Raw genomic sequence first — 50,898 nt, 5'->3', positions numbered from 1 at the left:
GAACAGGGGAGGGATTTCTTTTGAACGTGACCTTGACCATTTTTCTTCTCTGTTCCTGACAGAGGAGCCCTTGTGCCGGGACTTAGCGCACATGTCATCCTGTGAGACCCGGCAGCTGCGTCCTGCATGGAGTGGCACTTCACGCTGTGGCTCTCAGGGGTCTGACTTCCCCTCAAGCTCCTCAGCCTCAGAGCACCCAGCTCGCGCCCTGAGCTGTGTGCGCGTGGCCAGCTGGCTTTCTTTGCCCTCACAATGGAAGGTCCTTAGGGTGGTGAACCATGTTTGCCCAGATTTTCCAAAGGACAGAATCAAACACTGAGTTTCAAGATCCTGCCTTTGCAGGGCTGAGCCCCCTCCCTGCTCCGTGCTGAGGCATCTGTCCTTGGCCCCCGTGCCCAACGCTGAGGGCTCAGGCCGCACAGCCAGCGAGCGTCACAGAGAACAGGCTCCAGGAGTGCGGGGTCTGTGGCCTGCTTCCACCCACGCGTGCCAACCCTAGTCCTGGGCACCAGATGATGGGCAGAGGTTCTTCTCACAGTCCAGGGCAGAGGGGAGAGTGTCCAGCACCAAGGGTTGGCCTTCCTGTGCCGAGGCCTAGCAGTAGCCAGGTCAGCTGCCAGGCCTGTGGGAAGTGGCAGTTCCCCTGCCCAGGAAGGAAGAGGCTCCGCTTCCGCCGAGCTCCACACGCTGGTCACCACTGGAGACAAAGGCTGCGCGCCTTTTCAGAGTGAGGACCGACCCCTTTGTCAGAACTTCCTGTGTCCAAGGGGAACCTCTCTTCTGAAATGTCTCTCACCTGGGGGTTATCTTCATCAAGGGAAAATCAGCTGATCTTTTGACTGAACTCTGGGAACTTAGAGAGGTCCCCTGCGCTCCTGTTCGCAGACCAGAGGCCAGGACGCCAGGCATCCCAGGAGGGGGCGTCACCTGGGAGGAAGGCTCACCTCCTGTGTGCGCGAGGCAACTCCTTTACAGGTTGTTTCACAAGAGACACTCCACTCCCACACCCGCCACCGGTGCTGGGCAGAACGTGCCGCTCAGGGACCAGGCAGCCGAGACCCATTCAAGATCAGAGGCACGAGGTCCTGGCCCTGCCTGGTGGGAGCTGCCCACCAGGGGTGGCCAACGTGATAAGCACCTGTGGACTGCACTGGTGTGACCAGCGGGGGCAGGGGCAGGGGCAGGGGCAGGGACAGGGCCGCGCCCACACCGTTACTTTTCATAGGGGTTTTCACCTGAGCCAGGATGTGCAGGGGTGAGTGTGGGCAGAGGCCAGCATGACCCAGTGGATGGCGGGGGTGACAGCTCTGGGGCTTGGATGCTCACTGCAAGAGGAGAGGGGCTGCTTGGAGCAGGGGCAGCGCCGCTCTTGTGTTCTTGGAGGGAGGGGGGAGAAGAGGCAGCTGGGCAACCAGGCCCGCCGCCATGGGAGAAGGGCTCCCGTCTGCTTCCCCCGACTGGCCAGGCCTGCGGCCCAAGGCCGCCCGCTGACAGAGGAAGGTGAACTCTGCCCCAGGTTGGAGCTCCCTAGGTCCCATCGGTGGCTTTGTGTTGGTTCCTCTCAGTTTTGAGAGCGACACGTCTGTTCTCCACCTCGGAAGGCTCTGCGGAGCACTTTCCTCTCCTCTCCCGGCTCTGGGAGTGGCTGGTGTGCTCCGTGTCCTTGGTTCATAACCCTTAACTGAACCTCCACCTTCATGGCCACCCGGCTGCTCTCGGGGTGTCTACCGTCCCAGGCTGTCCTTATCAGGGCACTTGAGTCACGGGTGACCTCGTTCTCACCAGCCACATCTGCAATGGCCTCCTCCCATACAGCCACATCTGAGGCCCTGGAGGTTAGGACTTCAACATGTCATCGGGTCTCTAACAGCGGGATGGGCCGGAGCCACCTCCAGGGAGGCTGTTCGACTGGGCGAGAACCAAAGCACCACTGGGTGCTGCCCAGGTGAAGCAGGCACAGCGGGACCCAGGCTCCTGAACCCTCCTTCAGCTTGTCCATCTGGCCTTCCCACCTCCTGAGATGCAAGACCCCCAGTGGGATGGACCTGGTGGGCCCAGGTCTGGGGTTAGCCAAAGTTAGAGGCAGACAGGTGTCCCTTGGGCGACCCAGGCTGCAGGGCACAGGACGAGTGTGCTGGGCAGACACGACAAAGGCCTGGTGTCTGAGTGAGGGGCAGGAGGAGCAAGCAAGACCTGCGTGTTTCTAGGGCCAGACTCCCCGCCAGAATGCAGGCCTGTGTGGCTGCAGACCCAGGAAGCACAGGGTCAGCGCAGGTTTGCTGCTCCATCTCATCGCCTCTGCTCAGTTTCCCAGCCTTGTCCGGTTCGGGAAGAAAGTCAGATGGGCATTCAGGAGCTGTGCCAGCCAGTTCAGCCTCCGGAAGACGCAGCCCTGACAGTGTCGGCCAGGCTAATGGCAGCTCACTGGTGGGCTTCCATCACCTGTGCCCACCACTCAGGAGGTGGAGTCAAGCTCTCCCACCTTACAGAAGGGGAAGCTGAGGCTTGGAAACCCCCAGGGAGTCACACACCTGGTGCCATAGAAACTAGCAAGTGGTAGCGGTGGGATTTGAACCCAGAGCCCCTGACTTGGCCTGGACTCTTTTCTGTTTGAGGTAAAATTCAGATACCGTAAGATTAATGATTTGAAAGTGTTTAACTCCCCAGGCACAGTGCGCACAGCTGTAATCCCCGTGACTCGGGAGGCTACGGCAGGAGGATACAAGTTTGAGGCCAGCCTGGGCAAATTAGTAAGGCCCTAAGCAAATTAGCAAAACCCTGTCTCTACGTACCACAAACAGGGCTGGGGACGTGGCCCAGGGGCTGGGCTGATGACTTACGCAGCCCTGGGTTCGATCCCTGGCACCAAAAATGGAAAACGGAAAAAAAGCTGCTGCTCAGCGAGCTCAGTGGCATGTAGTGCGTCAAGGACACTGTGCAGCTGTCCTGCCGTCTAGTCCAAGACGCTTCCACACCTTGGGGAGAGCCGGCCTCCCCATCACCAGTCCCTGCCTTTTCCCTCCTGCCCTAAGCCGCCGCGATCTGCTGGTCTCTAGGGAGTTTCCTGCTCTGGACAGGTCACATCTCGGATCACAGGCCATGAGGCCCTTCTGTGTCTGGCTCTGTCAGCTCTGTCCCCGGGTCACCTGTGCTGCAGCCTGAGTCCACAGCTTCAGTCCTTCCCGTGGCTGGACCACGGACATGCTTCGTGTACTCACCAGCCACTGGGCCTTGAGAGGTCGTCCTGGACGCCTAAGCCCGGGTTTCCTACTGTGTTCCCCGGGAATCCGGGATGAGCAGAGCACCTTCCCAAGAGCGCCAACAAGACCAAGAACCCTTGACGACCTCCGCGGTGGCAGTCATCAGCCCAGCCCCTGGGACAAGGCAAGTGCTCTCTTACCAACCTGAACTCAAGCAGGGGAGCGTGGCCCCAGAATGCTCCCTCGGCAGGTCCAGGCTGCGAGATCCCCTGCAACTGTGCACACTGCTCCACCCTCGGGCACCTCAGAGGACGGGGGAACTCGCCAGCATCTGAAGGGGAGTGGGCGGCCTGAAGGATAGTCACAGTAGTTCCCAGGGGCAGCTGCACAGGAGAATCCGCCGCTGGTTTCTGGCCTATGGGAAGGGCACAGGGCACGGCTGCAGTATCGCAGGTCAGGGAGGGCCGCCTGGGTCTGAGGCCAGGCTTGGTCGCCTACTTCTGCAGCTGTGAGCAGGGCCCATTACTGGAGACTAATCGTGATTGTCCCAGAAATTAAATGGAAAAAGGCTCCTTCAAGGCCTGGCCCCAGCTGGACGGTCAGTGTTCAGGATTCAGAAGTGGCAGGGGGCAACCTGGAGCACACAGGGAGACCTATCTGCGGTGTGTAATGAGAGCATGGCTTTCAAAAACGAACCTTCGTCCCCGTGCTGAAAGTCTCACACCACAAGGGCAGGGAGAGCCCTCGCCCCACTGCAGAAACAGGCTCGCGTCACAGGACCCACACCTGGCGGAGACCCCTCGGCAGTCTGAAAAAGATGTCGAGCTCGCTTCAGGAAATCCAAGGTGTTCGAGGCCATGGAGTGCTCCCTGAAAAACTATCCAAGTTTGTCCCTGCAGAGCTAGGGGCGCAGCAGCAAAGCACCACAGTTCAGAGCCCTGCCCTCCCTAGGGCGGGAGTGTGGAGGAGACTGCAGATTGGAAAGGGGGCAGACTGCCCCGCCCTCACTGGCTCCGTCCATGGCGTGGACCTGTAAAATGGGACTTTGCAACAGCTCAGCAAGGTAAGGGGAAAATATGCTCATTGAAGAGAGTTTGGAAACAACCGAGAAACGCAGAGAAGAGTTGTGTGCAACAAGCTCCAGCCTGGGTGTCTGCATCCCCTCCTGGTGCACAGTTCCCCAAGTTGTTTCCTAGATAGCTGTGGCTACCATGGACACCACGGTTAGCAGGTTCCTCAAAGCACTCTGTGTGCTTTAGCTCCTACGCAGTAAGTACGGACTCCTGTGCTATAGAAGGTGAGACCACAGAAACAGAAAAGCCTTGCTTGAAGTGAGGAGCTAGGATGTACCTGGGTTCCTTCAGCAGCTCTGCCCAGAGGCCCCAGAGGCTCAAGATGGACAACCACCTGTCAAACCTGTGGCTTGTACTGTGGCATGAAATCCTCCGTCCCCCCACCCTTTGCCACCTGGAGATCATTGACAATTACCATGTAGAGCTCAGGGGAGGGGGAGGAACGCTCACCTCTGTCTGTGGGTCCAGGTCCAGCCCACTTTCTGTGGCTACAGGGCCCCCAGCCTGAGCCCCGTCCTGGTGAGAGGGGCTTCCTAAAACTGGGCTGTCACCTCAAAACACCTCTGTCTGACCCAATGAAGCAGACACATACATTGTCCTCCAGGGCTGTTAAGCTCCTGAAAGGCCATTCCTCCCTGACCCCAGAGGCCCAGGGGGATGTTTCCCTGAAAAGAGGCGACTGCCCTGGGACAAGCCATACCTGCCATCTGAAGGACAGAAATCACTGTGAAAGAACAGCTTTCCCAGACCTCAAAAAACGCATGTGAGGGGCTGGGGTTGTGGCTCAGCGGTAGAGCACTCGCCTCTCTCGTGTGAGACCCTGGGTTCGATCCTCAGCACCACATAAAAATAAATAAACAAAATAAAGATATTGTGCCCATGACTAACTAAAAAATTTTTTTAAAAAAATGCATGTGAGGTCCTATCTCAGCCAAAGCATCCCCAGCAGAATGACAGGATCGTGGACACTTGTCACTTCAGTATACACTGTCACAGCAGTTTTCATGATCAGGCACTCTGTGTCGTGTGGCGTGACCAGAGCAGATCTCTGGACATTCTGTTTCAGCACTGGCTGTTATTTTTTAGAGCTATAATAAATAGCTGCAGACAGGACACAGCATCCATCTGTACTCCTCAGAGACTCTCCCAGAGTGGAGTTACTGGTCAAGGGGAAGGGCAATTTCAAGGATTTTGATAGAAACCCTCAAATTTCTATCTACAGAAATGTCCAGCCGTTCTCTTTCCAGCCTGCACTAGGACAAATGACACAACACTTAATAAGTCAGTTCGAGAGTTGCACTTGGACCAGGGGCTGAATTGAGTCTGTTTAAAAAATACGCTGCCGGGGTGGGCTGGGGTTGTGGCTCAGCAGTAGAGCGCTCGCCTGGCATGTGCAAGGCCCTGGGTTCAATCCTCAGCACTACTAAAAAAATAAATAAATAAAATAAAGGTATTGTGTCCAACTACAACTAAAAAATAAATCTTAAAAAAAAAAAAAAAACGCTGCCACTGCTCCCACCGTTAGATGGCACTCTTTACAAAGATTAAGTTCTCAGTGTCTGCTAAGGAGTCAGGATTAATTCAGCTAGCAGGGGCAAAGTGTGAGTTGTCCACATACCAAGCGAAACTCACAGGAAGGAGCCCAGGTGAAAACCCGTATGAAAAGTAACGGTGTGGGCGTGGGCAGTCCTTGTGGGCCCTTGAGGACACTCACACAGGGTAGCCCTCTTCCCAAACAAGGTCTGCCGCAGCTTCCCACAGCCCCACTCCCAGGCAACAACTGTTCCATCAACCGGGCCCTTCCACGCACCCGGGGGCTCCCTTTACCTCCCTTGATAATTCTCACGCTGGACTCATTTCTAGGACTCTCCCCAGAAAAGCCCATTTGGGCATGCGTGGCTCCTTGTGACTGCTCTCTGGGTCTCTTGTAGTGTCCTTGGCTTATTCGGGGTGTGATTTTACACTCCCCGTACCACTGCTGGCCACCTCTCTGTGGCCCAGAGCTCTGGAGGCACCTGCAGTTAGGCGCCTGTGCGAAGACTCTACCCTGAAGGTGACTGCAGCATGGATCTGGTGTGACAGTGCTCGGGACCTCTCCTGTGGCTTTGCCAAACAATTGCCTTACTTGTGAAATCAAAATGCACACTGAGATGGTGATGTCTTACAATCTATGAATCATAGAAACAGAAACCTGACCACCTAAAGATACAGAGACCACAGGTACAGGGTGGAGGCAAATTGCTTAAGAGAATCCCATGGTTTGGGGGCCAAAGGATGGGGTTCTAGCCCACTCGCTGGCCAGAGAGATTACATAGCGGCAAAGCTTCAGTCTCCTCATTGATAAAATACCACCTGCCTTATTAAATTAGAAGTTGTATACTGAAGTCTTAGCAAGGGCTCAGTAAGTTGGTCACATGGTTTTCTGCCTTCTGAAAGGACAGTGTGAGAAGCCAGAGTAGGGAGTGTTGTTTTTTTTTTTTTTAAATCTTTCCCTAGGCACCAACTCAGGCAACATACAGGGTCACAAGTTCATGTGTGTGACCTTTTGGCGGCTCTGCTCTGGCTTCTTGTGCTACAGAAAATTCAGGCAGTTTTATCACTCTGGAAGGATGACCAGCTCACTTGGGGGGTCCAGAAGGATATGGGTTGGCCTCCCCACGAATAACCCCTTGCTGGGGCTCTAAGGACAGCCAGCTTCCCAGCAGCAGTTAGCGGACCAAAGATGGCAGAGGTCTGACCTCCTTCCACCATGGCCACTCCTCAGGGTTCCGGGGGGCACACCGTGGCTCAGCAGACTGTCCTGCTATGACACCAGGCTTGTATGCTGGTGGCTGCATGCACTGTCCTCTGGAACAAAGGCCTCCCCACACGCCCACTTCTCCTGCTGGCCTTTCCCAGGACACCTTATGACAAGTAAAGGGGAATGACCGAGTGTGTCAAGAGCTTCTCTGCCTGGGCCTGACCCTTGACTGAGTTTAGGACCCTGGATCCCAGCAGTCCCTCCTCTGACTTCTGACCCCGTCACCTTGCAGCCTTCCCACCTCAGAGGCCTCTGGCCTATCCCAGGAATGACAGCAGCCTGCCTGGGAAGCCCATTTAGGTTTGGGGGTGGGGGTCCTCACTCTTGCTCTTTCAGAGGAGACCTCGTAATATTGATTGAGCATAAGCAGATCCCTGGTTTCCCAAAGCCTGTGCTCCTGTTTCCGAGAGCGTGTGCCCCACATCACAGGCTTCTGACAAGATTCGACTTGGGATAAGATGGAATTCTCTCAGTGCAGAAATGGGCTCCTGAACGGCCGGTTTTTCCCCTGCTCTCCGGCAAGCACACCCACAGCCTGGTGACTCAGTTCCCCAGGACTGAGCTGAGCCACGTGCTGCCCCAGCTCCCAGAAGCCTGGGACCACAGACTCGGCGGGGCTGGGGAGTGTTCCGTCACCTCGGGCCAGGCAGAACTGGGCCCGGGTTCCCGTCAGGGGGTGGGCGAGCACACCACACCCCAACCCCACCCTTCCCGCACTTGGCCCCAGGCCACCTGCTCCCGCCGGGGCTAGGTGGGGAGGGCTGCCAGGGGGAGGGGAACGCCAAACAAAGGGCCCCGAGGCGGCCCGCACGCCCGGGGAGTTGGGGTGGGGCGGCGCGTCAGCCCCGAACTTGGTCGCCCAGACTCCGCCAGCGCGGTCCGGTCGGCGACGCTCCACGTGCTCCCAGCAGCTGGCTGGGGGCGGTCCTCGGCCTGGCGGGACCAGCGGGCGGTGGCCGTGCCCGGGATCAGGGGCGGGCCTTCTGGGGCGGACCAACGGCGGAGGGCGGTGGGCGGGCCTGGAGGGAGGGTAGCGGCGGCGGTGGGCGGGGCCTTACGGCGCAGGGATAAAAAGCTGCGGCCGGTCGTGCGGACGCAGACGCCGCAGCTCGGGGGCGCGCGTTCTTCTCGTTCGCCCGCGGCGCGCACCTCGTGTCCAGGCCCAGCCGGCCGGCGCGGCGAGCATGGCGGGCGCGGGCGCGAAGCGGCGCGCGGTGGCGGGCCCGGCGGTCGAGGAGGAGGAGGAGCGGCAGGCGCGGGAGAGGATGCTGGCGGCGCGGCGCGCGGACGGCGGCGACCCGGCGGAGGAGGGCGTGACCCTACAGCGCAACATCACGCTGCTCAACGGCGTGGCCATAATCGTGGGCACCATCATCGGTTCGGGCATCTTCGTGACGCCCACGGGCGTGCTCAAGGAGGCGGGCTCGCCGGGGCTGGCGCTGGTGGTGTGGGCCGTGTGCGGCATCTTCTCCATCGTGGGCGCGCTCTGCTACGCCGAGCTGGGCACCACCATCTCCAAGTCCGGCGGCGACTACGCCTACATGCTGGAGGTGTACGGCTCCCTGCCCGCCTTCCTGAAGCTCTGGATCGAGCTGCTCATCATCCGGCCGTCCTCGCAGTACATCGTGGCGCTCGTCTTCGCCACCTACTTGCTCAAGCCGCTCTTCCCCACCTGCCCCGTGCCGGAGGAGGCCGCCAAGCTCGTGGCCTGCCTCTGCGTGCGTGAGTACGGGACCCCGGCGGGCGGGCACGAGCCGGGCCCCTGCGTCCCGGGGCCCCTGGATCGCTTCCTAGCACGCTGCATCTCTGCTCCCCAATCCGGGCTCCTGGTATCCCTAACCTGGACCACCCCATCCCCGAAGTCGCTGGTCCACGAACCCGCGTGCGTTGACACTCTGGGGCGGCCTGGGAAGACCTCTGACAGCGAGGCCTGCGCGCTGACCCCCAGCGGGCCTTCGGTCTCCCCACCTAACCCGTTAGGACTTGAGCAGTTCTTGCAGCGCCAGCCTTCCCGGGCCCCGCAGAGCAGTGCGCCCTGACTCTTTCAGGGCACCACGTGGAGTGAGTGAACCACTGGTTTCCTTTTCAGCGTCAGTTGCTGACTGGTTGTCAAGAGGGAAATTGCAGTTAAAAGAAATCATTCATTTTTGTTCTCCAAACCAGCCTGTCAGGAATCAGTGCACAGGCTGACTCATAGAAAAGCGTAGTAATGAACTTGTGTGTACTGAGAGTGCTCATTAGGCTGAGCAGCAGCGTTGAGTTCCTCTGAAGGTTGCCTGACACTAAATCTGTGTGTTGGGGTTGGGTGGGCTTAGAGGGTCCCAAGTTTGCCAAGAAACAGCCACTGGGATTTATTTATTTATTTTAAGAGAGAGATTTTTTTTTAAAGAGTGAAAGACAGAGAATTTTTTAATATTTATTTTTTAGTTCTCGGCGGACACAACATCTTTGTTGGTATGTGGTGCTGAGGATCGAACCCGGGCCGCACGCATGCCAGGCGAGTGCGCTACTGCTTGAGCCACATCCCCAGCCCTGGGCATTTTTATCATGTTGGTGGGCACTATACTAGTGGGCCAGAGAGGACTGCTGCTTTTCAAGACAGTATTCTTGTGGGATTTCAGGATGAAAAAATCTTGTGTTGTATATTTTGGCTTTGGGCCACTCACGCTCATCCCATGGCCAGCCTTGACCAGCCTACATTTGTAGTTGATGCACTGCCCTGAACACCCAAGCACTTGGGCTTTCCTGCACCTCCATGGTGCATACATGGCTGGCAGGGTGATGCTTAGAGTTTGGGGTTGTATCCGTGAAGTTCTGGGGTCTGTGTGCGTCCTGGAAGTGGCCCTTGACTGGCAGTGCTCTGGGAGCTCGGGGCTGAGACAGTTGGAGACCATTTCCTCTCTAGTCACAAACTCCATAAACTCAAGATGCAGACGGCAAAAACCCTGTGGGCTGTGCGGGCTTCTAGGATCCGAAGCCTTCCTGAGGTAAGAGAGGGCCAGGCCGCGGTGGAGGGTTGACTCCAGAATGTGGGGCTCAGCACCCAGAGCCTGATGGGAAGGCCCAGTAGGGTGCACTGGATGGGAGCTGAGGGAGCTTGTGACTTCTGGGTGGGCCAGGAGACACTGGGGCGACTCGCTGGACTGTGTGCTGTGTGCGCACAGAGCAAGTCTCTAGCAGAGAACACTTTGTTTGCCTGTTTTGTCTGTAGGAGGATTTTAATTGTCCAGTTACGTCGTTTCTAGGTAGTGTGTCTTGGTGAGGCCTGGTTGGTAATGTTGTTAAAAGGCTCCTCTCTTGTCTAGGAAGATGGACCCTGGGAGCCGAGTGGAAGTTTTGACAGTGCTGGCAAGTTGTGGGAAAGGCTGCTTTGGCCTAGTGGGCAGTTAGGGTGGAGGTTTTCTGAAGTCTTCTTTCTAATAAAAGATGAATAGGTGACCATGTAAAATTTTGACCGTACCAATGTGCAGCGAGTCAAACTGCTTGCTGGTCCAAATTCCTTCTCCAGCCGCCCACCACACCATGGCTAACAGTGCGTATTTCTGGAGCTTTTTCTGCCATAAATATAATCGCGTACTCTTTCAATCTCAGTTGGATCATTGTGCACAACTCAGTTTGAAGTGACAGTGCAGGGTTTCCAGGTCAGTACGCAGAGGTCAGCTCCTGCTTTTCAGCTGCAGAGCAACCGTAGGACTGCACCGAGCAGAAGGCATAGATAGCCACAGTGCCTTCCCAGGAAGCTGCCACGCCAGGTGTTCCTGGAGGTCTTTTGTGATACAGGGCTTTGACATAGATTCTAAATAGCTTTCACAGGTCCCTGTGGCCCCAGTAGGTGAAGCCTTAGGGTGAGCTGGTGGAAATGCCTTTGCCCTGCACCCTCTGGGGTGCAGCGGGGGCTGATGTCAGTTAGCAATGCCTCCACTAGTAGGCCCAGTCTCAAGTACCATCAGCCGTCGACACTTGACCTGCGTGCAGGGTATGTGTGAGTTGCTCTGGTGTTTGATGGAAGGAGGATTTTTAGTGACAAAGGTAGGAGTCTGCAGGACAGCCTTGTCTAGCACCTGCCTGACACCCCTGTGGAAGTGCGTCCTGGTGCTCCGTAAAGCAGGGTTGCAAGTTCCCCCTAGGAAGAGCAAGGGCACTCTGTGCCCCTCCTTCCTGGGGTCTCTCCACTGTGGTGCACGTACCTTGGCATCTGGGTCTTCACCTGTGCTTGCACCTCACTCTGCCTTGGCAAGGGTTCTGCTGACAACACAGAAGGCACAGATGCTGGGGAGAAGCTTTCATTTTTGCCGTTTGATCTCTAGCTCTCTATCCTGTCCCTCAAAAGTTTCTTTCCCCTTGTTAAAAAGGAACAGTGTGGCCCCCATGCACTGAGGGGTCCTGCAGATGGTGAAGTGTAGAAGCTCCTCTTGTGGCCTGGCCTGGGCCCCAGGCCCGAGCCCGTTCATGGAACATTGAATTTGTCAGTCCTGAAGGGGGAGAGACGTCCCCTCTGCTGCTGTCTTGGTGGCATGTGGAATTGGAACAAGGGTTGGTTCTGTGGGTTCCTTACTGTGCAGTGAGGACAGGTAGCACCACTTGGAACTCAGGTGATGCTGGATTTTATCTTATCAGCTGCAGTCACAGAGACAAGCTGAGATTCTCACTGGGCGGGGATTAGATCCCAGTTATCAGGCCTCCCAGTGGGGAATCAGCTGCAGTTCCAGGCAGGCTCTGGGCCAGGGCAGCTGCCGCCTTCCCCCCAGGGAGCTCTTAAGGAGGCATCCAAAGGGGCTCTCTGTTCCCTCTGCCACCACGGTCACCTACCAAGCCAGTGGGTGTGGGGGACCTGGTCTGGGACTGGCTCTCTAATGAAGACAGTCTCCCACTCTTTCCTGGTTGGTGGGGATGGGACACTACCTGCTATGACAGCCACCCCCACTTATGCATTGCCAACCAACAGCCCCATGAATCTCTGGTCTCAGGCAGCTGAAAGGGGCAGGCTCACCTAGGATCCCAGAGCCAGGAGCCCGTCTACCTAATTGCCACCCCTCACCTCATGAGCATGGGACAGGCTGGTGGCCTCTCTTAACCGGTGGGTGTCTAGGACCTGTGACCTGCAACATTCTCCACCAGGTGTCAGGTCAGGAGCAACACGGGTCAGTTTTGAGAACTTTCCCTCAAGCCTCCTCTCTGTGGTGTTTCGTGGCCCATCCTGCCATCAGTGAGGACGTGGGCCATGAGGTTCTTAGTGTCTCCTGTCCTCTCCTGACCTGACGTAGCCGCTGGGCTCACTCATGCCTTTTAGCAAAGAGAAAGGAGGAGAGGGGAAGACTGGCAGAGGTGAGTGGCAGGTGTCTCTTCTCCTGGAGCTCTGGGTTCCGTGCTCAGTACAAGTGCTAGATGATCTGGCATCGGGCGATCTGGCTGGAGAAACGCCAGACCTGGCTGCTCAGCCCCTCCTAGAAAGTCCGGGTACATAAGATGGGTATTTGGAGGCTGTGGAACTAGCCACGGCCAGCTGACTTGATGCCACCAAGGCACGGGGGTGAGGACCAGAAAGGATGGAAGGAGTCAATCTTAGAGTTGGCCTGCTGGCCTCCTCCACTCTGAGGGTGTCCACCCCTGTAGACCTTGCTTCTCAATACAGGCCTGTCCCATGAGGCCCGCGGAACCCTCGCCAGTGTTAGGGTTTGTCCCTACTTGCCAGCCATCGTAGCTGGGATGCTGCCTGAGCCAGGCAGAGGCTCTAGTGTTCCCGAGGCGCCAGTGGGTGCCAGCATCACAGCCAGCAGCTCTGTAATCAGCACTAAAACCCGGCTTTCCCAGCAGACATGAAAGTGTGGCTGCCGCCTGAGCGGGTCACGCCTCATCACGGGACCTGGGGCCAAAGCCTGCTGGGGTGGTTCACAGAGCGCGTGACCCCACAGCAGGCGAGATGTGGCGAGCGTTCCTGACCTTCTTTCTGGTTCACAGACCCCTTGGGTAATCCCGTAGAAGGTGCAGGCTCTCTGCCCAGTAAGGCCTTCCAGGCACCTTGCCGCCAGCCTGTGAGCATGGGGCTCCTCGGCCCCCAGTGTTGCCTGCACAGAGCTCTCCGCCCTCGCCACCCTGGTCTCTGCTCTCTGAAATCGCCCCACTTAAAACTGGAGAAACTGAGGCCAGGGTAGGCTGGGTGCCCAGAGCTGTGGCCCCTGCCTCCAACTGACCATCCTCTGTCCTCAGGCCTGGGGGATGCTCCCTTCCCCAGCCCCTTTCCATGAGGCCTGCCCCAGGCAGGGCGTTGCCCCGTGCGGGGACCCACCCCTCTCTGGGCTGGGACTTGGGCTATGTGAAGAATTAGCTCCTGGGGCAGGATGTGTGCAACCCTCTCCGCCCTGAGTCACCCTGACCTTGGGCTGGCTGACCTCTGTCACTGCTAAGATCATCTGGTGTGAGCTGCCCAAGTGTGGCCCTTGGGCTTTATCACCAGCTGCCCAAGGCCAGTGTGGATCCACCCTTGCTCATGCATCCTTGCTCATAGCTCCTGGACGCACCACCAGGCCAGGCTGCAGAGCTGGAAGGCTCCTGGACTTGTTCACTGGGTTCCCTCTTAGGAGCCTGTCAGCCTGAGTTGGCCACCAAGAAAGCCTGAGCAGGGCGAATCCTGCACAGCTCTGGGCTTCTCACACACAGCCAGGGTGACTCCTATCCAGTGGCCTGGGCATGGGATTTAGGAGACTTGAGTGTAATCATTCCTGAGGAGGAACTACTGTGTGACTTTTGGCAAATGGATAGCCTCTCTGAGTTCCATTACTTCAACCTTCAAGTGAGGGTGTTAAATGGGGTACTGCAGATGTCTTCCACGTAACCCTGCAGCTGGAGCAGGTCTGCCCTCCTTTTTTCCTTCGTGGTTAGCTTAACTGCTGGAGGAGCACGGTTAGGAGGGCAGGTGAGCTGTGGGCCAGGCGCTTGGCTGGTGGTGCCGAGCCCCTGTCTCAGCCAGTGGTGCTGAGCCCTCTGAAGGTGCACTGCGGTGACCAGTCAGATCTTAACAGGGCCTCACAAATGAGGCTCAAATGTTGCTTCACCATAAAGAGAGCAGGGAGTCTTCCTGTTATGGGTAGAGGCCAGGCTGAGACCTGTCAGGTAACAGGCCACAGCCACCCGGCCAGTCAGAACCAGGGACCCTCAGGAACCCTTGTCCCCCAGGACGCTTGCTTCTGAAGAACATGGTGAAAGAAGTCTCCTTTCAAGGGTCTCCTCCTTGTCTCGGGACACGTAGGATGCCTGCAGATGTTTAAGAGTTTATTTTTTAATAAATTGGTTTATTCTAATTAGGTTGTACAGCAGCAGAGTGCACTTGATTCATTGCACACCATTGCAGCACGACTCTTCATTTCTGCAGTTGCACCCTATGTGCAGTCACACATGTACCTAGGGTAATGATGTCCATCGCATTCCACCGTCTTTCCTGCCCCCGTGCCCCTTCTCTCCCCTCTTCCCAGTCACAGTTCTTCTGTCCCCACCCAGCTCCCCAGCATGGCTCAGCATCCACTTTTCAGAGAGAACTTTTGGCCTTTGGTTTTGGGGGATTGGCTTACTTCACGTAGCATGATATTTCCCAGCTCCACCCGTTTACTTGCAAATGCCATGATTTCATTCTTTTTTTTTGCTGAGAAATATTCCATTGTGCATATGTACCATAATTTCTTTATCCAAGGATGCCTTTCTTTATCGAAGGGCATCTAGGTTGGTTCCCCAGTTTAGCTCTTGTGAATTGAGCTGCTATAAACATTGACGTGGCTGTGTTACTGTAGTAAATCTGCTGCTTTCTGGCCTGTTTTAAAAAGAAAGTCCCTGCCCCGTTCTGGACAGCTGCTGACATCCCACTCCCATGCTGGTGGGATTGCGAGGTCGTGCAGGACACCGCTGGTCAGAAATGGGAAGGGCCAGGTGCGTGGGGTGGTGAGGAGCCTGCTTGGCACGCAGAAGGCCGGCTCCAAGGCAGGGAGCAGCACAAAGCCCTGTGATCACGAGCTAGTCACAGGGAGCTTGACAGTGTGCCCCAGTCCTTGTTCCACAGAAGGTTGGGTGGCCAGTGCAGGAGGTGGGCAGCCCAGGCGGGATCCCCGGAGCCTGTTGGCTGGCAGCAGGGGGAGGCTTCCTGGGGTCCCCTCTGAGTGGCTCCCTGCTGGAACTGCTTTCCACCACCCTGAGGGTCTGTCTTTCCCAGTGGCCAGCGGTGGGGAAACAGCAGGAACAGAGCTGGTTCGTCCCCGTGGGACAGGACGGTGTCATGGGGTCACAGGCAGGCCCTCCAAGTGTGCAGGTGGGCTCCTGCCAGGTAGAGCCCCTGCCCTGGCCAGGCCCAGCCAGGTCGAAGCTGCTCCCAGTTCTCCACCCCTCGGGACTCTGGTCCTGTGAGCCGTGTGGTAACTGGTCATGAGGTGCCTGCCCTCTGGTACCTGTAGGGATGCGAGTGCCAGGCAGGAAGTGAGTCCCTGCTGGGGCCCTGGGGAATGTGTCAGGGGTGAGGATGCTCAGCCTATGGGGTCCCTGTGTGTGCCAGACAGATCTGGGCCCATGCCCAGCATCCTGTTTGGCAGGGGCTGGGCTGGGCTGGGCTGGCAGGGAGCCCCTGCGCAGTCTGGGCCCAGGTCTTGGCCAGCTCTGGTTGCAGTGGTCAGCTGGTTCTGTTCTTGGCCTGGTGCCCTTGGGGACCAGGCTGGCCCTGCTTCCTGGAACCAGTGAATCCTGCTGGCTACTTCGCCTGTGCTGTCTCAGGGGCCTCTAGAGGCGTGATGCTGTGGGCAAGTCCTGGGCAGAACAGTCTTTGGCAAGTTCACAACACAGACCACCTGCCTGAGGCTGCACCGTCCCCACAGCCCTGAGTACTGACCCTTTTGATGGGTGGACCCTGACACCCGCAGAGTCCCCGTGCCTTTAACTTCTGGGCCCTGGAAGACGTCACAGCAGCTCCGCTGTCCTTCTTTGTGGTGTCTGGAAGGGACAGAAGTCTGTGTCCCAGATGTCCCAGCGGGGCCTGCCACACTGGCTGGTGCAGTCAGACACCCCAGGAGTGTTCCTGCCTGCGTGGGGCAGTGTGTCCTGCTCTTCAAGAACACCCTGACGCCCTGCCCAGGTGGACCTGGAGATAGGGGCTGTTTGGAGGGTGCAGCTGGGACCTGGAGCCTGGGAGAGAGGAGGTGGGCAGGAGCTCATTGGAGGGTGACTGCAGGGGCCTGGCCAGGCAGGGATCCCTCCAGCCTGCTGCTGCCTAGAGACCCTCTGTCACTTTTGAACCCGGGAGTCCCTGCAGCCGTCTCATCACCTGGGGGTCAGGAGAGGAAGGGCTTGGCCGTGGGGTGAGCCTGGCTGGGTTGCCCGTGGAGGAGGGTGCTGCCTTATCTCCCTGGCCCTGGCTGTTGCTGTGAGCCCATGCAGCTGCGCTTATCGGGGGCCACACAGGGTACCCCGAGGGCGCTAGCCTCCTGCCCGTGCCCCCTCTTTGATGTGGCACAGCTGCTTTCTGTGTCACCTGCTGTAAGGTGGTGGGCTCCTACGAACTGGCATCAGAGCAGCTGACCTTGGGGAAGCTGAGGGTGGGCAGCTGAGGTTCAAGGCAGCCTCGGGGCAGTGTCCTGTGACTGTAGGACTCGGGAAGGTCCAGAAGATGCCATTATTTACTTACGGTGGCCTTTCGTCTTGGATCTTGAGAAAGGACACGGAGCACAGCCTGCATCATGGAGTGGTCTGCCCGGGCACCCTGGCTGCCAGTGACCTGTGTTTTTAATGTCAGGAGAGGGCTCTGCCCAGAGTGGTCATGGTCTGGCACCTGCTGGTTCTCTGTCCACTTGGCCCTGGCTCAGAACAGCTGGAGCCAGGGAACAGCTGGCTTGGATCTCCAGGGCAGGACTTGGGGGTGGCCACAAAGGGCCTCTCGGGGATTGCAGTGTTGGTGTGGGGTCCAGCGTGGCCTCTGGTTGCCCTCTTTCCTGGGCTCCGAGGGTGGGGGAGGTTCCCGGCTGCGACTCAGCCCAATCAGCCACTGCTGGGCTCCTGGCCCCTGGAGGTGGCTGTGGAGACTGCAGCCTGCTCTCCTTGGGGGATGAGAGGTGGGCCTGCGGGGCCGCCTGGGGCTGGTTGCCACTCTCCTGCCCACCGGATGGGTAAGTGATGCAATCCGCTGGCTTCTTGCCTCATCCGGAAGGCGGGGAGCCGGTAGGAGGGGCTGAGTCACCACGTGGTGACACACTCACCTATCGGGAAATGTGAGACTCCTGCAGACGCAGGACCCGCCCCCCCGCCCAGCAGAGAGGTGCCAGGCTAGAATAGAAGCGTTGCTGTGTTGCCGGGAGCCCTGGGTAAAGGCCTGCCCCGCTCACCGCCTCCCCCAATGTGTGTCAGGGAGGGGGCTCAGGGACAAACGTGTCCTTGTAGTAATCAAAATGACACCTTCAGCACGCGTCAACCATGCCTTCTCAAGGCAGAGTGACCTGTCCGTCGTTACAACAGCTCCAGTACAGAGAAGTCAGGGAGCCAGCTAATGAGGTGCTTCCGAAGGAGTCGGGCCAGCAGGCCCCAGGGCCACCTGCCAGGGGGCTTGCGCTCTCCTCCCTCAGAGTTGTTGGTTTGAAGCCTGTTTCTCAAACTTTACAAATGTCTCTAGCAGAGAAGCCCCCAGTTGTCTGTCAGGCCCGTCTTAACCTGGCCTTCTGGCAGCTGCTGCGTAGGGGATCAGGAAAGGCCAGCTCAGCACCTCTCAGACCTTCCTGCAGCCTGTGGAGTCCAGCAGGCCTTCCAAGGCCTTGTATTGCCCACCTTACAGCAGCCCCCAGGAAGGGCCTGCCTGGGTTCCCTGGTAGACACTGGGCTGGCTCCTCGTGGCCGGGAGAGCTGGTGTCTTGGGCGTAGGGACCCTTGGGAGCATAGGAGGTCCACAACCAGGGAGGAGCCAGGAGCTGTGGCCCTTTAACTGACCTCGTTTCAGTAGGACGGCTGTGCCACTGGCTCCTGGGCACTCACCGGTGGCTCCTGGGCACTCACCGTTGGCTCCTGCACACTGAGATGCCCACCACCCACCCTGGCTCAGGGCTGGATGTCCAGTGGGGCTGGCAGGACCAGTTGCAGGCTTGAGCCCATGACTCCTGCAAATGCTGCATGCCCACCTGGCCCTCCAGGACACTGGGTTTCAGGCTTTCCCGGTGCAGTTGCGCATGTCTGCAGAAGGCTCCGTGTGGATTTCTGTCTTGGTGTCTGCTGGCCGGGGAGCAGTGGAACTGGAGTGTGCGTCTGTCCCCTGAGCCCACCTGAGTGCCCTGTGTGGGGAGGCCTCTTGCCTCAGGCTCCTGCTCCTCTCCTGCCACCCATGGTGGCTGCATCCACTTTGTCCTGCTTCTCTCTTGGCCTGTCAGGTGGCCCCCTGTTTCATGGGACCCCATGGAGCTCACTTGGGGGCAGAGGTGATGCATCCCTCTTCCAGGGGCAGAGTTTCTTTGATTTGAGTCTGAAGCTGGCGCTTCCCCGCAGGTGGAGGGCACTTCTGCCCCTCAGGGCAGGTCAGCTCAGTAAAAGGAAGTCCTTTGCCCCAGCCTAGGGCACCTGGGATCCAGCTCTTTTGAGAGTTTGGTGTTTCCAACCTTTGACCTTCAACCAGGAAGTTGATCAAAACAAGCCCCAGAGAACCTGAAACTGGGGGGAGGGGGCTGGTGGGGACACTACTGTTTCTGTTGGATCTGCCCCCAGCCTGAGGCACCCTGACCTTGCCTGCCCTGTCTCCGCAGTGCTGCTCACGGCCGTGAACTGCTACAGCGTGAAAGCTGCCACCCGCGTGCAGGACGCCTTCGCGGCAGCCAAGCTCCTGGCCCTGGCCCTGATCATCCTGCTTGGCTTCATCCAGATCGGGAAGGGTGAGTGGCAGCTGGCCTGATGCGGTGCTGGGCACCTGCTGCGTGGCCCCAGCCAGGTGGGCCCTGCCCTGGCACCATGCTCCCACATGGGGTGAGTCCTCTGGGAAGGTTGATGCCCTTCCAGGTGGGCAGGGAGCCCCTCCTGCAGACACCCCAGGAAGTGTGTGCGCAGACTGGCCCCCGGCGCCCCGGGAGCAGGCGGGAGTTCAGTTCTCTGCTGTGGGTGCTCACCATCAGGGCACCTTCAGGCCACCTCTAGGGAGGGCCAGGACACTGTGTCCTGTGAGTGGCCTGCTGCCCTGTGACTGAGCTGGGTTCCTTGTCACACCGCAGGCTGTCATTGGCAGCTGTGGAAAGGGCCTCCAGGGAGCTCTTGTTGGTGTTCCTTGGCAAATGCAGTGGCCTTGTCCCTGGGCCTGCAGCTGTGTGGCTTTGGATTAAGCGCACACCTTAATCCCAGCTGCTCAGGAGGATCTTGAGTTCCCAGCCAGCCTCAGCAACTCAGTGAGGTCCTGTCTCTAAATAGAATCCAAAACAGGGCTGGGATGTGGCTCAGTGGTCAGGGCCCCTGAGTTCAGTTCTCAGTACTCCCCGTTCCCTCCCCCCCCAAAAAAAACCCTGGAGGATTATTGAGAGCCCCTTGAGAGGGAGTGTCACCCAGGGGATAGCATAAACCCGAGTGCCTGTCCTCAGTGGGGAACCAGCTGGGGGCATATTCTGAGTGGTGTGGAGACCGGGCCTGCAGGTGAGGAACACAGTGCTCCTCTGTTTAATGGAAATAAAAGATGAGATGAACAGACAGGGGCCAAGTCAGAGCAGCGCTGGGAGCACCTGTGTTGAGGTACAGACCCAGGTTTGGTGGTGACCTTATGGCTCTAGGCGAGTCACTGGGTGTCCAGTCTTTCCCTGGCCACCTTCTCCGGGGGCTGGGGGGAGTGAAGGGGAGTCCTGTGCAGGTGTTCTCTGGAGGTGTTGATGGACGGGCCACCTTGCTGGGCCTCTTCCTGGGTGCTCTGACACACAGACGCGCCTGCCACCTCCTGCACCTTTGCTGCGGGCCCGCCCCCTTCCTTTCCAGGCTGTGGAATGTTCCGTAGCTAAGAACCTGCATGGTCTTATCAGACAGTCCTCCTTCAGTTGGTCACAGGCCCTGGACACACACCGAGTGCTGAGGTTGGCCTCTGTGGGCTCTTGGCGGCAGAAGGTCCTGACTGTTCCTGGCTCTGGGGGAAGGTCACGAACCCAGGAAGGCCTGGCCACCCGTCCTCCCCACTGGCCCTGCCCCCCTGGGCTGGGGTTCCCATGACCTGTGAGCAGGAGAGCTCTGGACGCAGGTGGGGCGCCCAGAAACACCCTTTGGAATGTCCCTTCTCCCCAGGCGACCGGCTGCATGGCTCTGTCGTCCTGACCAGTGCTGATCTGTGGCTGTTAGGACCAGGGTGCCCCTGGGCGGGAGCCGGGGCCAAGGTGCTGCCTCTGGGTCTAGTCCAGTGCTTTCGGGATGCACGCGGCTCAGATGGGCATTTCAGATGCAGGCAGTCAGCATGGGGTCCGCGCTTGGGGCAGGTTAGCCCAGGGCACCAGGTCAGGGAGGGGGTGGCCGAAGAGTGTGTGGGGCATGGGCGCCACCTGCCTTCGGCCATCTTGTCAGATGGCCCTCACTCGTGACACAGCCCGATGGCCTTGGCCCAGGGTCAGGCTGTTCCCAAACACGAGCGGGCGGCTGGAACGTGGCTTTCGAGGCCAGGGTGGGAGTGGGAAGGAGGGCCTGTCCCTGCACTGCTGCTGGGGAGGCACAAGGGGGCCATTGTGGCTGACACCCAGGGCGGGACCTGCTTATCTTTCTCCAGCAGTTGGGCTGGGTGGACGGTGGTGGGAGAGGCCTTCCTAGAGCCCTTCTCCTCCTCTACGCGCCTCCCGGGAGCAGTCTGGGTTAGACCCCCTCGCTGCCAGGTGTCCTGGAGGTTGAGTGCTGCCCACCCAGGGCCCGACTCCCACTGCGTCACCTGCCGGGGGCTGGGACGCGGGTCTGTGTGGCACTCCTGGTCTGTGGAGTGAGTGTTCTACAGCGCTCTTAGGTGGCAAGGTCCCCCAGGCTCCGAGAAGTGCAGTGTCCCAGTCCGGTGGCATGCAGGGTCACGAGCCCTGTCCTTGAGTACCGCTGGAGACAGTGCAGGGGCCTCGGCCTTACTGGGAGAGTCCAGCTCCAGGTCTGTTCCCAAAGGGCCTGAGAGGTTGCCAGAAGCCACCACCGCCCTTCTACCTGACGCTGAGGCTCCTGCTGGCTTCCCACTGGGGCCAGAGCACCTGGGAGTCCGGCTGGGGTGGCCAGGGTGGGGACCCTACGCCCTAGATGCTGAGAGCAGCTTCTTGCAGGGCGGGTTCCAGCCAGGGGCCACCTGAGCTTTGTAGAAGGCACCTGCCCACAGTCACTTCACCTGGTGGAGAGAGCGAGCCCCCTGGGGTCACCACAGATAAGGACACTTCCCTTTGTCCTCTCTGCCTTCAGTCACTTCTCCCAAGCCCACTTCCAACCGCAGCTGCAGGAGTCTCAGGGCTCTATCGTCTGAGCTGGGGACACCACTCAGTCCTCCTCAGACCTGCGCTCGGGGCCACCCCTGCCAGCAGGGGGTGGGATCCTCAAAGTGAATCCTAAATAGTCCAGGGGCTTCACCGAGAAGAAGCCAGCCACTGCTCAGCCTCAGGCTGCCAAAGCAAAACTCAGAGGGACCCCCTCCCAGGCCAGCCCCCCCTTACATGGGTCCAGGGAGCCGGTCTGACAGGGGGGCTCTGGCGGACCTGGGTTACTCTAGAATGGGGTTGGCCTGCCCAGGGCCTCCAGGCACCCTCTGGATTCATGCCAGACTCAGGGTCAGACCTCCACAGAGGGTGACCCAGGCCCTGGAGACAGGAGTGCCAGGCCATGTGGCATCCTCATGGGGCCTCTGTGGCCACTTTAAGCTCTGGGGTTAAGGAAGCTACTGCCAGGGAGGCCGCTCTCCCGCTGGTGCTCCTCGAGCTCTGAAGTGCGTCCTTGCACCACAGGAGTGACGGATGTGGAAGTCACATGTGCCACTTGTGCAGCAGGGTGGGATCAGAGGGCAGGAAGACGGGCTTCCAGTGCCCCGGGCCAGTCCGCACAGGATGGAGGCTGGGGAGCCCGAGCAGGACGAGGGGCGGTCACTGCCCTTGGCTGTGGATTGGGAAGGCCTTCCTACTCAGGGTTGCTGGGCAGAGCTGCTCTCCAGGCGAAGGGGCTGGTTCCACCTACATGTGGTGCTGGGAGTCAAAGCCAGGGCCGCGGATGCCAAGTCTAGGATGCCCGCTCCTAGACTTCCAGAAGCCAATGCCACTCACCGTGGTGGACAGATGCCATCTGGTCCCAGCCGTAATCCCCAGAACCAGGTTTCTGCCGTGTCCACATTCCCAGACTTAAGGCGAGGGCAGAGCGATATGGGCCTGCACTCAGGCCAGGGGACAGGCAGAGGGAGCCCTGGGGTGGCCGGCACTGCGCCTTCTCCTAAGCCCGCTGAGCCAGCAGCCACACAGAGCAATGGAGGCCCTGAGTCTGAGGCCCCACCAGTGTCCACCCAGCACCAGCCAAGGGTCAGCCCATCTTCCAGATAGGGAATTGCCCAGAACTAGGGTGGCATGTCCGAGACACAGTGGGGGCACCTTGGCCTGTTGGCGCATAGGATCCCCCAGCGCTGGGTGGCTGTGACAGCCAATGTTCATCTTAAGGCAAAAGGGCTGCTTCTATGGACTTCAGATGCCCATCTGCTATAGTCCTGGAGGTCTCAAGTCCAAAGTCAAGGTGTTGTCAGGACTGTCCTTCCCAAGTCTCCAGGGGAGGACATAGAAGAAAAGAAAAAAAAAAATTGAAACCAGAGTCCTTGGGGAGGGTTAGGGTTAGGGTTCCAGCTTGGGGGGCTCCAGGCGTCCCTGAGCCCGTGGCTGCTTTGCCCCAGATCTGCCTCCATCTCTCTGCCAGACATGGTGGGGACACCTAATTCCTGAGGGTCCCACTGCAGCCCTCACTGGCCCGCTCAGACCATCTCTTCAGATAGGGCTCCCCCTGTCCTCAGGCGGCAAGCCTCGCGCTTCAGCGCCTTCCTCTGTCTGACCGCTGTGCTGGAGCCCAGAGGCAGAGTGAGGGACAGGATGGCAGCTGTCCCCAGTGGAAGCGTGGCCTTCCTGCTGCCAGGGATGGAGGTCCCCTCCCTGCAGCAAGTGTGCCTGGGCTGGCCTGGGGTGGGGTTCTGAGGCTCCCCCCACCTCCGAGCACAGGAGTGAGCTCAGAGCTGGCCATCTCCAGATCTCGGGGGACACAGTGGCCATGGGGAACCTCTGTCCTGAGTCAGGGCCACAGGGCTGGCCACGTCCCCGGTGGGAAGAGTCTGACTCTCAGTCCCATTCCCTTATGCACTTGGCCATCAAGGGAACCCTCCCTCCCGGCATCTGTCGGGGGAATCTGAGGGCAGGGGCAGTTCCCTGTCCCCCGGGGTAGGTGGGTGGTTCCCATGGCTGCACTGGTGTGACAAGGACTTGGACTCTTTCCCTGAAACCTCTCTCCTGGGTCTCTGCACACGCCCACCCTCCCTCAGTTCTCAGGCCCCACCAGCTCCCAGGGCCACGCGGCCTCTGGTTTGCTGGGCTCTCAGCGCTGCTTGTGCCTCGGCTTCCTCCAGCCCCTCAGGAAGGTGCGCTTTATGGGTGGGGATGGGGACACCCAGGGGAGGGACTTCAGGGGCTGCTACAGGCTGCCAGCCAGGAACTGCCTGGGGCGGAGTCACTGCCCCTGGGTGGCCAGAGCAGGAGAGGAGGCAGTGAGGCCCTGCACCTCAGTGTGGTGGGAGCTGCTTTGTGCTGGACCAGGCCTGCACCCAGCTCTGCTGGGTCCACTTTGTCCTTTCTGTCCGTTCCCTGAGCTGGCAGCGCAGTCCCTTCCATCCATGGCAGGCTGTGGAAGTCACCTCTGCCTGGCCTGGGCAGTGGGGGACAGGCCAGTGTGACCCAGCCTGGGGCTGCGCCATGCGTTTCCAGACATTGAGCAGCCACTCTGACCTGAACCCTTCTGTGCCACCCAGTTGTGGCAACCTGGAAAGTGTCCAGGCATCGTGGGGTGGGACTGCCATTCTGGGGTCATCTTCTCAGGAGGGTGCATGTCTCCCATTTCTCCTTGGGGCCAGCACCAGCCTCCCACAGAACCGCTGCCACCCTGCGTGGGTGGCCTTGCCGCCTCTGGCTGCCCTGGAGAGGGCAGGGACCAGCCTCCCTGAGCAGAGCTGTGGCTGAGCAGCACAGTTAGGGCAGGTAGAGCCCTGGCTCTGTACGGTCACCCCCAAACCACATCAGGCCGTGCCAGCCCCAGCCCAGGGACAGCTCGGGGTCCAGACCAGCAGACCTAGCACCACCCCATGGCACCTGTGGAGAGAAGGTAGCCTGTGATTGGTCAAGTGGTCAGTGGAGCTGTGGCCTCCCTCCTGGGCCAGTATCCAGTGTAGACGGAGGCTGGCCACACTCCTGGGCTCTGCTGCTTGCCGAGGTCCTTGGACACCTGTTGCACCCCATGCTCCCTCCGTCCCTGGTCAGGCAGGGCAGCCAGCCTCTAGGGCCTCAGTGTCAGTTGGGGGCCCACACCAACAATCTTTGGCAGAGCTTCACCTCCCGGGGGACTTGACCCTGCCCTCCCACTATCTCCCACCCGATGGCGGGTGGGAAGCTGGAGCTGACCAGCTGTGCTCAAGGCTAGGTGGTCTGGGGTACTGTCCCATTGCACCTGGGCAGCCGTCTCCTCCAGGGGAGGTCGTGGTAGGGTGGCCCCAGCCACACTGTCCCAGGAACAGAGTCACATGGCTGGTTGGGAGGACCTGGTCCAGCGTGCGCTTGGCCGTCTCAGGCCACCAAGTCGAGCCGAGTCCCAGGAAATCCTGCCCTGTAGTAGGAACTCTGTCCCTGGGGACCATCTTGAGTGATGATTGCCCCCTGAGCTGGTGGCCAGAGTGGTGTGCCACATGGGCACTGGGGTCACCAAGGTCTTGGGCTGCAGGTATCTGGCTCTGACTAGGAGACCTCAGCATGTCCCCAGCCCCATGTCTTGTCCTTAGTGGGTAAGAGGCTGCTATTGTCCAGTCTGGAGGGCAGTGGTGGTGACCTGTTGGTAAAACAGGGATCTGAAGTGTCCTGTGTGCTGGCTTGGTCCAGTGCTGCTCACCAGCAGGCAGGTATGTGTCCCTAGTCCCTGGGGCTTACTCTGCCGTAGCACTGTGGGTGGGTGTTACTCAGGCTGGCAGATCCTCACACCCCTGGCACGTGGCCATGCCTTAGTTTCCCCACTTGTAGGACAGATGCCCTCCCTCCCAGCAGAGTGTCTGGGTCCAGGCACTGGGAATGTGGCTGGGTTCCTCAGAAGTAAGGTACTCCAGAATATTCCACTGGAGAGCAGGTGGGTTAGAACCTAGAGGGGCTGTGGGCAGCTCAGCTGAGGCGTTGTTGAAAGTGTCTGTCCTGAATGCCTGTCCCCAGCCCACAGGGTCCAGCCAGCTTGCTGACCACAGTATAACCAGGAGAGCAGGAGGCTGTCCCCCGGGGCTGGGTGAGGTTTTCTCAGGATGCCAGTCCCGGTGGCAGGTGGGTCCACAGCCTCCCAGCCCAGTTACGGGAGACTCCCAGGTCCAGAGCGCCGTAAGAACAAGGGGCCCCAGCAGTGTCTGCTGTAGGAGGTCCTGTGCTGCGTTTGAAGCACAGGCTTCAGGTGGGTGAATGACAAGTGGACCCTTCGTGGGTCCACCCAGTGTTCTCTCTTGTCATCCTACTGGGGTCCCTTGGCAAATGGGGTGGTCACCCTCATTGAGCCAAGTGGTGACCCTGACCCGAATGGGCAGCAGTGGCCAAGTCTGCAGAGCTGCCTGTCCTCTCTCGGAGTGGCCCAGGCTGTGGCCAGGCCATGCCCCTCCATGTCAGGGAGGGGCCCAGCTCTCTTCTACAGGGGCTCAGCAGGCTGTTCAGGTGGTGGCAGGGAGAGGCCCCGCCTCCGCGTCCGCTTATTCCCCTGCCCTGCTCCTTCCGGCAGGGCCCTGCCTGGCATCCTTTGACCGGCGTTCCCTCGTGGTCTTTGCCAGGTGGCGTGTCTAATCTGAACCCAGAGTCCTCCTTCCAAGGCACCAACCTGGACGTGGGCAACATCGTGCTGGCCTTGTACAGTGGCCTCTTTGCCTACGGAGGATGGTAGGTTCCAGGACGTCTGGCCGCTTCACGGTCTCATAGCACTCAAGTGTGCAGCTGGGGACAGGCAGGACAGACACTGGAAGCCCTCTCAAGGGCATCCCAACCCCAGGCCGCCCTGAAGGGCCGTGAGAGGACCCCTGAGGCCTCCGTAGCATGTGTCCCTCTCTGTGTCCTCGGAACAGGCACAAGGTAGAGGCTTGAAGCCTCCCCAGCTGGGACCTGCTTGCAGCTCTGTGGCCAGCAGGTGGGAAGGTGCTAGAGGGAGGTGAGTGGGCAGGGATGCGGGAGAGCAGGAGCAGGTGGGAGTGACCGCCCTGGTGCGCCCAGGCCCCACTGGGCAGACGCAGTGCAATCCCACCTGGAACCCAGGCCCTGGCCTTCCCTGCTCACCGGGGTTGGCTCTGATGGGTGGAGTGAGGGGGCGCGCAGGGGTTATGGGGGCTCCCTGCTGAGTTTGTATCTTTTTCCTAATGGTTGTGGGGTGACATAATGAAATCTGATTTCTAGGAATTACCTGAACTTTGTCACAGAGGAGATGATCAACCCCTACAGGTACGTGGAGGGGTGAAGGAGACATCACAGGGACAAGTCACAGGGACAAGCTGGTTACATCCAAAACCCTTTGGTGGGCTCGGCTCGGCCTCTGGGGAACTGTGCCAGGTGCTCACAATTAGGGTGATGGACGGGGCTGGCTTCTGGGCCCCTGTTCACCTGTGTGAACTGGAATAAGCCGTGCCCTGGGAGTGGACCACATGTGCCCCTGGGACACCTGTCCTGCATTAGATGCCCTCGGCAGCCCCAGGTACACAAAGGGTGGCCCTCTGTCCTCTGGACCACTCTAGCGTGTGTATGAAGGTCCCCCCGCCCCCGGAGGTGGCTCTCAGCCCTGGCCCCCAGGGTGTCCTGGGTGGGGACTGGTCAGGGCTGTGGGCCTTCAGACAGGACCCCATCAGGGGCAACGAGGCAGGCAGATGGAGCCACCAGCCAGGCGGCCCAGCTCCCCAGGCCCAGGCAGCTGGCCCCTGCCCGAGAAGCCAGCTGAGACGTGGGGACACGCAGGGCTGTGCTCCAACAACCAGCCCCTCCCTGTTGTAGGAACCTGCCCCTGGCCATCATCATCTCCCTCCCCATCGTCACCCTGGTGTACGTGCTGACGAACCTGGCCTACTTCACCACGCTGACCACTGAGCAGATGCTGACGTCCGAGGCTGTGGCCGTGGTAAGACAGCTGCCCGCCTCCCCGGGGTCCAAGAGCCCGAGACCAGGCTGTTCCTGCATGTCAGCCTCTCGCCTACCTGGAAGGGCCGTGCGGCTGTCCTCAGTCTCCTTGGAAGGTGTCACAGGAGGGCTCCCCCGCTGGCCGGGGTGTGGCGTCCTCCTCAACCTTGGCTGCGTTGAAACCACAGACGCCAGGCGGCCTCCACCATGATCAGCGTGTCTGCGGTTGGTCAGGTGGACAGACTACCCCTGGGCTGTGTCCTTGGCCTCTGGCTCCTGCCCCTTGCCCTCCCATGCGGGAGGAGCAGGGTGTCCTTGCTGTGGCTGAGTCTCTCACTTGGTTCAGATCCCGCGCTTGCAGAGACCCACTTACCAGGCCCTGTGAGAGTCCCCAAGTGAGGCAGGCGGATCCTCGTCCCCAGACCCGCACCTGCTCTTGGTCAGGCGAGAGGCCAGCTGGGCATGGCCAGGCAACCCAGGGAGGCCCACCAGAGGGCCTGCCATCAGGAGCAGCCAGAGTGCCACCTTGTGAGCAGGACTGGGACAGCCAGGGAAGGGCCACTGTCCTGAGCTGTCCCCGCAGTCCAGAACTGATCCCAGGGATGGCTGTGTGTGCACAAGCCAGGATTAGGCCAAGTGGGTCCTGGGTCGGCCCTGGTGAGGTCCCAGGGCTCACGTCCTTGTGTCCCTGCAGGACTTTGGGAACTACCACCTGGGAGTCATGTCCTGGATCATCCCTGTCTTTGTGGGCCTGTCCTGCTTCGGCTCTGTCAACGGGTCCCTGTTCACGTCCTCCAGGTGAGTGCCCGCCTGGGGTCGAAGGGGTCGCCCGGCTGCCAGCCCCTCATCTGCTTTACAGCCTGTGCTTTGAAGTCCTGTTTGTGGTGTGTGGAGGTTGGGATGACAGGGAGGCGGGAAGTGTGACCTTTGCCCTCGCCCTCCCTGGAGCTGGTATGACTGCTGGGTCCTGCAGGCCCCTTCCTGGACTGCAGGAGTAACACCAGGAGGGCTGGAGGGAGGCCACCAGGGCTCCTGCCCTGCTCCTGGGACCCAACTTGCTGGGTGCGGTCCACCCTTCAGCTGTCTGTAGGCACCTCCATCCACGGGTGGGGTCGCGGGCCTGACTGCTCACTGCTTTGTCCACAGACTGTTCTTCGTGGGGTCCAGAGAAGGCCACCTGCCCTCGATCCTGTCCATGATCCACCCACAGCTCCTGACACCCATGCCGTCCCTTGTGTTCACGGTAAGCCTGCCACACAGCCCTGCACCCTCCGCCCCGCCACCTGTGTTGTCCAGGTGTACACAGTGGCGCTCTGGGCTCTGGAGCATCCAGAGCGCCACCTTGTGAGCAGGACTGGGACAGCCAGGGAAGGGCCACTGTCCCTGAGCCGCGGATCGTGACTGGGATGCTGCAGGGGCTGGGAGCTCTAGTCAGCCAGGCCCCGGGCACCGAGAAGGCACTTTAACTCTGCAGCACGTGCTGGTGTAGACAGTCCCACTGCCGAGGCTGTCCGGGCACCTCTGGGGCTTGGGCATGCGTCCACCGTGCACTTTTCTCTCTCCTTCTCTGAGCCTGTTTGTTAGTTCTCTGCTTCTGTGTGACAGCCACCCAACCCGGGGCCCAGAGCACAAAGCCTTTACCTTCCCACATCCTGCAGTGCCAGCGCGGGCTGCCCACCTTGGTCTCAGAGCTTGATGACTGCAATTGGCATGCTGCCCTCCAAGGGCATGGCAGGGGCTGTGGACAGGAGGCCAAAGGTTGTGGGCACACGGGCTTCTCCACAGGGAGCTTAGGCACCCTCGCGATGGGACGCTGGCTCCCGCTGCACATGTGATCCAGAGAGCAAGATGGCCGTGTGCTTTGTGGCCTAGCCCCGGCCGGGTCTGCTGTCCTTGCTGCCTGGGCCTGGTTGTTAAAGTGAGTCCATAAGTGCCATTCCTCGGGGAGCAGGGTTAGGCTCCACCTCTTAAAGAGAGAAGTATCACAGAAGTTCTGGACATGCTTAAAGGGCCAGCTTGACCTTGGTTTTGAAACGGCCATCTGTGTAGTGTGGGGACTCTGTACTTACTATGATCCCCAGTTGGTGGGTGCATAGTTTAGTTCCAGGTTGCTGCTTTGATGCAGGGTGTGCAAGAAGCGTTGGGTCCAGGCATCTGTGCTTGCTCTGTGGGCAGCATCTCCACTGTCCTGGAAGCCCATCGCTCTCCTGGCCTCTCTGCACCTCACACGACCCCAATGTGCTGGAGGCTGAGGCTGGTCACGATCCTCCCTGGATCGGGCATGGCCCTGCCCAGGGCTCAGCCAGCCCCTTTCTCCTGGCAGTGCGTCATGACCCTGCTGTACGCCTTCTCCAAAGACATCTTCTCCGTCATCAACTTCTTCAGCTTCTTCAACTGGCTCTGCGTAGCCCTGGCCATCATCGGTATGGTCTGGCTCCGCTTCAAGAAGCCTGAGCTGGAGCGGCCCATCAAGGTGAGTACTGGTGGTGGGTCCAGCCAGCGCCGCAGGCAGAGAGCGGGCTGGAGTGTCCCGAGGAGCCTGAGGCAGGAGTGGGGCCCGCAGGGCCTCCCAGTGTCCACCTCCCCCCAGCAAAAGGGCATTGCTGCCCTCTGGAGGGCTCTGGGAACTGCAGTCAGCTTCGTGAGCATGAGCGGTGGAGGGGGCACGGCAACTGGGAGTCCTGGGAGCAACAGGTGGCCACTGGCAGCAGCTCCTGTCACTCGGCCAGCTCCCTTTGGTACTAGGTCATTATAACTGGCCCCTACCACAGGCCTTGCCCTGTCCCCACCCCACCCCAGCTGTCTTTAGAGAGGGGAAGAGCCTGGCTCTCTGGAGGGAGCCCCGTGACTTAGTGCCCAGGACGCCCTGGTCTCCCCTTGCTCTGAGCCGGGGAGCTCAGGTAGCCAGTGTAGCACCTTTTAACATGGTTAATGTTCCACCTGACGAGGGCCCATAGGAAGGCTGGCCCACAGGAAGGCTGTCGGAGGAGTGGCCAGCTAGACACCCCACCCTTCACAGGGACTAGCCCAACAGCTGGGGCAGGTGTCCACAGGAGGGCTTTGTGCAGGCACCAGGTCCTGCGGGCACGCTTTCCCAGGGGACTGGGCACTGTCGTGGAGTCGGTTCCCTTGAGCCTGGCCGCCTGTGGGTGCAGGACAGCAGAACTCTCAGAATAGGCCTGTCGGCACCGCCCACAGACAGACCGGGAGAAGCTGGCTCTGCTGCCCAGGCCTCTGCGGCCCCCGCCTTCCCTGTGCCCCGGCTTCTGCCCCAGCCTGTCTGCAGGCCGCGGGTTTGGGGCAGGAGTGCCTGGTCCACCCACAAAGGGCCCTCTGAGCAGGCAGGACTCTGCTTGCTGGTGGGTGGCCAGGCCTTCCCAGAGGCTCCGTGTCTGTGATGTGGGAACCAGCAGCCCCCCTCCACCCCCGGAGCCCGGCTGCTTGTTTTCATTCCTCTGCTGACTTGGGGCCACTCCATGCCTGGTGCCTGTGCCAGGGCCGGGGTGAAGTGCTACGGACGTGGGCTCAGTTCGTGCCCCGGGGCCGACCCTGCGGAAGGTGCAAGTCAGCGCCTGCCCTGTCAGCACAGGCACTGGCCGGGGCTGTGGGTGGGGCGGGCGCAGATCCCAGGGAGGCTCCAGGGTGGCACGCCGCTGGCCACAGGACATGGGCTGGAGCTCTCCGTGGGCTGGTGGAGGTCACTCGGCGGGGTGTGGTGGTCGGGAGGAGCCCAGGCCCGGATGCTGACGCCCTGCTTCGTGCTGCCCCCAGGTGAACCTGGCCATGCCGGTCTTCTTCATCCTGGCCTGCCTGTTCCTCATCGCCGTGTCCTTCTGGAAGACACCTGTGGAATGTGGCATTGGCTTCGCCATCATCCTCAGTGGGCTGCCTGTCTACTTCCTCGGGGTCTGGTGGCAGAACAAGCCCACGTGGCTCCTCCAGGGCATCTGTGAGTGTCCAGGCTGCTGGCCGAGATGGGCTGGCATTAGCCAGGCCTTTGGCCACTGCAGGGTGTCAGTGGTGAGGACACCCACCTACTCCCAGCTCAAGAGCTGGGCAGCAGCTCATCTCAGAAAGAGGGGTTCCCGAGAACCAGGCTGCTGTTGCCAGAGAAGTGCCCACTGTCACTCACCAGCCTTGACACACTGCCTGACCTTCCTGGGCAGAGCAGGAGAAGGCGCCAGGCCCGGGGTGGTCCACATCAGAGTGGGCCCTGTCCTCACCCGTGTGGAAGGCCAGGCTTGAGAGAGTCCGCACCGGCGGGCCTTGCCAGCACCTTAGCGCTGGGTGACCTAAGACTCTAGGGTGGCCCCTGTGCAGGCGAGGAGACCCACACCAAGGGCTGAGCCACCCATCATTTGAGCAGGACTCTCCTCCAGCCTGGGTCCCTGTGGAATCTCACGCAGGGTCACACCCTGAGCAGACTTAGGACAGAAATCTTGTTCTGAAACCACCCGTCTCCCTCCCCAGGCAGGCTCTGTGTAGAAAGTGCCAGCCCTGGAAGTGGCTGGGGGGGTGCGGGGGGCGCTGGCCAGGCAGCACCACAAAGAAAAAGGAGAGTGCCAGGCGGTTCCTGGGGCCCCTCGCAGGCAGCCTGGTCTCAGGGCACAGTGGTGACATGGGCAGTGTGGGCCGGGCACACGCACAGTGGCGAGGCCACCAGGTTGCTGTGCAGTCACAGGGCTCTGGGGTGGGCAGCTGCGCCTGCTCCCACACTCCTCGCCTGCTGGCCCGGGCAGTCTGGCATGACGGAGAGTTGCAGAATGTGCTGCTGGCCAGGAGGCCCTGGGGAGGCGCCAGTGCTGACCACACGGTCTGGAGGGCCACACAAAACTTGGAGTTCCTGTCCTCCTGCAGCTTGGCACGGTGTGGGGACAGGTCAGGTGGGAGCTGGGCTTGTGGGTCCTCGTCTCCACAAGAAGGACGCCTGGCCCAGCCCGAGGCCTGGCCGAGCTCACTCTGTGTCCTCTCCCGCAGTCTCCACGACCGTCCTTTGCCAGAAGCTCATGCAGGTGGTCCCGCAGGAGACCTAGCTGGCGGCAGACGCTCCGGGCAGGGAGCACGCGAAGGCCACGCGCAGACAACTCGCCCTCAGAAAAGCAGCTCCCGGTCTCCCTCGTCCCCTCACCGTCCCTGCCCGGGGCGGCACCCACAGCAGCTGTGAACACTCTGGTACGAATGGTGTCCTGGAAGATGGATGTCCCTGGTGGCTCCCGGGCACGGTGCCAGCAGTGAGCTGGGGCAGGCCTGGTGCCCCCCCCCCCTCCCCGGGACCCACCGCCTTCTCCCTTCCCTATTCATCTGCATTCAACTTAAATTTGGGGTCAGGTCAGTGCCACCAACTGATTGCTGTTTAGAGAGGTCAGGAGGAGGTGGGAGACATCTCGACAGTGCCTTGTGCCTCCAAGGGACCCGATGCTGTGGCTGCACAGAGCACTGAGGACCTGCACTGGCGTGGCAGTGCCTGTCTGCGGGCGCACCTCCAGCTGCTCCAGCCCTCTTCCCTCCAGCGCCGGTGTAGGGCTGAGAGAGAAGAGCCCTGGCTGTGTCTTTGCCTTAAAGTCTCGAAATGGCTCCTGCCCTGCGAACCCTGGAGAACGAACCTTCAGCAGCAAGAGCCAGCCCTGCCTGTCCCTAGGGTTGACCATGGGGCTGTGTGCATCTAGGGACAGCCAGGAAGGCAGGCAAGGCACGGCTGGGGACCCCGGCCTCTGCCTCCCACTGACCACAGCAGCCCTTCAGCCCTTGGGCTCGCTTCCCCCGTGGCCAGGGTTTCGCCTTCCCCTCACGTGCCCCATCCCACTCTCAGAAGACAGCAAAGCCTTCCTGGGCTCTCCTCTCTCTGCCTCCGGTGGGCTTTGTCTTTGTTGTGCCCTGGGGCACTTGAGGCCTGGCCAGCACATCTGGCCACACTGTTCTTGCTGAGCTGTCAGGAAGTCCCTGCAAGTCACCCGCAGAGAGCGGTTCCTCTCTTCAGGTCAGACTGAAGGGACTCTGAGGCCTGAGAAGAGCTCAGCAGGCTCCTGTCTTGCAGTGGGAGCTCAACCTCAGCTTCAGACCACTGACACCCCCCCCCCAGGAGGAGGGCAGTGCCAGCCACTTGGCAGGGTGCAGCGTGTTCCTGGGGTGCAGTATGGCTAGGTCGGTATGGCTAGGTCGTGGGACCCCCACCTGCGAGGCAGGTCAGAGGGGTCCGTCTGGTTCTGGGGCCTGTGTCCATGGTGCTGACTCTGACTTGCCGGCTAGTGTCCAGGAGCATAGTAGGACCATGGCCCATCTGGGAAGTCTCTGCTGTCCAGCCAGGCATGGCCGACAGTCCGCAGGGCCTGGGATCGCAGACCCTGGCCTGACAGCCTCTGTTTGTCCCCTAACACTTACTAACGCGGAGGTACGGTTGGCACCGTGTTTATTTATTTCAGGTGGCCGGCTGGAGCCGTGGTGTATTGGCACCGCGTCTGAATCGGCCACCTTGGCCATCCACTGTGGCGTCCACAGAGCTAGTGACTCGTGGCTGGTACATCTTCTATTCTGTGTTAATGGCTAACCTGTTACACTGGGCTGGTGGGGTGGGGAGTTCTATTTGTGGGGTCTTTTTGTTTTTAAAGAAATGCGACTGAGATTCTAAAAACCGCTGGTGCTTCTGTGTTCTTCTTTGGGGCCACATTGGGTATTGGGATGTTCCAGGTCCCCCCCAATATCGCTCTCACAGTCTTCAGGGTCTGGACAGGTGCGGGGGATGTCACGACCTTACAAGTGTGGGACCCTGGGGTGGCCAGGCTGGAAGGCAGCCAGGGACAGGCAGGACCAGGGCAGGGACTGCAGCTGAGGGAGCCCTGAGGTGGAGGGGCCCAGCCTGGGGGGCCAAAGTGCTGGTGTGGTGCACCCAGATGGGGGATTCCAGGCAAGGGGAGGGAGGGGGCATACCACAGTGTCGACCTGTGGGGCCAGGACCTGCTCTGGGGACCTTGTCCCAGAATGGTGTGGGGAGGGTGTAGGGCTTGGGTCACAGGCCCAATCTGCCATTAGGGTAACTGGGCTGGCTGCCTCCTAATGCAGCAGGACTTGCAGGTGCCTCCCACGCAGAGAGGATGGGCACAGAGAGGCCTTGGGCAGGTGCCCTCCCTCCACTTTGTGAAATGAAGAAGTGGGCCTGTCCACGCCGGTCCCGCTGCCCACCTCCAGGCAGTTCCTGGTCCGCCTTTTATGTGGCCCCCAGCCCTGACACAGTGAAACAGGCAGCTGGTGATACAGCAGCCCGGCACCCTGACACCAGCCCTGGCGCCACCTGGGGCAGGAGACTGGCCACGAGCCCCGCTTCTCTGGGTGATAGCCCAGTGGGCGACTGGCTACCCCAGCTGCGGTGGCCATTCTCCAGCAGCGGCCACACCCCTCTTGCTGGGGTGGCGCCTTGGGCACTCCTGAGGGGCTGCCAAACCCCCTGCCCTGCGGCACTTCCTGATGACGTCCACTGTGAGCTTAACACCCGGTGTGCCTGGACAGTGGCCCAGGTTGAGCAATCCCCACCCATGTCCTCAGGAGCAGCTGGCTAGGAGAAAGCCCCTTTCCCAGGTGACCTAGGGGAGGGACAGGCCCTCCCTGGGACAAGACCAGTCCTGGACCCTCAAGGTATCCCCTCAGGCACCATGTGGGAGTGGAGAGCCCCCACAGCCCTGCCCCTCCCCTCGCCCCGCTCCTCTCAGCCTGGCATCAGCCTGGTCAGCAGGTAGCCACTCACCCTGCCTATGTTGTCCACTCGCAGGACAGGACATGGGCTCCGGCCAGCAGCCTGGCTGCTCCCTGGCACCGGTAACTGGCCCCCCACTACCCCTCAGGTGCCCCTGCGGCCCAGAGCTGGGTGGCAGTGCTGGCTTCCTCTTCAAGAGCTTCACCAGCCCTGGGAGGACCCCCCCCCCCAGGACCCTGCAGGAGGGAGTGGGCTGACCTTGGAGAGGGACCCTGAAGGCCAGCCTGGCCACGGAGGAGCTGGGTGGGAGCTGGCCTGGTGGACTTGTCGCCCCCTCCTGGGGCAGGGCAGGGCGGGCTGCTTGGGTAGGCGCGAGGCAGGGGTTTTGAGAAGGGAAACAGCAGGTTTTACGAAGGAGAGACTTCCTGCAGAACTACGGCAAGGAGTGGAGATGTCTCACTGGGGTCGCTGCTCCAGCCACGCGTTAGCTCTCTGTGACCAAAATGCCCGGCAAGAACAATTAAAGGAGGGAAAGTTTACTTTGGCTCACAGAACAGAGCCTCGGTCCATAGATGGCCGACTCCATTGCCCAAGGTACGGCCAGGGCCCTCGTGGCGGAAGGGCCTGGTGGAGGAGAGGAGAGCGGCTCTCTGCAGGAAGCCCCGGGAAGGGGCGGCAGGGCACATGTGCCCTCGCAGGGCCTGCCCCCAGCGACCAGCTCCAGCCATGGCCACCTGCCAACAGTGACCACCCGCCAGTCCAGTCACCCTGGGTGAGCTCAGGAGCCCCAGGGACTAGACACCTCTGGATGTCCGTCCCTGCAGGGACACAGGAGCTTTAGGGCACACCTCATGTCCACACCCTAAACTGTAAGGCCTGGAGGGTCTCCAGTTCCAGGTGAGGGGAGGGAATGGGGCCAGGGATGGGGGTGTGGTAAAGGGCCCTCGGGAGGCCTCTCCTGAGGGGCCAGTGGGTCCCGAGGCTTCAGGCTCCTTCCAGGCTCCGGGGAAGAAGAACTGAACCAGTTTGCTCATGGAAGAACTGAACCAGTTTGCTCATGGCATTTTGTCTCACTGGGTGTGGTGGCCACATCTGTAAACCCAGCAGGAGGCTGAGGCAGGAGGAGCGTGAGTTCAAAGCCAGCCTCTGCAACTACCAGGTGCTGAGCCACTCAGTGAGGCCCCATCTGTAAATAGAATACAAAATACTGCTGGGGTGTGGCTCAGTGGTCGAGTGTCCCTGAGCTCAATCCCTGGTACCACACACACACAAAAAAAAAGCATTGTGTCATTGGTCACTGATGAGACAAAGGAGTGGAAGAGGGGGGGGTCTGTGTAGACCCCTGCCCATGCACTCCACCGTCCTTCCCGCCCCCCCAGCTCCAGCTGGCTCCCTGATACCAGAAGAATTTGGAAGACGGTGGACGTGAGTCCTTGGTGCCAGGCAGGGGCAGCTCTCCTCCCCAAAGAGTGGGGTCAGGGCTTGGGGCTGGACTTGCGGTGTACCCCATGAGGCTTCTACCAGGCGTCCCCTGAAATGAGAGCAGGGTGTCCTAGGCCCCCACCGCCCTGCCCGTCCCTCAGCAAGTGTCAGCCAGCCCTGTTCTTTGAGGACTCGGCCCAGGGAATCCAGGTGCACAGGAAGCCCAGCCGCTGCTAGGACCAGCGTGACAGGAGAGGCACCAAGAAGCGTGAGAGCCCTGACTAGGTGGGAACAGCACGGGAACAGCACCACCCTGCCCAGCTCCCCGACTGTCACTGATGTGAAGGGTCTGGACACTCCACAAAGCCACCTGGAGAAGCTGGGCCTGTCCCCCCAGGCAGGGCTGCTGATGGAGGTGGGTGGAGAGAGCCGGCCTGCTGCACCAGGGCCTCAGGGCTACTCTCAGCTCCCCTGGGCAGAGCAGGAGATGGGGCCACTGGGCGGGCCTCTCCTGGGGACCCCCAGGCTCACACAGCCATCGGGCAGGTAGCAGGGCTGCATGGGGAGCCCCCACCTGGGGCGCTGTCCGAAGCCCGCACAGGCCTGAGCTGTCAGCAGGCATGAGGCTGGGGGTGGGCAGTAGGACTAGGTCCTGGTTGAGAGCGTGGACTGCTGACCTCTAGCAAGTGGGGAGACTCAGGAACCTCCCTGTCCCCAGGACCCCAGAGAGGGAAACTAGCACCTACTCTGGTCCTCCCGGCCTTGGGCAGGGCCTCCCAGCCCCCTGAAGAGTCTGTCAGCCCTCCACCTGCTTCCAAAACATCTGCAGGGGTGGTGACAGAGGAGAGCACCCTCCAGCTCCTGTAGGCACACTGCAGGGAAGAGTCCCGCAAGCCCTGCCCCTTCCAGGTTGAGGCGCCGCAGCAGAGCTTCCAAGGGGCTCCCCCAGGTCTACGGCTGGCTGGGTGGGCAGCAGAGGCCACCCTCTGGCACCTCGTCCAGAACCTGTGGGGCCCACTGGTCGCTCCTGAGAAAGTGAACTGACCCTGCAGTCGTACATGGGGAGATGGGTGATGTTGCCCCACCCTACGGGTGTGGGCCCCTAGACATCCCTTAGCCTACCTGAGAAAACAGGACCTGAGAGGTGGGATTGGACCCCTGTGTGCTGGACACAGAATGCAGTGTGGAGCCCCACACCCTGGCACCAGAACACCTCGGCCCCAGGAGAGGCGCCTGGCCCTGCACCCTGCAGGCCTGCCCCACCTCCAGCCCACCCTCTTCCTGGGCCTGGCCTCAGCGCCCATCTTGCAGCCCACGTGCATCTGGTCTTGTCTCCAGGGAACAGGGAAATCCTCCCCCCAGAAGTATCTTGGGCTCCGTCCAAGGCTTCATCCTCCTGCCAAGCCCAAATCCCCGACTCTCGTGTGCCGAGGCCCGCCCTGCTCACTTCCTGAGGTCCAGTTCCAACAAGACCCAGTTCTTTCCCTTGAAGCAAAGAGTGACTAAATTCTGCAAGTAGGGGCTCAGCTGCTTCAAACACGTGCCCCCAGTGAGCAGGTCCTTCACAAACTCGTCTCTACCTGTTCATTAGGGAGCAAATCCTCTGGGTCAAATAGGGTAATGGAAGGTTCCAGAAGTCCCCTCTCCCTTGCAAGGGTGGGAGGTGAGCAGGCAGGTGGCCCAGGTCTCACCCCCAGGAAGGCTTTTACCCTTCCAGTGAAAGCCCAGGGCCGCCCTCTCTACAAGAAGCCCAGCAGCCCGAGGCCATCTGTCCTCAGTAGGACGCTCCAGTTAGTCCCACCAGCTTGTCAGAATCCCTTAATCCCAGCAGCTCCTGACTCAGGTTGGGGAGGGGCTGGGGAAGCTCAAGACAGATCACTTTGGCTGGGTGGCTGGCACACAGGCTCCGGGTCTCCAAGGAGGCTTCGCCAGGCAGGTCCTCCTCGGCACAGTGCACATGGGCAGTTGTCTTTGCTTGCTGGTGACATTTCCTAACATTTCAGGGGGCTTGCCCTTCTGGACAAGGGTCCAAGAAAGCCCTGGGCTTACTGTCCCACAGTTGTGACACTTTATCCAAGACTGTAGCCCTCCTGGGAAAGGAGCCCTGCCATAGCGGAGCCGCGGAGCCAGCCTCTTCCATGAAAGCTGCTCCCATGTCATTGCTAAACTTGGCTCATTCCCCGGAGCTGGTCTGTGGAGGATGAGCTGTCAGGGGAGAGCCAACTTGGAGGAGAGTGTCACGAGAAGGCTCGCGGGGGACATGCCCTGCTCCCTGCTCCCTGCAGGCCCTGGCCCCGTGCAGATGCCCGCTGAGCTCCATGGGAGGGCCATCTGCTGGCCTTGCTCATCTGTGCCTTCTGTGAGAACAGCTGGGAGCTGGGCTGGGGACACACACCAACACGGACAGAGGCTGAGGCCGGAGGAGCCGGGGGATCACAAGTCCAAGGCCAGACTGAGGGACTTGGTGAGACTCGTCTCAACATTTAAATAATAACTGAAAAGGGCGGGGGTGTGGCTCAGTGGTGAGGCTCCCTTGAGCTCAACTCCCAGCACAAAAACAAAAAATACTTTAGAGGCTGGAGATTCTCAAACTTCTTTCAACCGAAGCTGAAGAACAGGCAGAGCACTGTCCGGTTGGACCCCGGAGGTGGTTTTCTGTGTGGAGTCCCAGCTGGGAGGGCTGAGCGGGCAGCTCCACCTCCCGAGTCCCCCCTCTCCTGTGAAGTGGGGTGGCCAGAGGACCCCCACGCAGGGCGGGTGGGGTTAGGGAAGTGGCCTCCTCATCCCCTCCCGTGGCCCCTCTCCCAGGACACCTGCTCTGTCTGGGATCCACCAGCCTCTGGAGCCCAGGGACTTCTGGGAGGCCGAAGCCCGTGGGCAGCTGCAGGGGCACCATTGCCCCTCTCCTGGGGTTTGCTTCAGGGTGGCCTGGGGGAGACTTGCTGGACCTTCTGGAAGCTCTGCCTTCGGAACAGGAGCTCCTGGAAGGGACACTTCCTCTTCTGGAAGCAAGAGCCTGGGGAAGGAAGGCAGGGAGGCCGCCTGCCCCGGCCTGTGTGGCAGCCTGTCCTTGCTGTTCCCGTGTGACTTAGGCCCCCGCTCCGGGGCGAGTCCCTTGGGACCCAAAGACCACACTGCTTTGGACCTGAGGCTGGTGTCCAGGGTGCCCCACAGCTGTGAGCTGAGCTGTGCTCCTGCTGTGACGGTGACCGCACCTATCCCCTCCAAGAACCTCTCAGGGAGATAGGCCTGGAGTGGACACTGGGTTCAGCCCAGACCCCGGTCAGGGTGGGCCGCACTTCACAGGGTCTCCACAGGCTCAGGCTGAGTTCTCCCGACTTGTCTTCCACCTGGGAGGCCATTCACACGAAGCCCTTTTGGGCTGCCAGCATCCAGTGGCAGGTGGACATGCAGCCATGAACCCCTGTGCCCCAAGCCAGAGCAATGTGGGGAGGTGCCAGCCACAGAGCTTCTGGGGATCAGCAGAGGCTGCTGGTGACCACGTGCCCTCGCAGACTCGGCCCAGCCCTGCTTCCCTGGGCAAGGCCCCTAACCTCCACACCTCAGCGGCAGGGGGAAATGCAGTGTCAAGTCCAGTCCTCATGGGGCCACATTGTCCTCCTGGCTCCTCAGTCCCTGCCCACTTCTGTTTCCTTTCTTTGGGTTCCTCTAGAGGAAAATCCATGCCTCATCCCACGTGGGGCAGCTCGGGGTCATGACTAGAATCCCACCCTGCCCTGTGCTCAATCCCGAGCTCTGCTGACCCTGACACCTGTTCTGGGTGGACCCGTGGTGTCTCATCCTCCAAGAGGAGGGGCCTGTTGATCCCACCATCTGGGCTGGTTTAGCTCAGGTCTTTACATATTTTTCAGACCCTTGCTGATGGCAAAAATCCTGGCCATCGAGTCCCCTGGAAGTCACCTGGGGTCTCAGTTCCACTTTGTCCCCTTTGCTTCAAGGGACGCTCAGTGCTGAGGCGGAGGCCTGGGGTCTCAGGTGAGTCGAACCGCTAACTCCACACCCCCAGAAAGGGCACAGTGAGTTTCTGGAGCCAGTGCCCCCTGTGGCCTCCCAGTGTGTGAAAGGCACGGCACAGGTGCCCAAGCCAAGGTGGGGACGTTCCTGGGCACGGGGCTACATCAGCCCTCACTGGGAACTGCCCACAAGTCACAGTGGCAGATGAATGAGCTGAGTAGTCCCATGGGGACAGAGCACTCTGTGCCGAGAACGCTTCTCAGCTGCCGTGGGTGGCAGTGTGAAGAGGCCTTGCTGACCTCCCCTTGCAGAGAGGCAGTCCTGGGCTGTCCTGGGATGGGCTGCATCAATTCCCTCCTGGAGGCCTGGAGTGGACACTGGGGTTCAGTCCAGACCCCGGTCAGGATGGGGTCAGCCTAGGATCAAGGCGTCCACAGGGCCACTCTGCCCCTAACAGCCAGAGCGCGGACGCTCTTCGGCCCCCAGTTCCTGCAGCCCCAGGCCCCCCTGGCTAGTGGCCCCTCCCGTTTCTGCCAGTCCAGGGCAACCTCATGCTAACCCATCTGCCAAGACCCTATTTCCAAATAAGGTCACGTCCGAGGTCCCGGCAGACCTGCCCTGGGGGGAGGCTCTTTCACCTGGCACATGGTGGCCAGGTGAGGTCCTGCGGGGCTCCTGCAGAGTGGGCATGCGCTGATTCTCCATCTCAGTGGTGGCCCTGACCTGGGGGCTCCTGCTGACCCAGCAACGGGCCATCCATGTCAGCTGCAGGGAATGGAGACGGCTACCCCTGCCTTGCTCTTGAGGCTCAGGGAGATGACCCCCCGGGAGCCACACCCACAGGGCCATGGCCAAGCTCCCACTTCCCAGAGCGATGGACAGTGCTGGCCAGGCCCAGCTCATGTACACTTGTGGGCATCTGTGGGATTTCCACAGAATATTCTAGAAGGCCCAAACAGTAGGAACAGATGGAAAAGAGCTCCAGACCAGAAGCTGGGCCCACCACAGTTCCAGTTCCCCACGGCCTCTTGGGTTTCATCCTTGCCACCAGAGGGCCCCTCCCCGCCTCTGACCCCTGCACCTGCTTCCCTTCCTCTGTGGCACTGATGAGAAGATCAGGGCTCCAGATGGGGAGGAGGGGGTGGTGCAGGGACAAGGGGGCAGCTGGGCGTGCTTAGTGACAAAGCCCTGGGTCCCCTCTCCAGCACCACAAGAAGAGAAAGGAAATCTAAGGAGGTGCTCCTCTGCGGTCAATGGTGCAGGATGGACACCCGAGAGTGGCACCTCCCTGACTTTTTGGAAACTGGAGAGTGAATAGGACGCTCCAGTGACCCGCCCTTGTTTGTAAGGGACAATGGTCACACCGTGAGCCCCATGGGCTCATGATAGGAATTAAACTCACTTTGTACAGGCCTCTCTGGCTCCTCCTTGCACCCAGTCCCCGTCCCAGAACCCCACACAAGATACCACATCACCTTCAGTCCTGCCTCCTCAGCCCGTTAGGTTTTGCACCCTGGGGCACCCTGCGCCCGGCACCCTGCACCCTTGCCTGCACCCCGGCCAGCTGTCTGGCAATGCCACCAGCAAGAGTCTGCAGGCCGGCCGGCCCCTGCCCTCCTGCTGCAGAGTCAGCACCCTGTAGCCTCATCACCTGGCTGTGGGCCAGGCAAGGGGACGCAGAGAGAAGGGGCCCATGCCAGTTGTTCTGAGCCAAGTCCTTTGTTCCAGGAGCTCCCTACATGGATACTGTCACCAGTGGACACAGCCCTCACCACCGTCCTTGTGTAAGTGGCTTATCTGAACACAGTGGCCTCCAGGTCCTGTGACGAGGCCTGACACAGACGTGTGTGAGTGCAGGCTCCCGTCATGGACTCCCCACTCCATTTTATCAGGGCTTCTCTGCGCACATGGTGTGTCTTGTGTTGGGGCTGTCCCCCTGAACCACGCTCCCGCCCCGCTCGGGGTGGACGGAGGGATTCCTTGGTGCTGGAGACCTCCACAGCACCAAGAGTCTGGGGAGAGAACAGACTTGGGGTGCAGGCAGGGAGCAGGAAGCCAGGGTCCGTGGCAGGAGCCAGGCAGCTGCTTCTCTGATGTCTCAAAATGGCGGCAGAGCAGTCGTCCCGCCGTGACCCTGGGGGTGCTCCCCAGCGGGAGACAGAGGGGCCTGGCTAAGGGTGCTTCCTGTCTCCGGACAGTGCCTGGCCCCGGGTCAGCATGATCCCATGCAACCTCTGTGATGGCTCTGCCCGGCTAGGCCAGCGCCTTGGAGGGAACCACTGTTCCCTGATGGACCTCCCCCGACTTTGCTGGAGGAGACCCCGGGCTCCAGTGTAGTGGGCACCATGGGGACTGTGCTGCTGACCCCGCCCAGCCAGAGCAGAGGCAGCCTCATGGCTCTGACTCTGCTTCTCTGCATTCATTCTGCAGCAGCAGCGGGCCGCGGCTGGAGAGGGCAGGGCCACTGCAGGGCACGAGGAGGTGCCGGCCAGTGCCAGTGAGGCTCAGGACCCTGCAACCAGCCTGGCTTCTGCGAGAAGCCTCCTGGGTCCCGTCTGTGGGGAGTTTGCATGGCCTTGGGCCCATGGTGTGGAATCCCAGGGGCCAGGACCAGGTGGGGAGCAGACACCCGTGCACACGCAGCTCTCGGCCTCCCTGAGGCAAGGGGGCCCCTCACGCTGCCTCCTCGGTGTTCTGCTCTGGGCCAGATCAGGACAGATGACAGCTGGGAGCCGGGACCCACTGAGAAGATGGGATGCTCCAGGTGCAGAGCCACGCCCCTGGACAGAGCCTTGGATGCATCCAGACCCGGGGCCTCCCCCTCAGAGGTAGGTGAGGTTGGCCTGGTGGAAAACGCCAACAAACGAATCTATCACAGAGCCAATGCTCCCTTGGCGGGAGCCTGGAGGGGGTGGCACATGGCCACCAGGCAGTGGGGTCAAACAAGCTTTCAGGGTCTGCTCCTGTCACCTCAGACCATCTGAAGATGCCTCTTTGCTGCCACTGAAGAAAACATGGTTCCAGTGTCCTGTGCCAATGTCCTGTGGCTGCTGAACCACTGGCCCCACCCAGGTTGACTTAGCAACTACCTTCACTCACCGGCTTGCGGCCTGGAGGCCAGGAGTCCACGCCAAGGCCCCGTCCTGCCTCTCCCAGCTACCAGTGGCTCCAGGTGTCAGTGCCTGCGTCACTCTGCCTCTGCCCTCCTAGGGCCCTCTCTGTGGGACCCTATCTGTCTCCTCCTCTCTTACCAGGATGGTCTGACTGGACTCTGAGATGACCTCATCTTGATCCTCTCCTTTATCACATCTGCAAGGTCCCCATCTCCAAGCACAGTCACCTTCTGATGTCCCAGTGGACATGGTACTCTGGGGGCATCCATACCTGGCCCCCTGCAGTCTCGACGTGTTCTCTCCTCCCAGGGGACATTCCCAGTCTTGGTCCATGGGGAAATATCCTGCAGTGGGGTGGACAGCCTCCTCCACAGTGGTACCTGAGTGGGGGCAGCAGGGGGCCACTGGCCCTATCCAGACCAGAGGGATGGAGACTTTGTAGCCCACGGCCCTCTCTGTGCGCCCCAGCAAGGACAGTGCTCGGGGGTCTGTGCCCGGGGGTCTGTGCCTGGGGCTCAGCAGTCCTGGTTGCTCGGTCCGTGTCCGGAGCAGCTGGCCCCCTGGAGAGGGAGCGCAGGCCATGAAGGGGGTGCTGAAATGGGGTGACCCTGAGTTCTTGGCACACCCCACCTCTAAAGCCTCCCAGTCCTCCAGTGAAGGTGACCTTGAGGGTGACTGTGAGGTGAAGTGGCAGACAGCGGCACGCACCCCAGCTAACGGCCACACTCTACAAGTGCCCTCGGGCTCCTCCTGCAACCCAAATGATGTTCCAGTTACTTCTGCTTCTAGGTTAGTGTCCACTAAGTGACCCAGTGACAGAAGCAGACCCAGGAGGGAACTGTGGTCTGGGCCGCCTCGAGCCGGGACTTGCCACCCCAGACACCTCACAGGGTGGGTGGGAAGGCTGGTCCCCACTCCGCCCCCACGAGCAGGCTCAGCATTCCTCTGAGCTCCCCACGCCCTGCTTCCTGCCCCACTCACACCCCACGGAGCTGCTCCCGGCCACCCATCACCCCTGCCCCACCCTCACCCTGCGCACCATGTCCAGCAGGGGCCTGTAAGTCAGGCCCAGCCTGGGGCTCTGCTCTGCCCCCACCCCTGCCCCGCCTGGCCTCTCCCCTGCCCGGCGCACATCCCACGCTCAGGAAGAGCTTTCCAGGACCAGGTCCCACTGTACCCGGACCCCACCGTGGCACCTGGCCACAGAGCAGTGTCCCTGGAACAAGCTCCCCCAGGAGGGGCTCCCGCCCTCATCTCCTCACACTGAGCGCTCTAGTGGGCCGAGTGCACCGTGAAGGTGGAGGGCATAATCCAGCAGCCTCGAGGCCCAGGTGTTGGAGGACAGCGTGGGTGACCAGGACCCCGGTAAATGCCCGTGGCTCTGCCTTGTCCAGGCCCTGAAGCTGGCTCCAGTGCCCCATGTGTGGGATTCCAGAGGGCATCAGGGAGGAAGTCTAGAAAGGGGAGAGGGGCTCATTCTGTGTCCTGCCGCCCCTGCTGGCCACACTCCGGCACACCCCTGCCCCCAGAGGCGAGCTCCAGTCCTGATCTGGCCCCTTGGAGGGGACCGCACTTGGAAACAGGGTCTGTGCTGGTGTAACTAGTGATAACAGGTCACGCTGGTGTCCTGTAGGAGGGAGACTCGGCCACAGACCCCAGAGCCGGCCTCGAGCCGATGGAGGCAGAGCCGGGCAGCCAGGAGGAGCTGGGGGCAGGGCAGAGCCCCGGCCTAGAGGTGTGGCCCGCCCTCTGTCCTCTGGTTCCGGCACCAACTCAACGGCCCCCTCAGTCCTGAGAAGCCACCACCCTGGCCACAGCAGCCCTGGAGTGAGGCTAGTGCCCTGTGCCACGCTGGTGCCACCCTGAGCCTTCCCAGTCCGGATCCCTGTCCCCCCGTGACGACACCCTGCAGGGGCACAGACCCGGGATGTGCTGCTGCTGGTTGCTGACCATAAGGTCACAGTGGGTGGCAGGCGCTGCCCAGCGCACCTGCCTGACAGAGTGCCATGCGCCTGGCATCGCTGGGCACAGTTGAGGGCCCAGTGGCACTGGGACCAAACCTACCGGGCTGGCAGAGACCGAGAGTGGGGACACTGGCCCAAGTGGGACACGCTGGCTTGGGGTCCTGGTGTCATGGCTCTTGTGCCCTGTGGTATATGAAAGGAAGACGGCCATTTATCTGTGGAGCCCACGCTAGAGAGCCACGGCTTGCTGAGGCCATGTGGGTCAGGGACCGTGGGCAGCGGGAGTGGGAGAGACGGCAGGAGGGGCTGCGGGCCCTGCCACCAGGGAGTGACCAGCAGCAGGCGGCTTGGAGCCAGCCAAGCCCTGCCCTGGGCTTCACAGCCGGGGTCCCTGGTGGGGCTGCGTGGTTCCTGGAGTCAGTGCGACTGGTGACCACACGCCGCCCCTCCCCACGCCCTGTGCCTCTGACAGCCTGGAGGCCAGAGGACGCAGGGCCTAGCAGGGCCGCAGCCTCAGAGGCTCCTCCTGACTGCCCAGCTCCTGGCGGCTGCTGGCCATTCTTGGTGTCCCCAGCCAGGGGCACATCCCTGCAGTACCTACCCTTGTTGCCACACAGCCTGCTTGCTTCCCTGTGTCTCTGTGCCCTTCTCCTCAGGACATCAGTCATTGAATGCAGGGCTCACCCTACTCCAGCATGACCGCTTGTGACTTCCTGCCCCTGCAGCGACCCGCTTTCCAAACATGCTCGCAGGGGAGGTCCCGGTGCACGTGCCCTGGGGAGCATGGGCTGAGCCTGGGCCTGGGCACACCCCAGCATCTATGGCCGGCAGAGCCTGAGCAGATCGGTCCCAAATGCTCCAGGAAACACGGGTTAGTCTCCGACTTGGCAAAGCTCTGTGGGAGTCCAGCCCACAGCGTGGTTGGCCTCGCCCTCGCTGGGCCTCCACTCTGCCTCCTCTCCTGCGGACGATTCTAGCAGGGCCAGGACTCTGCCCCAGGAGGAGTGAGCGCGGGGTCTCATGATCTCACGGGTCCTGGGAGGGGTTTGCCACAGCTCACGGGTCCCCAGGGAATGGACGACTTGACACGTGTCCCGGTTTGGACTGGGAGGGTCTCTGACTCGGCCCGTGGTTTCTCACCTGTGCCATGGAGTCCGGCCAATGAGCCTCCCTGGGCTGAGGACAGGTGAGAAGCCCTGCTGTGCCGGCCAGGGGCTGGTCCAGGCCCGGGCCTGCCGACAGGGCTGAGCGAGTGGGGAGCCGAGGTCTGCAGCACCCTGTGCTGCGGCTTCCTTCCTCCTGGCGTCCACTCCCTGGTCCTCCCTGGCCCTCCGTGGCCAGTGTGCTGTGGCAAGGCTCAGCCCAGGCAGCAAGCCACCTGAGCCCCTCCCTGTCCTTGTTGTTTTTATGTAATTTCTAAAGGAGTTTTTTGAAACTGAGAGGTTCACAGAACACAAAATCAGCCATTTTCATCTAAACAACTCAGTGGTATCTCTACCTTCACAGGGTTGTCACCTCTGTCCAGTTCTGGAACATTCTTGTCACCCCAAAAGGAGACACACCCCTTCAGGCAGCACCCCGTGCCCCAGCCCTGGTGATGGCCATCTGCGTTCCATTGGATCGGCCCCTTCGGCTCTCCAGGTGGAGGCTCAGGGGGGCGTCGGTGACTGGTTGGGTCTCAGAGCCATGCCTTGGGTTCTCCTGTGCCGGGTGGACCACCTTCAGCAGCTGGCCTCCCCCAGCACGTGAAGACACACGTGTCCTCCGCCTGTTCACACCTGCTGCACATCTGCCCAGCTTCCACCCTTCCTGTGCGTGGGCAGCGGTCAACAACCATGCCCAGGTTCTGTCCACACCTCTTTTCTATTCTGTGGGTCATGAGCCTGGGGACAGAACTGCTGGGCCTCTTGGCTGTCCCTGGACCTGACCTGAAGTCCTGGGCGGGTCCCTCAGCCCAGTTCACCACAGTCACCTCGTCCAGTTCACACCCTGGCGAGGCTGGTTCAGCCAGGGGCAGAGCAGGACGGCTAGGAGGCTGGGGGAGGGAGGCAGGGAGGTGGGGAGGGTCAGGGTGCCCTGGACTCTGTTCCTAGCACCGTGGGCCATGGGGAGTCAAGAGGCATGGCCTGGGCGGGAGGATCCTGCACCCGAGGGGGCCACACCAGGTGGGCACACCTTAGCCTGCCACCACTGCCGCAGACAAGGGCACAGAGGAGTGTGGCTGCTCACCCAGGGCCCACAGCTGGGGTGGCACAGGCTTTCCCACGGGACCCAAGACGTGGAATAAGGTGGCTGGGATTCCCTCCAGGGCACTGTCCAGAAGACTCTGCTCAGGATCTCTCATGGCTTTTCTGGGGGTCAGAGTGAGGATGCGGGTCATCATTGCCAGTTGTCAAACTATCGTTTTCCTCAATCCTGCTACAGGGGTCTTAGATGCAACAGGTGGCCACAAGGAGGGTGGCTGAGGAGTACCAGTCAGGGACTGTCCACAGCCCATAGTCAGCAGCATGGCCAGGATGGCCAGTGCCTCCCACTACCCCACCACCCCCTCGGGCAACTCAGAATCCACGCTGGCCCAGCTCTGCGGCCAGCTCTGAGCAGCCCCGCTGTCCTCATGTGCTGGGCCCTCGGAGGCACCACTTCTGTGGGAGTGTGCTGGGGAGGGAAATGTCAGCACACCTGGGCAGCCAGCTCCCCTGCTCCCCTGGACCGGGAAGTCCGTCTTCTCTTGTGGCCTTGACCACAGCCTAAGTGCCTTAAACACAGAGATCCTCTTACAGCTCGGGGGGCAGGTTCCCAAACCCCGACTCATGGCCGCAGTCACCGTGTGAGCAGGGCTGGCTCTCCAGGTCTCCAGGGAGAGGCCACTTCCCACCCCTGGCAGCTGCTGGCGGCCCTTGTCCCTGGGCCCACCCTCCACCTTGGAAGCCAGCAGCAGTGGGCCTTGCCCTCTGCACCTCTGCCTCTCTGATGGCACACAGGGCCATCCAGGGCCATCTCCCCTTTCCAGAGCCTTGATGTTTGCACCAGTCCAGTCCCTGTGGCCCTGTAAGGTCACAGTCCCAGGTCCCTCCTGGGGACCAGCATGTGGGGACCTCAGGTGTCGTTCTGCCCTACCTCCTGCTCCCCATCACCCTCCAGTGGCCTGACTCTTTCTGACAGGGTCCCTGGCATCACTGCCTGCTCACCACCCTGCAGCAGCCCCGTGGCACTCAGAATAACCCAGAACCTTCCCCCTGCCCACCCCCTGAGTGACGGGCCCCCTCATGTCACAACATCTCCAACACCCATGGCTGCCCATGGCCACCGCTGGTGGGGGCCTGTCACCTAGAGGGAATCGTCTTCTGTCCAGTTAGCTCCTCAGGCCCTGGTCATCAGCCTGCCCCTCCTGCCCCCTTCTCCAGCGGCCTTCGGGTCCATGCAAGCAGAGGTGCCCGCAGCACGGTAGCAGCAGCAGACCTTGGAGACGGCCACCGGTGGCAGACCCTGGAGAGTTAAAGTCAGCCCTGCCGCTTCTTGGCGAGACTCACTGTCCAGTGGCGACCAGTCAGCTATTCAGAAACACAAAGCCTTTGGCACAGTCGGGGAGAACAAAGGGGCTGTGTGCTGCTCTAGGCCGAGTCCTCGGGGAGAGTCCTCAGAGTGCTCATTATGGGCTTCCGCAGACGGAGCCTTCCTGACCAGGAGACAGGGCCCTCACGGGGCGCTGGCGGGGCCTTCTCCACCCGGGGTTTGGAGTCTCGCTTATCTAACCTGCCCTTTCCCTATCCCAGTATGGCCTCGGCCCTTGGGAGCAGAGAACAGCATTCCTGGCCCAGCGCCAGCGTGGGGCTGGGCCTTGAATGACACCAAGCCTTGGCAGCAGGACCCAGGCTGCTCCTTTTGGGGAGCCTGTGATGAATGGACGGCGGAGACACGGGGAGCGCCGAGGCCAGCCAGGCCCCAGCACGATTGTCATCTCTGATCTGGTGGGCAGGAAGTTCAGAGGGCTCTGGCGTGGCTTAATTACAGCAGAACACGGTTAATTATCTCTGGGGAATGTGATGGGGCATTATTTTACCCAGGGCTAGAAGGTGTGGCACAACCTGGTAGATGGAGAGCCAGGGAAGCGCCAGGCTCCCGTTTAGTAGGACGAACAGACCGTGGGAGTTTATTTTCATTTGCCCTGTCAGGAGCATCTCCCAGGGACCGTGGAGACCCAGAAGCGTGGCCTGCAGAGGCAGCAGGGGTCTGGCTGGCTTAGGGAGAGCATCTGAGGGTGCTGTGGGGCCAGCAGGGAACTCGGAAGACTTGGGGAGGAGGCATAGTCAGGAGCCCCCGCCCCCCACTCCCAGCAGAGACGAGGATGTTTGGGGCAAGGCCTCTCTGTCCCGGTTAGCTTGCTCTCTACGGCCTCCTGCGTGCCCCCCGACCCCATGACCCTGCAGGTCGGCTGGCACCTCGTGCACATGGAACAGTTCCCTCCACTCTGGCACCAACACCAGGACTTCGCCAGCTCATGACACATCCTGTTCCCCAGTTCTGGCCTGGCTTGTTAAAACCCTCAGAATCCTCTGTGAACTCCCAGGAATGAAACAGCCGGAGGGGCCCAAAGCAGCCAGGACTCATTCCAACGGATCAGCAACTCCCGCCTGGCAGAACAGGCCTGCGGAGCGGCTCCCTCCTCCCGACTTCCACACTGTCCTTTGTTCCTTGTGCCATGTTTTCAATACTTGGCCAAAGGTAGTGCCCATGTGCCCTGTACGCATCGTGGGCTGGAAACACAGCTGCCACTGCAGAGCCATGGCTGTCACAGCAGTGCTGCCCTCAAACAAAATCACTGATGACTCCTGACACTGTGCTTTGATCTGAAGACTCACAGTCCTTTTCTTTGTTTTTTGTTTTTTTGGTACTGGGGATTGAACCCATGAGTGCTCAACCACCGAGCCACATTCCCAGCCCTTTTTTTGTATTTTATTTAGGGAAAAGGTCTCACTGAGTTGCTTAGGGTCTCACTAAGTTGCTGAGCTGGCTTTGAACTTGAGATACTCCTGCCTCAGCCTCCTGAGCCGCATGACAGGCGCGCGCCCCTGTGCCCATCTCACCAATCATTTCTTAATAAAAATGACAAAGCCTTGCCCTCAACATGGAGTCTTCCTGCTACTGGATAAATCCCCCTGGAGGACCCAGGTGACCCCCAGGAGGCTGTGGGGAAGGCAGACATGACAGCCAGTTTGTCTCAGGAGTGCAGGAGGTGGCTGGATCAGGACCCCCCAAAGCAAATGTCCCATAGACCCTGAGTAGTGACACAGAGGGGGACTACTCCTGGCCATGCCCTGATTTCCTCTTGGCCCTGGAGTAGAACTTGGG

The 50,898-nt window shown here is 60.7% G+C and overlaps 1 protein-coding gene and 1 long non-coding RNA gene across 2 annotated transcripts; one reads left to right on the top strand and one right to left on the bottom strand.

The window, feature by feature from the left end:
• The first annotated feature begins 8,167 nt into the window (after positions 1-8,167).
• On the top strand, positions 8,168-34,007 carry SLC7A5 (solute carrier family 7 member 5). The gene is made up of 10 exons (XM_081275320.1): positions 8,168-8,795; positions 18,821-18,946; positions 26,068-26,173; positions 26,681-26,725; positions 27,269-27,392; positions 28,086-28,189; positions 28,538-28,634; positions 29,715-29,864; positions 31,163-31,340; positions 32,369-34,007. Exons 1-10 carry the CDS (start codon positions 8,258-8,260, stop codon positions 32,422-32,424), a joined length of 1,524 nt encoding a protein of 507 aa, XP_081131446.1. The 5' UTR covers positions 8,168-8,257; the 3' UTR covers positions 32,425-34,007.
• Positions 26,091-27,602, bottom strand: LOC308638177. The gene is made up of 3 exons (XR_014019768.1): positions 27,469-27,602; positions 26,688-26,824; positions 26,091-26,227 (listed from the first exon to the last, which is right to left on the bottom strand). It is a non-coding gene; the product is annotated as an uncharacterized lncRNA (long non-coding RNA).
• Positions 34,008-50,898: the final 16,891 nt, after the last annotated feature.

This window comes from Spermophilus citellus (assembly GCF_964194105.1).
Source record: "Spermophilus citellus genome assembly, chromosome: 18".
NCBI lineage: Eukaryota > Metazoa > Chordata > Mammalia > Rodentia > Sciuridae > Spermophilus > Spermophilus citellus.
The sequence above is the reverse complement of the archived record's forward strand: the minus strand, read 5'-3'. Positions and strand labels throughout refer to the sequence as shown.

What these genes read in the sequence shown, in the direction of transcription:
- SLC7A5 (XM_081275320.1), top strand. Translation starts at nt 8,258, where the DNA reads ATGGCGGGCGCGGGCGCGAAGCGGCGCGCGGTGGCGGGCCCGGCGGTC. An exon ending in CGTGGCCTGCCTCTGCGTGC is followed by an intron (nt 8,796 to 18,820) that starts GTGAGTACGGGA and finishes CTGTCTCCGCAG; the next exon opens with TGCTGCTCACGGCCGTGAAC. An exon ending in CTCTTTGCCTACGGAGGATG is followed by an intron (nt 26,174 to 26,680) that starts GTAGGTTCCAGG and finishes TCTGATTTCTAG; the next exon opens with GAATTACCTGAACTTTGTCA.